Source organism: Ruditapes philippinarum, unplaced genomic scaffold (assembly GCF_026571515.1).
Source record: "Ruditapes philippinarum isolate M1 unplaced genomic scaffold, ASM2657151v2 ctg6010_1_1_1_1, whole genome shotgun sequence".
Classification (NCBI taxonomy): domain Eukaryota; kingdom Metazoa; phylum Mollusca; class Bivalvia; order Venerida; family Veneridae; genus Ruditapes; species Ruditapes philippinarum.
This window is the reverse complement of record NW_026861817.1, coordinates 6,762-78,850: the sequence shown is the minus strand read 5'-3', so window position 1 is coordinate 78,850 and position 72,089 is coordinate 6,762. Positions and strand designations below refer to the sequence as shown.

At 32.6% G+C, this 72,089-nt stretch overlaps 7 protein-coding genes across 7 annotated transcripts in view; all 7 read right to left on the bottom strand.

The window, feature by feature from the left end:
- Positions 1 to 3,398: 3,398 nt before the first annotated feature.
- Positions 3,399 to 5,129, bottom strand: LOC132716934 (E3 ubiquitin-protein ligase TRIM71-like). Its single transcript, XM_060700277.1, has one exon. The coding sequence runs from the start codon at positions 5,127 to 5,129 to the stop codon at positions 3,399 to 3,401; it is 1,731 nt and encodes a 576-aa protein (XP_060556260.1).
- A 19,158-nt stretch (positions 5,130 to 24,287) lies between these two features.
- LOC132716933 (E3 ubiquitin-protein ligase TRIM39-like) lies at positions 24,288 to 25,445 on the bottom strand. The gene has a single exon (XM_060700276.1). The coding sequence runs from the start codon at positions 25,443 to 25,445 to the stop codon at positions 24,288 to 24,290; it is 1,158 nt and encodes a 385-aa protein (XP_060556259.1).
- Positions 25,446 to 30,825: 5,380 nt separating this feature from the next.
- On the bottom strand, positions 30,826 to 33,598 carry LOC132716936 (uncharacterized). Its single transcript, XM_060700280.1, has one exon. It carries the CDS (start codon positions 33,491 to 33,493, stop codon positions 31,769 to 31,771), a length of 1,725 nt encoding a protein of 574 aa, XP_060556263.1. The 5' UTR covers positions 33,494 to 33,598; the 3' UTR covers positions 30,826 to 31,768.
- A 3,158-nt stretch (positions 33,599 to 36,756) lies between these two features.
- LOC132716935 (uncharacterized) lies at positions 36,757 to 44,425 on the bottom strand. Its single transcript, XM_060700278.1, has 4 exons — positions 44,274 to 44,425; positions 40,213 to 40,383; positions 38,570 to 38,742; positions 36,757 to 36,914 (listed from the first exon to the last, which is right to left on the bottom strand). The coding sequence occupies exons 1-4, from the start codon at positions 44,320 to 44,322 to the stop codon at positions 36,834 to 36,836; spliced, it is 474 nt and encodes a 157-aa protein (XP_060556261.1). The 5' UTR covers positions 44,323 to 44,425; the 3' UTR covers positions 36,757 to 36,833.
- Positions 44,426 to 47,930: 3,505 nt separating this feature from the next.
- LOC132716931 (uncharacterized) lies at positions 47,931 to 49,658 on the bottom strand. Its single transcript, XM_060700275.1, has one exon. The coding sequence runs from the start codon at positions 49,656 to 49,658 to the stop codon at positions 47,931 to 47,933; it is 1,728 nt and encodes a 575-aa protein (XP_060556258.1).
- Positions 49,659 to 55,495: 5,837 nt separating this feature from the next.
- Positions 55,496 to 56,617, bottom strand: LOC132716930 (uncharacterized). The gene has a single exon (XM_060700274.1). It carries the CDS (start codon positions 56,615 to 56,617, stop codon positions 55,496 to 55,498), a length of 1,122 nt encoding a protein of 373 aa, XP_060556257.1.
- Positions 56,618 to 71,007: 14,390 nt separating this feature from the next.
- LOC132716937 (uncharacterized) overlaps positions 71,008 to 72,089 on the bottom strand; it is a 1,203-nt gene continuing 121 nt past the window's right edge. The window contains exon 1 of the mRNA XM_060700281.1: positions 71,008 to 72,089. This exon is cut by the window's right edge and continues 121 nt beyond it. Within this exon, the coding sequence (XP_060556264.1) occupies positions 71,008 to 72,089 (1,082 nt within the window).

The window sequence follows — 72,089 nt, the reverse complement described above, 5'->3', positions numbered from 1 at the left end:
TCTAATTAAGAAACAGGAGCAGGCTGGTGAGGTTGGGGGCTGACCTGTCGGTGGAAGATTTAGACAAAAACAATTGGACAGGCGAAAAGCGCGTGTTTTTGAAAATTGGGCCAGGAATTTGTGCATGTGACAAAATGTAATAGACCTCCTTATCTTATATACATGTATATGAGTGGCAATTTATTTCTTATAATTAATTTGTCTATACTACTATAAAAATATGAAATAAAGAATATATGCACATGTGTGTACTGCAGTACTGTAGTGTCTGAAATTATATTTTTTTATAAACAGTCAATTAGCCGATTTACCAAAGTAAATATGTTATTTGAAACACTGCTTTTTATTCTACAAAAGATAAAAAATAAAACACTAATATTTGATAAGCATTTTATTCTATCAATGAATCTATATTATTTTTTTAGATATTTAAGAGGTAATTACAATTTAAATTTATTCAATGCAGTCTGAAATATGAAATATTAATGCCAATGCAGGTGACCAGCCCACATAACTTAATCGGTAAGTGCACAAGACTTGTAATCTCGTCATTGGGGGTTCGATTCCCGGGCCGGCCATTAGTCTTTCGGATGATATTTTAAATCCAGGTACCGTGAATGAGTGCTTAAACACCTGGCATGTTAAAGAACCAGGAGAAACTTCTGGAATTTGGTAGTTCTTCTTTAACTGTGTCCTCCAAAATATAAAAAGACTAATACCTTTCTGGAGGACTTGTCGGTGGCGAGTATAAATAAACTCAAATACACACACACACACAGCATGTACTCAACGACCGGATGACAGCATTAAATGATTTGATAAGGGTGTACACTAATACTAATATTGCATGAAACTGACGCGCGTTTATTCCAGCTCATGAACGTATCTTTGGGCTGAGCAGGGGTGGGTGCAGCTCTAAGCCAGGGCCTATATCCACCATGGAGAAACATCATACGGATATGATCATATAATCTTCAAAATGTGGCACTTTAGTGCCATTCCATGAAAAGCTACGTAACACCAAGTAAAATTTGTTTTGTGCCTTAAACGGGCAAAACTATGACCGTAACTAGAAGGGTGGTCAGAGGTTATGAGGCCTATATAATAGGAGCCTATTGTATATGGGTATTAGCGGTCTAGAACCATATCATTTTTGCCATTAGGCATTATTGAGGATACGTATATAAAGAGATAAACAACGATATGGTACAGTGGGAATAAATAGACCGGCCCACGAACTATTGAGAAACATTTATTTTATACGATTTACCCTGGGCCTTGCTCACGATGTTATTAACATGAACATGAGTATAACTTAGCCAAATTACCCATGTTATACCATACAAATTTCTGTTAATTGTATGTCATTATAATCGTTTGCCATTTCGATATTCTATGAAATGTCTGGCATTTTTAAATATTTTGTCTGAATATTTGCATAGCCACTCAATTTTAAGATTTTAAAGCTACATGCCTCCAGATGAGTCAAAAATATTTCAAGTGAAGTCAAACTTGAGAAAATACTAAGATGAAAGGAAAAGTAAAAAGTTCAGATTAAGTAATAATTTTAAAATATAATGTTTGATTAATGATGGATTTTTCAAGTATTTAACTATCGTTACTAACGAGAAAGGCATTATGCTTATTGACAACTTTTTGGTAATTAATGTGGTTTAAGTGCCATTGATATGTGTAAATGCTCCCTTTTGGTCCCTTCACATATTACACATTCAAATACATTTTCAAAAATTTTAATGAAAATTAGCATGAATATGGAGGCGTGCCTTTAACTTTCAATGAATTCACTATAATTACAAAATTATGAACATTTTTTATCAATGAATTCTTGAAGTTGAAAAATCACGAATTTGTTAATTGATCTTGTGAAACTCAAAACGTAAAAATCGTTAAAGTTAATTTCTTCAAGTTGAATCATAAATCGTGTTGTTGAAATCGTGAATTCGAGATCAATTAATTCTGTAACTGTTATGAATAAGGCAATGCAATAGAATATAAACTCAATTACTGAACTCCGTTTAGTTATATTTATTCATCCTGATGAGCATGATAGTAGGTACATTGTATATGATAAGACACAATAAATTATATACATTTTCTAACATGACTTTCATGTTATCGTTAACAATAATTCTATACATATCTACTTTTTTATTATATTATGATGTGTCTTATAATAGTAAAGTCAATCGAGTATATATAAGCCGTATTAAAAAAAAATAACTTCCAAAAGGGAGGAATATATGATATATGTATATGTATATGATATTCAGATAAAGCAAAACATGTATAATTAAACACACATACTATAACTCCAATTAGTTATATCAATTCATCCTGAAGTGCATGATACATGTATTAGGTATAATAAAGGACATAGTAAAAATATATACATTTTAATAAACACTTAACTTCAATTGTTAATGGTAAACATAATTCTATACATATATCCATGTATATTATATTATGATATACTGTATCTTATAATAGAAAAGTCAACTGAAGCCAAAAAAACAGATGTAAACTTTATCTTATCAACTTTCTTGTTACTAAAATTGACCTGCTTAATTCGTGAAATGGAGTTTGGTAGATTCGTTTTGAAGTGTACATAAGATTTCAGAATTAGAATAGAAAATAGCTGGGCAGACAGCTCGAATGTATATGCTGGCTATATATGCTTTATACGGGTGGCAAAGGCTAATCGGCTGGATTTGCGGGGTAAAGGTATAAAAAGAACGTAATGACGTTATATCACAAATTATTTAACAAAACTCCTATTTACAATCAAATGTTTCATTATACAGTCAACATTATGTCATGATTAAAAAAATAAGATAATTATGGTACAGAACGCAACTACTTAACATATAAGCCGTGCTAAATAAAAAAAAATAGAGAAAAAGTGATCCTTTGGTCACAATAGTATTACACGAAAATGGCAGACTCGGTTTGAGTCTGTACATCTGTCGAATAATTGATGAATTTCAAGTTTATTGCTCGTCTGCTTAAAATAAAAGAAGTATATCAATTGAATATTTATTGAAATTATTAATATTGAATTGTTTACTCCTTAATCTGTCTGTCATAGCATACATTGACTTCATTTTGATGAGCACACATTTTCCCAGAATATTGGTGTATTCTATATAATTGTATAATAATATATTTTTTCGTTATGAGCAGCTACATTGGTACTAGACCACAAGTATAATTCAATGATCCATCCATCAAATGTCATCGATAAATTCTTGTTTTTTTTCTTTAATTACTTTGTTTGTGTGTGTGTGTGTGTGTGTGTGTGCGTGTGCGTGCGTGCGCGTGTGCGTACGTGCGTGTGTGCGTGCGTGTGAATCTTTTATGTGAAACAGAGAATAGTGCTGTTATGTTGATATTTTGAATTTCTGCATTTTCATATTTCCATTAAAGCTATTTGTAACAACAAGAAATGATTTATCACGTGAGACACATACTTTATACGGCATCTCCATATTTATCTTGTATGATGACAATATCTGACCTCTTTGTGATATCTGTACTATGGTGTTTGTTTTACGACAACACACCAGGATAGTATCAGAAGGACCAACTGCTGCACCACATGGTAACTGTATCTGGTCATCCTTCACTACCACTCTTGTGTCTGTCTTAATGTCATATATGAAGACTGTATGCTCGTCTCTGCTTGTAATCACCACTTTGTCACTGCTCTTTATGTAAGTACAATCGCTAGTGTCTATAGAATATGTCTTGTTTGGGAAGTTATCTTTAAAATCATGCTCCTCTCCAGTCAATGATACAATACGAACAGGTCTTGGTTCATCATAAGTCCCTACTACAAACTGTCTATCATCTTTCAAACATATAGAGTAATAATTCGTTTTCACTTTACATGTCCTACTTGAAGTTATTTCATTACATTTACTAACATGTAGAAATTCTATGTTGTATCTAGTACCACTTGTTATCGCTACTTCCTCCTCAGATACTACAACAACAGATAATGGCTTGTTAGGTAGCTGAAATGATCCTACTTTCTCAAGCTTTTCATTGTACACTAAACATTTCTTGTTTCTGTTATCCACAGCAACCAATCTACCATCAGGTAGAAAGTCTATGCCTGTATAGAACGGTTCATCGATATCATCTCCCGTCTTCTTCAAATCAATAGAAGAAACTGGTGTTAACTTCATCGCCATGTTAACAGAATTAACGTCTCTCTGTCGAGTAGACTTTAATAGTAATTGTCCTGGAACATATTCAGTGATTGATAATGGTGGCAGCTTTATTGTTTCTTCAAAATGAAAAGAAATGTTCACCGTCTCTAATTTCTTATATTCCCCTTTGATGTTTCTGCAGAGAGCATTGGCTTTACTCTCCATTTTCTGTTCTGCTATATATTTCTGTACTGGAGTTCCATTTTTGAAAATACTTTCAATCGTCTCTAAGCACGATGTTACATCAGCCAAATGTTTCTCGTTTTGTGTTTGCTTCTTTGTCAGATTTTCTAAGGTTTCTTTCTGCAGAGTTTCAGCTCTTTTGTTAACGGAATCTTCTAGATCGGCAAACATTTTCATTACTTCGTCTCGCATTCGTCTTATCTGTACATGTATTTCTTTTATATCTTCAGCAAGTTGATCTTTTGAAGAGCGAATATGTCTCGCAACACTCTCAGCAGCTTCTTTAGCTTCCTTCAATGTCTCCCCTAAGATAGAAATTGGTGAGGTTATATTCCCAGCGATCTTCTCAATTTCTACAACGCTGTGACATTTTCGATGATTAACAATTGCACACTTACTGCAGCAGAGCTTCTTTTCATCTTCACAGAAAAATTCAAAAGAATGTTGATGTTGATCACATAGATCTAAGGCCTTCATTTTAAACGAAATACGTGCAACATCAGCTTCTTTTACGCTCACCAATTTATGATTTTTCAAGATGGCGAGCACGTTGTGTACATTTGAACAATCATTGCATTGGAATTCATTACAATTTGAACAAAACTTGTCGGCTACAGTTTCCTTATCCTTACTTAAACATGGTTGACACAAATGTTCCTTCACACGACCCGGAACTTCATCATCCTCTCCTATTTTACTTCCACTATCCGCCATTTTGTGTAACGATTATATCGTCCCTTACATATTACATATATACATGTACATAATATTTACATCTCCAGCACAAACTAAGATATTTCGATGAAACAAGTCAGGGTTTTAAACTGATTTATCTAAATTTCAGCCGTAAAATATTGTTCCAATCCGAACGTTATTTGTCTAATGTTTACATACAGGATGCGATCAGACACGATAACGTTTACATTATCCGGTCGTACCATTATGATTTTATGGGTTGTGCAAGTTATTCAATGTTGTATAGCCATAAGAGTCGCTGTTCAAGTTCGGTATATACTGCATATGACGCATACGAAAAAGATAAAGTATATTTTCTATAAATGAAATTTTAGGAAAAGTGGCAATGCTTCAGACCATCTCGGATAATGAGCATTAAGTATTTGCTAAATACTAGTAATTTAATTCTTAAAGATTCTTTTCTTTGTGAAAAAACAAAACTGGGCATCCATAAGTAGATGGGGAAAACGTAAATGTATTTTAATCACTTGCAACATTACTTTGCCAATTACATTTATTAATACCAGAGAAAATGTTTACATTTGAGAGTAAACATTTATGAAACAAATTTGTAAGTGGCTGCATTGAAGGAAAGATTTTTTTTCAATTTACCGAAAGAAACGAATATCGTTTATTCTTGGAACCGGACAATGCCCGTCCCACCCTCTACAGTATGTTAAAACGCTTATAATGCCTCTTCTTTTTTATGTTTGGCGTATGTTTATGAGTTTTAAATCGTATTAAGCCAGTATCAATATTTGAGTCGTATCAACTGTGGAATCAGTCTGGTCAAGTACGAGTTTCATTCAAATTCAACTGTCATGAAATAAACTGGACAAATATCCATTTTATAAGAATAACAATGTGACATTGAACTATTTTTTTTTTTGAAAATCATATGCGCGAAACAGTTGCAGAATGTTCATGCTAATATTATCATATTCTGCACTTTTCGCAACAATGTTGACAGCCGAAGATTGATAATGATCAGCAAATTAAACTTTTGATTTGATTGCAGTAGGTCAAAGGGAATGCTCACTGTATCATTTACCTGATCATTGCTTCAGTATCCGCTACTATTACCTCGTTGAACTACTAGTACTGTTATTATGGCAGTATCTGAAATCAAAGCACAGCAGGCGCTGAATTTGTTTGGGTCTCAGAATGTCAGAAAGGTGAAGGTTGTGAGATTAAAAACCAATTTGTATTTGTAAAGTGCCACCAATGCTTTCCAGTGTTTTAACTGTAGTAAATTGGCTATAAGACTAATTGCAACACTGATATTCAATTCAATGTTGATTTGACTTAAACAATTTAAAAAAAATGAGTTGCCTTAACTGGGATTTGAACTCCAGACCTCTCGATTCCTTAGCGGGCGTGCAAACCCCTGGACGACGGTGAAGTTATATGTAAACGGCCTGAAGAAAACCATATTATTTTAAATTAGGGTTTTTAACTCTTATTATTTCGACGCTAAACCTGTTGTTTAACACATATGTAAATAATCATACTTTAAGCATGAATAAAACAATATTAGAAATCTTCGACCATTCAGAAACTATTTTGCTTGAAAATTAATGCGCCTGTCATTTGACAATCTTTACGCAGTGATCTCCCCTGAATTTTTCGGCGTTAGTGTACATATAAAGGGAAGTAACCGCTTTAAAAAAGTGGACTACTTTCGGCATTTGCAATTAACAGCATAATAAAACAATTATTGGCTAGTGTACATGTAGTGAGCCATTGAATATCGCCTCGGTCAATATGTCATCTGCCGGTGAATATCACATCATATTCAATGGCACACTAGTCAATGATTTTATAATATCGGCGTCTTTAATATTATAGTATCGTGTTGGAACTTTTTTATGGGTATCTCAGAATCTACATCTTCCTAGGCATAGTGAATTAAACAGCCGACATTTAAAGCAGCACGCCTCCAGATTCATGTTAAATTTCATGAAAGTTTTGATAATGTATTTGACAGTAAAATATTGTGAGGTGAACAAATAAAGTTATTTACATATTGCAATTGGCACTTACAATCCATGCAAATAACCAAAAAAGAGGTCAAAATGTGCAAAAAAGCCCTTACTGCGTTAGTAACGCAGTAGAAATATGGTGATAAAATACTGCAAAATCAGTCTTAAATCGCAAATAACATGTAAACTTTAACATTGATCTTGACTGTTTTTACCTTTCTTGAAATATTAGTGCAGTTTTCTCAATTTTCATTTTCTTGACAAGAAATATATAGAAAGGGGAACTGATTCACTCTATGTTCAGTATTGGTTTGCACAATGTCGACTTTAACTAGCTCATCCGCTAATGAGAGAACACAGACTCGCGTGCGAGGAAAAATGTAAATTTATAAGAATATAAACAAGCTTTCTAGTTTGAGCAACCAAACGTAGGCCTATACACTTTAAGCTACCCCGTTTACTCCGTTGCCCCAAAAATCTCCGTTGCGTATTTTAGTCATCTCCGTTTGGTATTATAGTCATACCCGATGAATTGTGGGTAACTTCTATACATGTCTGGGAAAACCAACTTTCATTTTTGCATCAAAAGCTAATGTGAAAATGCATTTTCTAGCGTATTTGTCGTTAAAGGGTTGGTTAAAACGTAAGTTATTGTTATTTTAGTTATAATATTGTGATTTGTGTTGAAATTTGTTTACATTTTTTTGGACATCAAATTACCTGTCAGACCTCAGTGGAGCTCCTTTAACAATAGGCAGGGTATTCAACCTTGTAATATAATATTTTAATGTTTTTTCTAAATCACAGAGAATGCGTGTAACTGTATCTGATCAAATTGCTGGTTTGTCTATCCTGTAATATTCTTTTGTTTATCAGACCTAAAAAATCATTCAGTGTTTTTTAAAGAAGATTTTTTCTAAAGAAGATATTTCATTCGGAAAATTTATAAAAAAGTCTGGCCTCAGATAAACTTTCAAATATATAATGTAATATTTTGCACCGGCCAAGTAAAAAACAAAACAAAAAAAAACTTTATGTAAGTATAGAAATACTTTTGTCAAAATATTTTGACGTTAAAACTAAATTCTGGGATACATTTTTTACCGCCGGTCAGAATCTCGCTTCTACATCAAAACCAGAAACAGACAAACATACCTTTCTGAGAGGAGGGGACAATTTTTATTGCCAATACACAAAATAGCACAATATGAGACTTAATGCCTGGTACGATTAGTTGGCTAAGAAAAACAAGACGTATTTTTTTACACTGGTACAGAAATTTTACAAATACATAAATATTCATGTAAATTAATTTCATTAATATTGTCAAAATATTTTCCATAATTACAATTAACAAACCTATTTTGCTTCTGTTCTGTTTTACACAAGCCCAGAAATATATAATACATGTTACATGCACAGTGCATTAAATGGAGTGCAAGTATTAGTCAGCCGCACTCAAGAGCATGCCCATTGATTGGCTCATTTTTTTGAGGGGATGACTTTTTGTGACAACAGAGATAGGAATAACAATAGAAATGTCACACTCAAATGCTTGTTCATTGGTAACTTCTTACTGGGGTATCAAATTGCGACCACAGGGAACATGTTTTCATTTTGATACAAAAAAGAAAGAACATCAAGTTACACTCGGCAATATGATTGATTAATGCTTCCGAGGGATCACTTTGTTTCCAGATTTTTATACTTCACAACAGCAGGTGTCAAGTGCTGTGTGGCAGCTGTAAAAAGTTGCCCCGTACTTCACTTCAGTGTTGTTATATTTTCTGGTCCTTCAGGAACATTAATGCCAGCACTATTAAGTGTTGAGAATTGAGTACCGCTCAAGCCGGTGCTAGGGGGCGTGAAGGATGTTGCACGTACTCATTATCCCTCATGTACAGACTCAATCAAACCGAGTCTGCAATTCTCTTGTAATTTTGTTGTGATTAATGCTTCCGAGAGATCACTTTGTTTCCAGATTTTTATACTTTACGTAGGATATAACCTTGTGTTTCGATGCTCTTTCTATTATGTGTTTACTTCTTTTACCAAGGGAACAATTGATAGTCACATTTTCAAGCTCACTTCTTTATCTATTTCATTCCAAAATGAGACTGGAGACTTCATTAGAAAGTCAAACTGCTTCTTTATAGTATTGCACTAATTTGAATTAGAAACAATTAATAATAACTACAAGTTCATCTTAAATTTTTTAGTACAGTACAATTTTATTGATCATTGTTTGAGATTAATAGATATATGCCAAAAGTTAAAATGCCAAAATTGTTTTGTTCTCTCAATATAAAGTTGTCCTGAATTAAATTGTTAAAATTTATAAAGTTTGCGTTTGTGTAGGAAACGGTTGACGAAACACATTAATAAGCAGACTTTATCTTCGTTCTTTTTAGAAAATCAACTATTATTAGGTTAGGTTTCAAGCTTTTGTATAAAATTAGACAGAATGACATGCAAGGTCTTTGAAAATGGACATCCTCATCAGTGAAATAGAAAAATATCAACATTGCCCAAAAATTCACTATGCTTAGCTTACCTAAATTTTTATTCTTATATCACTTGAGCGACCGGGTATTATTTTACAATGATTTTCTGAACTGTGAAACCTGAAGATTCAGGTAACCCAACCAAAATATTTCAACACCATGATAATGTGCTAGTAATTTCCACAGACTGCAGCGGTCACATTGCATGGTACCAACAAGTTTCCATTCCGCATAGCACTATAGCTTTAAGCAAAACATTATCGTTAAATATATGAAAATGATGTATATAGAAAAATGTAGTAACATCAATATATATATAATTATGTGGATGTTTTCATACAGCTAGGGGTGTAGAATTTCATTGTCAGTGTCAGTCACTTCAGAAGCCAGTTAAATTTCTAAGTAAACGCAACCTACATATTCTTGGACTTTTAACAATCATTCATATGTCAGTAGTATAGGTTTAGAGTGTTGTTATTAGAATTTTATACAAGAATAAGGTAAAAATTGTGACAGTGTGTTCAGTAAAATTATATAGTTCATATAGTTTAAAGTTTTCCATATAAATGTGTATCACAGTGCACAGTGGTTAATATAATGTGACATTAGGCAATTAAGCAGTAAATTGCCATGTATTATACATGTAGCATTTAACTTAACCCTTACCACGCAGGCTTAATATCTTATACAACCACTTGCCTCTCACTGCTGTAGGTTCGAGCCCCATAAGCGTTGTCACATTATACAGGTCAGAAAGCTATCCAGCAAGCTTACGAAATGTTAGTGGTTCTACTCAGTTAAGCTGGAATGTCGCCATGTGGCATATACTGTATTTGTGAAACGTAAAACAATCATAAATCAACAGCAGCCATGTGTATAATACTATATAAACGACACAATTATCCAATAAAAAGGGACATTACAAGCGTGCTCTATTTTAAAACACTTTGGTTAAAAGCTTACATGCAAAATCTTGTACAACATTATATATAAAATGATGTCAATCACAAAAGACATTTGAGCCACGTCACGTCAAAACCAACATAGTAAATTTGCGACCAGCATGGATCCAGACCAGCCTGCGCATCCGCGCAGTCTGATCAGGATCCATGCTGTTCGCTATCAGTTTCTCTACTTGTAAAATGATTGGTTAGCAAACAGCATGGATCCTTATCAGACTGTGTGGATGCGCAGGCTGGTCTGGATCCATGCTGGTGGCAAACGCACTATGTTGGTTTTGTCGTGACGCGGCTCTTTTGCTTGTATCTTCGCACATGTCTTGTGGATCACAGTAAGTGGTGGCTTAAGTATACAAGGCAGATAATATAAAGAGCCCATAAGTAACAAACAATAGAATGATGCAGAGCATAAAAAATTAGGTTGAAAGTTGACAAGTTTAACAGCTTTCGGTTGCTTTCGATGCACTTAAAGGATTTAAAAAAAAATATTGTTCAAAAAGTTATCTTTAAGTAGATACTTCGTTGTCACCATTTTTGGCCAATTCAAATGGAGGTTTAATGTTCAATTGTAATTGTTCATGTAAGTAGTTATAAATGTTTCAAACAATGAACACGACATCTCAAAGGGCTTAAATTAGATGTATAGGTGATAAAGTCAGTCTACTTTCATGTCACTTGGTTTCACACTTCTTCAGCCTACTTTAAAATTTTGTCCGATGTTCTAGATTAATGCATGTTTTTGTCCTTGGTTTGAAACCAGTTTTTGTTTGTCTTGGAGTTTTTTAATGTGTCATAAAATTTACATATTATGGAGTGTAAAACTATCGCTGTCATAATACTTGCTTAGAGTTTTCAGAGTCAAAGCTGGACGACAATGTAAAAATAAATATCTGCAAACCTATATCTGCAATTATAAATTGCAAAACAATGTAATATCTGCACGCAATTTAATATCTGCTCAAAATGTAAGATCTGCACACAATGTAATATCTGCACACCTATGTATGCAATTATAAACTGCAAAACAACGTAATATCTGCACACAATGTAATATCTGCACACAATGTTATATCTGCACACAATGTAATATCTGCACACAATGTTATATCTGCACACAATGTAAGATCTGCACACAGTGTTATATCTGCACACAATGTAAGATCTGTACACAGTGTTATATCTGCACACAGTGTAAGATCTGTACACAATGTTATACTGTTCTGCACACCTATATATGCAATTATAAACTGCAAAACAACGTAATATCTGCACACAATGTAATATCTGCACTCAATGTAATATCTGCACACAATGTAATATCTGCACACAATGTAATATCTGCACACCTATGTATGCAATTATAAACTGCAAAACAACGTAATATCTGCACACAATGTAATATCTGCACACAATGTAATATCTGTAAACTTATATATGCAATCCAAAACTGCAAAACATTATGTATAAACTGCACACACGCAATAAAGAACTTCACAACAATATAATCACTGCACACATTATGAACTTATAAACTTCGCAATACTGTAATCTATGCATACATTATATGTACTTATAAACTGCAAAACAATGTAATAACTGTGCACATTATTCAATAATAAACTGAACAATAACACACACACACACACACAGTGAAATACTGCAAAAACAGTGAAATAACTACACACATAATTATGCAGTGATAAACGGCAAAAACAATGAAATAACTTCACAACAATGTCAATCAAATAACTGCACACCTTATGCATTTATAAATGGTACAACAATATGATAACTACACAACTACAATATTTAAAAAGTGCACATCAGATCGAGTTACTGTACAATAACCTGGCCACTGGACAACTTTGTCAAACAAAATTGAAGGATGTTCTTTTAAAAAGATACAACTTTATTAATTTGTATTTTACCAAAAGTGACCATAATACTTTATACAGTTCTTGGTGTTAACAATCTAAATAGATAAAACCTGGATATAGATTGAAAATTAGAGAAAAAAGATTAATTAAGCACCAGGTGGTTCTCAGAACTTTATTCAAAATTTAAATAGGGTACCAGTCACAGGATTATTAATGCTCCTTAAAGTCTTCATATACATGAATACATTTTAACTGAGATCATAATAGGCTTGTTCTTTTTTTTAAAGTTGTTTCAAAATACTTAAACCAATCAACTTCCTTTTCAACAAAACGAACAAAGAAAGAACAAAGAAGACTTATAACACAATGATGGTGAAAGATACTTTAGATCTCTATCTTAAAATGAAGTAAAAACTTCTCATAAAAACAAGTATTTTTACAAGTATAGCCAAGTGAAAGAGTCAACATAATTTCCTGATGAATACAATGTATATGTTTTTGTCCCCACTTTAAAGCTGCACGGACCATCAATTCTGAATTATTTAATTGTTTGTTTACATAATGAATCTGAAAATCATAGGCTTTTGACTGTTGATGTAAGCAGTGAATCTTTGAAAACAATAGCTTATTTGATTCTCATTGTATTTAAAACAGGTCTTACATGTTAACCATACTGAAATTATAAAACAACACTATTGGCTACCACTGTAACATTCCTTATATGTTTACTACATGTATATTGAAATAACAAATAACATTATATAAATAACACATGATAATATTGACTATCACTGTAAACAGTTCTTACATGTTTACCACATTGAAATTACAAAATAACATTACTGAGTATCACTGTAAACAGTTCTTAGATGTTTACCACATTGGAAAACAGTTCTTTCATATGTTTACCATATTGAAATTACAAAATAACACTATTGGCTTACACTGTAAACAATTCATTTTACCATGTTGAATTTACAAAAGAACAGCTTTCACTATCAATGCAAACAGTTCTTACATGTTCAGTTGTTTACCATGTTGAAATTACAAAATAACACTGACAACACTATTGACAATCACTTTAAACAGTTCTTAGATGTTTACCATATTTAAATTACAAAATAACACTCTTGACTACCACTGTTAACAGTAATTTCATGTTTACCATATAGAAATTACAAAAAAAACTCTTGTCTATACTGTAAACAGTTCTTTCATGTTAACCACATTGAAATTACAAAATAACTCTCTTGATTATTACTGTAAACAGTTTTAAAAAGTCAACGACTATATGTTAGACACAATAATAGGTTAGACACGCTTGTCCTAAAATTAGTGATGAGTTCTTTTGAGTTATTTACGTTATTATAAAACATAACACCATTATATCTTGTATGAGTAATACATGTACATAAAACGGTAAAATAAAATGCATAGAGAATTGCCTTCTTAAAACACCACAGTAAATAATGTTCAATTTTTTCCTAAAAGTGATGAATGGTTTAGTCTACATTAATTTTATACATGTATCAGAAATGTGAAGATGTTTTAAGAAGGCAATTTAACATGTATTTAACTTTTAAATCATACTGATAAGTAGATAATACATAAACCATCACCTTCAGTGCAGTATGGGATTAAGTCATTCTAAATTAAATAGGAGTTAACCAGTTATTGCACTAAGGTGACAATACAGTGGAGGATAAGAACACTTCACTTACTTCTACGAATACACAAGGAACAAATGCGATATATCAAGTACTTCCGTTTAGAATAATTATTTAGTGACGCAGCGGACAAGTCCACTATTACGGTGTAAAACAGTTATCATGTTGTGTTTATTATATTTAGGCACGCAGGCTTCCGATATAAATTAAACTATCGACAAATTAATCAACTGTCAGCATAACGCAGTTGGTAACGTTATCAGTTAATATTTTAGTAAAATATCAATGCAAGACTGTTTCGGATTGTACTTTTTTTCTCGAAAATAATTTCTATATATAACCAATCAAATACGAATATGTAATATTTTTCTTGACATTAAGTATTGTAATAATTTCTCATTTCACATTTTTTTTGTTTCCAAAAGTAATATCTAGCAAATTTGTACAACCTTATCCTGAATACTAAACGGAATGAATACATGTATACAAACTGTTTCAACAATATTTCAGTTGGCACGAAATACTCGTGCACTGCATAAGTATTATGACTACTGCATACTTCACACTATACAGGTTAAAACTAGTATTACCGGTATATTTAAATTATCAGATATTATAAAAAAAAACAATTTTTATAATTCATTTGCATCTTCAGGAAAATTTAAAACAGGAAACAAAAAAAAGAAAAAAGTTAAACAACTTGTGAGGCTCGAACTCGTTAAAAATTTTAATTTTTGCATCCCAATGACTTTACCAACAATGCAATCAAGACATTTAAAATTCGATAGTTTATCTAGTACTATTTTTGCTTCTCCAATTTGAATAAACTTATCGATGTGACGTAAAACCCAAAACAAACAAAAAAGAATAAACTTATAGATTGAAACAGATATGAGATGACTGGAAGTTGTCATTATTGAACGCGTTCGGCTTTAAGTTAAAAATTTAAGATAAGCTTTTAATATAAAATACTGCATGTTTTAAAGTGATGTTTCCACGTTTTCTGTTATAAAATTAATTAGTACACTCAATACACAGGAGTAAAAGAATTATTATAGACATTAAGGATGCTAAAGATTTTTACCCCTAATAGTGCTGTTCAAATCTTTATATATACATGTATGTAGTTGTTATAAATACCAGTCTTTTAATAAGAATAAGGAATATAGAACCCTAAAAGAGAATATGAGATCTACAATTGGCACAATATAACATTTCAATAACTGAGTTCTTCAATACTCTATAATTTAAATTTATAATGAAGCAGTGACTGTACATCAAATTTCATCAAAGCTCCACTCTTATTAGCAAAACTATTTTTGTTTTTGTTTGAATGGTAGCATTTAAATTTAATAGCTGAATGCATTAAATAAAAAAGCATTTAAATATTTTTCTTTTTACAATCAATATGAGTCAGAGCAAACAACAAATGGGACACAAATCTCAACCTGTCTTGTCAAACATAATCTCAGTGAAGTCCCTTTAAACTGATTATTTGAGTATCCTCATTTGCGATTAAACCAACATATTTCACTTCAATTTTGTTTGAGTTTAAATGTTCGAGTTTAAATTTATGACAGTTTTGAATGTAAATAATCTAGTTTAACTGAGTGTACTTTAATATCCATCTGCAATCAAACTTTTGACATCCTTCTAATTAACAAAAGAATCTATTAAATTGTCGGAACAAAGATCAGGATATCGTCACGTTAGTGTATTAACGTGTTAACTCCAATTAAATTATGTAAGAAGTTAACCAGTTACTGCACTAAGGTGTTTACAATATGTCCTCATACTCCTTTATTTATTTCTTCCTAATTACATTTCACCATTTTTAAATCGTTAACTTTACATGATTGAAATAGTAAAGTTAATTATTGCCACAAAAATACAACCAGACCAAGATCTGCACACCTGATGCACGCAGTCTTAGATGCTCATAATGTGAGTAGTGGTGCTCAGGTAAGCTTTTACATTGGTAATATAAAGTAGAATGCCAATTCAAATTCACTAGAGCACAGCTGGTTATCAACCGCATCTTTTCCTTGCAAGCTATCAAGCAGTTTACCAGTCCTTAGTTGCCTTCACATTCACAATTGAGAACTTTTGTACATGCCAGAGCAGACTACAGTGCAAATGACCATAATGTAGAAAAGATTTCATTTATGATCAATCACAACATAATTGACCTGCATCATCTGGGAATTGAACCCAGGTCACCGGCTTCACAGTCCAACACTCTATCTATTGAACTGACTGTTATGATTATAAGACCTTTTATAACACAAAATTCAACAAAGTTAAACCATCTTTAACGCCGTCTCTTGATTTAGACCAAAGAAATAAAAAGATCAACCTACATTATTCTATTTTATCACATTGACAATAAACTTACTCCAGAATTAAGAATATTTTGGGGTTATTTCCAGCTAATCCGGGGGTACAAACAAACTTATACAGTTATAGCTTTAAACTAGAAATGTGTCATTATGCCACAGATGCCCCCGCATGCAGCCAAAATTTCAGATGTTATAACATTTAGTTCCAAATTTGTTTGCACACATTTTTTTTTCATTTTAAGTTTAAAGCCCTTAAAACTTTTCAATGTTAACACAAACAATTTTCATACAATGTTCAAGGCACTGAAATTATTCAGTCTTAACCTTTTGAAAATAGCATATTGCATATTTGTAGCCAAAATAATGGCTACATACATTTCCACAAAAGTATGAGTGCTGAAACTGAAAGTTCAAAATTTTTCCAACATTCAGGTAAGATAAGTTTGTCCAAAATCATTTTACCACGACCAAATTCAAACTGAAACTGCTTATTCCTAAGATGTATCTATATTATTTTCAAAGTGAAAGGGACATAACTCAAAAATCATCGAACCATGACCAAATTCCAACTTGACCTGCCCATTCCTTTGACATATCCATATGTCAAATTTGAGTTGAATATGTAACACTGTTGGGTAGATAATGAACAGAAACTGTAAATTTCATATTATTTTCAAAGTGAAAGGGATATTACTCTGCCAAAATCATTGAACCATGACCAAATTCGAACTTTGTTTGGGCATTACAAAAACATATCCATATGTCAAATTTGAGTTGAATGTGTTGTACCGTTGGGGAGATAATAAACAGAAACTGAAAATTTCATATTATGTTCAAAGTGAAAGGGGCATAAATCTGCCAAAAATCATTGAACCATGACCAAATTTAAACTTGACATGTGCATTTATTTGACGTATCCATATGTCAAGTTTGAGTTGAATGTGTTGCACCGTTGGGGAGATAATGAACGGAAACTGAAAATTTCATATTATTTTCAAAGTAAAAGGGGCATAACTCTGCCAAAAATCATCGAACCATGACCAAATTCGAACTTGACCTATATTTTCTCATGACATATCCATATGTCAAGTTTGAGTTGAATGACACATATAAATTTCGCTACTTTCGGTTTTTCGAAATACATAAAACAAGTCAATATCAGTAAATACCGAGCTGCTTTAACGGGATTTCGTTTATCGTCACATAGATTGTATAAAGAAACCGGCAGATGGCATAAACCGCATTCGATTCCAAGAAATGAACGCAAATGTATCTTATGTAACACACTAGAAGGCGAATTTCATTTTCTTTTAGAATGCGAATTATATAAAGATTTAAGAATTAGATATATAAAACATTATTTTCGAAAAAGACCGAACATTCCAAAGTTTGTAGCGACCAAAAGCAAATAAATAAGCGATATACTTATTTAAAGCCATGGAACGCCGTCGCATAGTTTTATATTAAATGTGAGTCATTTTCTCCACAAAATATATTTTAACATTTTTCTCTTATGGAAGACTCTATTTTGATATATTAAATAACATTATTGTATGCATATACATGTATGTGCGCGCGTGCGTGTGCGTGTGTATGTGTGTGTGCGTGCGTGTGCGAAGTTGAATACTCTCGTATACTTTCTGTATTTTTCAAAATCTTATTGACGATTACTATAATTGGTGTTTAACTGTTTGAAAATTTGAGAAGATTTACATAAAAGCATTTATATTTTATTGATTGATACTGTTGTTTCACCAATTGCCTCTTATAGTTTGCAAAATGATAATGATTGCGTGCAGTGATGATTGATATTTTTTACGATTACATACATTTATGATGATTTATATAGAATTGGACCGCCACTGATATTTTTGTGAAAAAATCCTTGTATTATATGTTTGTATATATGTACTCACAGGCATTTGCCTTTTGTTCAATAAAATTATTCATATTATCATATATTCATAAATACTACAACACCAGTCATCAATTGCACATTATTAATTGTAACTCATAACGATAATGAATCTTTTTTACTTTTCTAACAGTCTCAGTACATTTTTCTCAAGAAGTTTGATTTTTTTGAAGCAGTTGGCTCATCTGGAAGCATGCAGCTTTAATTCAAAAATAAACATTAATGAAATATTTCTATACAAATACACTGTTACACAAAATAAGCTTATTTTTATAAAGAAATCTAAAGTAAGCACTAAAAGTACACTTATTTAATGGTGTCCTTTGCATCTATCTTGTATAAATTATTGTCCGGTTTTGTAACTATATCCATAGTATTATGACATCTAGAAAATGTGCAGTGGCCAAGAACCCTAACTCTATCTGGAACCATGTTTGAATTATTTCCTCCAATATAATTTCATAATGTTTTAATATCGTTTAAATCAACTGACATAAATGTTTCATCTAAAAACATTTTTTTGCCGATGCAATCACCTACAATTGAAAGCGTTTTAAATTTAAAGTTTGGTGTCATGAGTACGTTTTCATGTGGAATGTTTGATAACAGCTCTCATCATCATGAGGTGTTTGCAGGGTGTACTAGCGGAAAGTAAAAACTGACTTAATCATGGAGAAAGGGATCAGCACAAAGATATAAGGACATGAAAGACATTCCATAGGTGAATTCATAGATAAAAAATCAGCAAAAGATAAAGATATCTAAGCTATGATTCATAGATACATTTCGAAACGGTTCATTGATACTGATGTCCGTTAAACGTTGAATCGACAGTCATTGATAAGCCATTACAAAACAACATTTCCATATGAAAAAAAAGTGATTGAACAAAATATTTAGGATATTGACTACATTTACAGAAACACAATTTATCAATTTTACAGTCAGCATTAAATGATAATGATAAATAAAAAGAAGTAACGGTGGTAAACAACACACGTTATTTAACAAAAAATAATTCATACATTTATGCTATTGATAGAGTTAGTGAAGATTTAGTTCAACGTTACAAGTAATGGTTAAAACTTTAATATAATTTACTTTTGCCAAAATGAGATAAACAAAAATATGTTAATACTTAATTAATCTGTCTGTCATAACATAATACATAATGTTAACTTTAGCAATTTTCAGTACAATGATTTGCGTTAATGTATGTTTGTACAAACATCTACATTCAGACATTGGAAGAAATAAGTATATATGTACATTTTTCATATGTCACCGTTCAAATCGTGTTTCAATTATTACTTATTATTATTAATTGTACGACTCTTATTATTTTGACATTTTGAATTTCTTCTTTTCTATTTTCTAGGACAGTTATTTAAAATAACAAAACAGAAATATTTATCAAGTGATAAAAATACACTACTCGACCATTTCATATTTATTTTGTACGAATCATCCTTCACTATGACTCTCGTGTTTGTCATGATATCATATATGTAGACAATGCACTCGTACCACTCTGAAAGCACCACATTGTTACTGCTCTTTATGAAGTACTACAGCTGTCTTTTTCTATGCAAGTGGCAAAAACAATTAAATTTCGGATCAAGTAAAAAAATGAACCTTTCGCCATTATCACAATATACTGTACTTAATAAACTATTACAAAACAACGATTTTATATGAAAGATGTCATTTGGACAAAACTGTTAGGATATCGAAAATTGATATTTACAGACATAAAATGTATAACTATACAACAACACTATGTGAAGATTATTGATAAATAAGCTATTCATGGTACAGATACATATACGCCGTGCTAAATAAAAGTCAGTTAGACTGTCTTTTAATTGGTAAATCTTTACTTTAAAGCTTAGTGCAAAAATACAAAAAAAACAATCATTGGAATTATAAATATTGAAATATTTCATGCTGATTAGATACAAAATGACAACGTTTGACGCTATTGCAAAGATCGTTTAAAAGGACCATAAGGCAATACTTTTTGTCAACATTCTAAGATGTTATTTATGGACTTTCCCATAACAAGATATAAACACCCCATACCTCTACATTGCCTATAAAATCAGTATATGTGGATTTGTAGGAGTCTGTTAGAATTTAACGGTGACGACCAACTATTGACTCCATATATTTTTTGTTGCGGACAAAAAATCTTATTCTCACACAAAATATCTTCATTCAGACCATTGGAGAATTTCACGGCTTAATTGAATTAAAGCAATGAGAATGTAAAGTTAAATATAACAAATCTGACCCTGGCACCCTGTATTGATAAGTTTCACTCATGTTTTCATTGCAATAAAGTCCATTCTCTAATCCGTCAAAGAAATGCAGAGACATGTGTAAACAACAAACATATATTATCTGTGTACAGAATACGCTCTTTTTTCTCTTATTATAGATTATTTACTTTCCATGATGTTTAAGGATTTACCTGTTAATACTTGGACTACTTATGAAGGGGAGTAACACATACAAAACGTCGTGGTAATTGGCGGATGTCACTCAATTTCTTTTTCTAAAATATCGTAAATTTGACTTATTTGAGCAGATTATGTATAATTATATATTGAAAGACCACTCACACGGATAATATGAAAAGTTCGGACACACAACAGCTAAACCCGGCAAATTCTGAAGTATGTGTTGCTATATGCGGTCCTGTCCCCGAGTTCCTATGACAGTTTGCAGTAAACTGTTGGGAAAAGAATTACAACAATGTCAAACAGATCAGTGCCATTGTATAGGGTGACTGTCACACATGATAAATCGTTTTCTTCACTGAAGACATTGAGAGCTAAGTAGAGGAAGCAAATACTAGTAATATAAATCGCAGTCATTGATAAAGGGCAATAATTGTTAAATGTAGTTGGATGACAAGTATCTGATGACAAATAACCGTTATCCACGATTACAATTTCTTGTAAATTAATGCTGTATGGATAAATCATGGAAGCCTTGCAATAAGTATAAATCTTTTGCACTTATGACTATCAGAAAACAGAGCAAAGACGTGTTCAAAATATGTTGGCATAAACATGTGATAACGAGACACGCACATAGTATTGCAACATGTTCATGAAACTTGTTACGTTTACTGAAAAATGTACCCGAAACTATGACACGTGTATGTTACCGAGACAGGTACACATTTTCCGAAAATTTATTAAATATGATTTTGCTTTTTAAGTCGGTCGATACCAAAGAGGGTTGTAACGGTGCCAGGACTCTAAAATAGGGTCAGGTGTGACTAAACCTAGGTCAAGACCAAAAACGCATGTGACAACCCATATATATAACTCCAACATATGCAATTTTCGCCTTTACCTCAATGAGAAGCGATTTTCTTTTCTCTTTTTTGAGCAAATTCTATATTCTATAAGTACATGTAGCATACTTATAGTACTTTAAATAAATGATAGCAACTTGTCCCTTTAACCATGCATATAGTAACATGCCGAACACAAGCCTAGCCGAAAACGACTTTTTTGCTAGTCCACCGAGAAGTCGCAACATTGAAAACACGCGATTTATCCCGTAAAAAAATTACAACAATGAACACACGAAGCAAAGGCTTGATCTCAATGAATAAAAATAATTTGCAAATCATACATGTATGATTACGTGAAATTATTTCGACAGACAACCATGTTAGCGGCTTTTTCTTTAATTTGCTTACTTTTCACCGAGAACGGCCATTTGCTTGTCACCAGCATCCGATATATCGGCCAATCAGAACTCTAGTAGTAAAATCTTTTTTATCCTCAATCGCGTGACAAGCGAATGGCCGTTCTCGGTGAAAAGTTAGCAAGTAAAAGAAAAAAGAACGTTTACCAGTAATTTATTGTGTATATTATAAATGAATTTGTATATATAAGCGCCTCTGACACATTTTAATCAACTTAGTGCAAATGTTGTAAACAAGCGGCACTTGGCAGTAATATCATAAATCACCAGGGTAAATAATTAAGAGATGTAACATTACATCAGATTATGTCACTTTTGTGATTTGTCAAAATATATATGATTTGATCATCCTAGGGACTTTATTGGTTGTCATGACTTACCGATTTGATCATCCAGAATCATCCAGAATGACTATCAACTGGCATTAATTATAATTCAGTTAACAACGATTTTTGTGTGCGTTTTTCACCTCTTGTTTTTAGAGTCCTGGCACCGTTACAACCCTCTTTGGCATATTCAATCTGCCCATCTTACAAGATTAAGGATTTAGATCTCCAAATTCCTTTATTACCGGCAATGTCCACCGTATCTCCAATGACGTATTCCAAGAGCGACAACTTGAATCCGGTTTTAATGAAAGGGTCTATATATGATATTTTCTGATTGTTATATTTAATCATCTTGAAGAACACGATATATGATATACAATAAGACTCAATAAAATATATGCATTTCTAACATAACTTTCATATTATACTTATAGATCTATATCTATTATGTTTTGATATATATATATTATAATAAAAAAGTCAACTGAAGTCAAGAAATTGATGTAAATTTTATCTAATAAACGTTGTTGTTATTAACCCTTGACCTGCTTAATTCATAAAATGGAGTTGCCTTTGAGTTTGGTGCAGTCCATTTGAAGTGTAAAAAATTTCAATATTAGAAAAGAAATAAAAACTGGTCAGACTGCTTGAATATACATGCTGGCTGGATGTATACTGGTGCCAAAGGCTAATCACTTTCAGGTAAGGCAGTATATGATGGTTAAAGGTATTAAAAGAACGTAGTGACATTTTATCACAAATTGTTTAAGAAAAAAAACATCGGGAAATTGATGATAACAAACAAATGTATAATTATAAAGTCAACATTATTGATGATAAAAAAATAAGATAACTATGTTACAGAATAGAACTACTTTACATATAAGCCGTGCTAAATAAAAACTTAGAGAAAAGGTGATCCTTCGAAACATAACTCATGATTAATTGATTAATTGAAATGCCTAAAATGAAATAAATATCTCAATTGAAATCATTGATTCAAATTATTAATATTTAATTATTTACTCCAGGTGTTAGTGATGTTAAATCTGTCTGTTAAAACATACATCGACTACTTTTGATTAGAACACTTTTTCTCAGCATTTTGTTATCTATTTGAATGTTTTTAATAAGATCAACTGCATTCGTGCTAGAACATAACTATAATTCCATGATCCATCCATCATATGTCACTGATAAATTCTGGTTTCATTCTTTAAAATGTTTGAATCGGTGTGTAAATCTTCTATGTAAAACTGAAGATGGCGCTGTTATATTCATATTTTGAATTTCTGCATTTTCATATGTCCAGGACAGTTATTTGTAACGACAATAAATGATCAGGCACGTGAGACACATACTTTAAACGGATTTTTCATATCTATCTTGTACGATGTTAACATTTGACCTGTTTGAAATATCTGTACTATGGTGTCTGTTTTACGACAACACACTAGGATAGTATCAGAAGGACCAACTGCTGCACCACGTGGTCCCTGTATCTGATCATCCTTGACTAAGACTTTCGTGTTTGTCTTGATATCATATATGTTGACAGTGTGCTCGTATCTATCTGTAATCACAACTTTGTCGCTGCTCTTTATGTAAGTACTAGCGCTAGTTTTTAGAGGATATATCTTGTTTGGAAAGTTAACACTAAAATCATGCTCCTCTCCTGTCAATGATACAATACGAACAGGTTTAGGTTCATCATAAGTCCCTACTACAAACTGTCTATCATCTTTCAAACATATTGAGTAATATTTCGTTTTCACTTTACATGTCCTTCTTGCAGTTATTTCATTAAATTTACTAACATGTAGAAATACTATATAATAATCAATACCATTTTGTTATCGCTACTTCCTCCTCAGATACTACAACAACAGATAATAGTTTGTAAGGAAGCTGATATGATCCTACTTTCTCCAGCTGCTCATTGTACAATAAACATTTCTTGTTTTTGTTATCAACAGCCACCAGTCTACCATCAGGTAGAAAATCTATGCCTGTATAGAACGGGTTTTCGATATCATCTCCCGTCTTTTCCAAATCAACAGAAGAAACTGGTGTTAACTTCCTCGTCATGTCAACACAATCTTCCTGGCAATTTGACTTTAATTGTAATTGTCCTGGAACATATTCAGTAATTGGGAAAGGTGGCAGTTTTAATGTTTCGTCAAATTGAAAAGAAATGTTCACCTTCTCTAAGTTCTGACATTCCTCCTTGATGTTTTTGCAGAGAGCATTGACTTCACTCTCCAGTTTATGTTCTGCTACATATTTCTGTACTGAAGTTCCATTTTTTAAAATATTTTCAATCGTCTCTAAGCACGATGTTACATCAGCCAAATGTTTCTCATTTTGTGTTTGCTTCATTGTCAGATTTTGTAATGTTTCTTTCTGCAGAGTTTCAGCTCTTTTGTTAAAGGAATCTTCTAGATCGGCAAACATTTCCATTACTTCGTCTCGCATTCGTCTTATCTTTACTTGTATTTCTTTTATATCTTGAGCAAGTTGATCTTGTGAAGAGCGAATATGTCTCGCAACGATCTCAGCAGCTTCCTTAGCTTCCTTCAATTTGTCCCCAAAGATAGAAATTGACGAGGTTATTTTTCCGGTAATCTTCTCAATTTCTACAACGCTGTGACATTTTCTGTGATTAACAATAGCACATTTACTACAGCAGAGCTTCTTTTCATCTTCACAGAAAAATTCAAAAGAATGTTGATGTTGATCACATAGATCTAAGGCCTTCATTTTAAACGAAAAACGTGCAACATCAGCTTCTTTCACGCTCACCAATTTATGATTTTTCAAGATGGCGAGCACGTTGTGTACATTTGAACAATCATTGCATTGGAATTCATTACAAGTTGAACAAAACTTGTCAGCTACAGTTTGCTTATCCTTACTTAAACATGGTTGACACAAGTTTTCCTTCACACGACCAGGAACTTCATCATCATCTCCTTTTTTACTTCCACTATCCGCCATTTTGTGTTACGATTATATTGTCCCTTTTTAGATATTACATATATAAATGTACATGTACATATATTTAAATTCAGCGATTTCACAAACTTAGATATTTCAATGAAACAAGTCAGGGTTTTAAACTGATTAACTAAATAAAATGTTCATGTTGGCCGTAATATATTGTTCCGATCCAAACGTTATCTGTCGAATGTCTACAGACAATAGATCAACTTGGAACGCGGAAGTAAATTTTCCATGAGTGCAGTTTACATTATTGGATCTTACCATTGTGATAGTATGGATTGTGCAAGTTATTCAATTTTTACTTTTTCACGATTTAAAGCCAAAGTCAAATAAGCGTTGCTTTTCAAGTTTGTAATTTACTACAAAACAATATGACCGGGTACATAAAAAAGTAGTACATGTATATTTCCCAAATAAATGAAGTTTTAGGAAACCGGAAATACTTCAGTCCATCTAATATAATGAGCATTAAGTATGCTAAATAATAGTTTAATTCTGAAAGATCATTTGTTATTTTGTGACTTGCAACATTACTTTGCCAATTTTTGATTTGTTAATACCAGAGAAAATGTTTATATTTATATAGAAGTAAACAATCATAAAACAAATTTAAAAATGACTGCATTGAAGGGGAAGTAGTGTTTTAAACATGTTTTTTTTCTTCAATTTACTGAAAGAAACAGACATTGTTTGTTCTTGGCACCGGACACTGCCCGTCGCACCACTATGTTTAGACGCTTATAATTCCTCTTTAGTTTTCCTTTAATTTTAAGCGTATACAATGAAAGTTTGTTAATGCGTTTTAAATATGTATATCGTATTAAGCCAGTAGCAATATTTGCGTCGTATGAATCGTGGAATCTGTCTGGCTAAGTACCAGTTTCAATCAACTGACAATCTATAAACAGGTCAAATATCCATTTCATGAAGAAAAATAAAACACAGTATGAAATTGAACTGTTATTTATTTTTCTTTTTTATTTATTTTTTTTTTTTGAAAAATTATATGCGTGATATGGTTGCACAATATGTGTATGAATAAACATATTTTGCACTTTCCGCAACTATTTTTTTATAGCAAACGATTGATAATGATCAGCAATGATCAGCAAATAAAACTTTTGATTTTGATTGCAGTAGGATATAGGCAATGCTCACTGTTTCATTCACCTCATCAATGCTATAGTTTCAACACCGCTACCATAACCTCGTTCTTTTACTAGTACTGTTATTGTGAGAATATCTACAGCTAACATTTCTAGAAGTAACACTGCTACAACTATCACTGTCACTATATCTACAGCTAAGATTACCCCCACTAACACTATCACTTCTATCAATGTCACAATATCTACAGCTAAGATAACCCCAACTAACACTACCACATCTATCATTGTCATAGTCTCTACATGTAACATTATCACCACTAACACTACCACAACTATTACGGTCATAGTATCTAGATCTAACATTGGATGCGTGCCAAATAACTTAGCTTTATGCTGAAAAAGAAATAATACATTCAAATTTATCTTATAGATACATGAATTATAAACGTTTGCCCAGAAACATATTAGGGAAAGCCAAAATATCTTTATTCCATGTCTTGTAGTGTCAGAAAACGTTTCTAAAATCATGTCCTATATTAGTCGATGTATGGACAAGAACACTAGGACTGAGCTATTTTTCTCAAGGGGATAAATATAAGAAATATCGACACTCCTATATGTCAATATTGATGTTTTCAAATTCAGAAAGCAATTGAAAGCTGTAAGATATGTGATTTTCCCTTTGAGTGATTACGAGTTAGATCGATCACGGTTTATAACTGTTCACTTTGATATCTCAGTCGGCAGACCCTGGAACGGTATTCCGAGGGTACCGGGTTTAAGTCTCGGTTAGGTTGCTCATCATTTGCACCCTCTTACATTTGACGCCAAACGGGGGACCGTGAATGCATATAGCTCATAGTTTAATTAGCATTTCCCTGTAACTGTGAAAAATTCGGGGACAAATTTCAATATAACGAGAGAGTATGTCACGGTTCAAAACTGTGCAATATTTAGGGAAGAAGAGGTGTAAACGGCCGGATAGATCAGACGATAGAGCCGTTGAACAGTACACCGTGGGTCTTGGGCTCGAGTTCCGACAAGGCTGCACATTTGTCTCGCCCTGTCACATATGACAGTATCTCAATTTGTAAAATACATAAAATAACGTTTAGTAACAGTAAGTTGTGTTTAAGGAAGATATGCTACCTCAATGATAAATATCATATCGATGATATTAGTACATTGTCAGGTAAATGTGTCGAATAGATTTATACAGCTTTATATTTGGAACAATTCTTTTCATGTTTCCGGTATTGACAATATATCAAAAATAAAAAATAAATTACCGATAGCACGAAGCTTAATTCGGCTGCACTAATGTGCTGGTGTAATACTTTATTTTGATCTCGTTGAAATTGATCATTCTTAATTAAAACGGATTTGATCAGATATTTTAGTGATAAATATTTATTTATTTATTGAAGTGTACCAGGAGCTAATAACAATTTGCCAATCCATCATCAATAATTAATAATGGAGAACTATATGGCACCTCTTGTAGTGAACTATTACATGTATATAACATTGCAGAATAATGTATATTTATGTTTTCCGCTTCAAAGGGAGTCGCCTGTTATTATTACTGACTGTCTTCTACTGTTATTAATGTTAAAGAGATATCACACTAGTAAATGAGCATTAACTTAAGGATTTTACAACAGCCGTGTTATATTTCAATGCCACGTTTCTATACTGATCAGGGGAAGTTACCGCTACGAGAAGTATATTGTATCAGCAACGGTTACTTTTCCTTAGCAGTACAGAGGTGAGAGCCGAAAATATCTGGTATAAGATAAGAAACAGTTAACTTTATACCTGTATTTAGGGTTAAATAGAAATGTTGAGTATCCTGAGAAAATAATTAATTGAATAAATTAAAGTGCAGAACTTTGATAACCTAAAACATACCTTTATTGGGTTCATATTGCGACAATGTAAAACTATCGGTTTAAAAGCTCGGACATATATCAATTTAATAATAATTTCACCCATTTATATACCATAAAATGACTGCTTCTTGTATGTCAATAAATGTCTGTCATTTATGTTCTATGAAATGCCTCCCATTTTATATAAGTCATATTTGCATAGCAACTTTAATTTAAAGCGTGTCAGAAAAGTAAAGTAAAATATCCATAAAATAGTTCCAATACAATATTCTCTCATCTCCTACATTGTCCTTTTGAATAATAGATTAAATTATTTAATTAATATGAAGCACATTTGTTTGTGATGAATGAAAGATGTTTGAAATTTTACTTGCGTATAAAATGGAATGGTTTTTAATTTAGACCCTCTTGAACAGTGGTGAAATTTTACTTTCATAAATTTACGATCTCAAAATCACGAATTCAATATCATTATTTTCTTTTCTCGAGAATTCGTAATGTTGAAATCATGAATTTGTCAAGTTGATATTGTGACACTCAAAACGTAAAATCGTGCAGTTAATTTCATGAAGTTGAAATCGTAATATCGTGTTGTTGTTAACGTATATTTGTGAAGATGAGAACGTAAATTCAAGAGGTAATTAATTACGCTATTAAGAAATATTTTGAAAGTTTTGAGCGTTTAAAAAACAATCTGAATTGAAAAATCATTGATTAGCTGATTGATTTGACCTTAAACATATTTAACATTTCTTTTTTAAATCTGCGTGAAATTCAAATATAAAACACAAATACTACAACTACGGTTAGTTATTTTTATTTAAACCCAAAGAGCATGATATAAGATAATTATATAATAAGGCACAGTAAATATATATCTTATAATAAAAATGAAGCCTGAAGCTAAAAAACTGATGTAAACTTTATCTTATCAACTTTCTTGTTATTAATCCTGGACCTGCTTTATTTTTGTAAAGGATTCGCATTTTTTTAAGTTTGGTACAGTCCATTTGAAGAGAACAGAATTTCAATATTGGAATGGAAAAAAGGTCGTCAGACAGCTCAAATGTACACGCTGGCTTGGTTGTATACTGGTGCCAAAGGCAAATCACTTTCTGGTCAGGCATAACACATACTTTGGCCACTTTTTCCCCAGAATATTATTTTATTTGAATGTCGTTTTTGTTATGAATAGCTAAGCTACCTAAGTGCTAGACCATGAGTAAAATCCAATGATCTATTCATCATATGTAATCGATAAATTGTTGTTTCATTCTTAAATAACTTTGCATGAGTGTGTAAATATTCTATGTGAATAGAAGATTGTGTTACTAACATGATATTTTGAATTTCTGTCAGATATGTAAGTGATAAATATGTATTCATTTTAATCAAGTATGCAAGAAGGTAATAACAATTTGCCAAACCATCAGCAATAACTGATAATGGACAGCTGTATGGTACCTCCGTAGTGAACTTGTAGTTAAAATTGTATTGCAGAATAATGTACATCTATGTTTTTTTCCGCTATCAAAGGCAGTCGCCTACTATTATGAAAGTGACTGCCTTCTACTGTTATTAATGTTTAAAAGATATCACACTACTTAAAACACACCTAACTCTCTTAGAATGAACATTTACTTAAGGTTTTTACAACAGTCATGCTATATGTCTATGTTTCATAAAGTTGGACCGTGCGTCCAGTCATTTTTCTCACTTCATTGGGAAGAGGCCTTAGTCACTGAATTTAAGGAAAGTTTATCGCTAAAATTGTTAATTTGGGAAGTAAAAAAGCAGATTTATGTTTTTGGAAAAACTGCATGATTTTAAAGAAATTGGCTACGCCATTCGTGAGAATGCTGTCTTTAAAGCTAACTCAATTAAATAAAATTTCATCGTAAACACAAACAAATATCCTCTATATAATTAATAAATTGTAGTATAACATACCGATAAATTTTTAATGGATAACGATATTCTTTCATTTCTCTAAGAAGCAAAACAATGGCAGTGTTCAGATCCTTGTAACGTAAGTACATTTTTCTCACCATTTTAAATTTTCAAGTAAAGTTTAATTGACTATAATTTCAAAAGATTTACTGTTATAATGGTGATTGACCATAAACTGATATTAGAAAATGTTTAGGATAAAATATATATGCCTTAAGTATAAAAATCTGGAAACAGAGTGATCCCTTGGAAAAGACCTCCCAAATTGAACGTTACAGATAAACAGAACATAATGTCACTTTACGGGTAATTATATAAGCCCTATTTTATTTAGAATTTTAAACTTCAAGAAGGGTGAAATATGTATGATATTTAGACAAAGCAATGCAATCAAGATATAAAATACAAGTACTATAATTTCAGAGAGTATTATTTATTCATCCTTATGAGCATGATATTAGGTATATAATAAAATACAGTAAAATATATACATTTTCTAACATAACTTTCATATAATGATTAACAATAATTCTATACATAATTTATATATTATGTTATAATATATCTTATATCTTAAGAGGCAACTTAATTATCAACTTTGTTGTTATTAACGCTTGACCTGTTTTTTTTTGTTTTGTTTTTTTTTTGTGAAATGGACTTGCCCTGTTCGAGTTTTGTACAGTTCATTTGATGTGTAAAATGTTTCAATAATTCAATGAAAAATTGACAACCACCCCACGTCTGGAGCTAAGAGAAAATAGGCTGGTCAGACATCTCGAATGTACATGCTGGCGTGGCTGTATACTGGCGGCAAAGCCTATTCACTTTCAGCTGAGGCAGGATATAGGAATCAATGGTATTTAAATAACGTGGTGACTAATCATTCATATTTGAACAAAACATTGAGGACATCGACAAATTGATATTTACAAACAAATGACTATAAATGTATTGTACAATCAACAGTATGTGATGAACAAATGAAAACGGAGTCTCTACATGAAAAGTTCAATGTGTCGATTAATTGATTAATTTCAAATTAAATGCATGTATGCTTAAAATGAAATAAATATATCAATATATATCATTGAAATTAATGAAATAGAATATTTTTACTCCTGATGTTAGCGGTATTAAATATGTCTGTCATAGCATACATTGACTACATTTGGATTAGCACACTTTTTCTCAGCACATTGTTTTATTTGAATGTCTCTTTTATTTGTTATGAACAGCTTTACGTGTGTTAGAACATAAGTATAATTCCATGATTCAGCCATTATATTTACATAAAAATTATTGTTTCAATCTTTAATAACTTTGAATGTTTGTGTAAATATTCTATGTGAAACAAATGATTGTGCTGTTATGTTGATATTTTGAATTTTTGCATTGTATTATTTCCAGGATAGCTATTTGTAACAACAAGTAATGATTTATCACGTGAGACACATATTTTACACGGATGCATCATATCTATCCTGTACGATGATAATATCGAACCTGTTTGAGATATCTGTACAATAGAGTTTGTATTACGACAACACACCAGGATCGTATCCCACGGACCAATTGCTGCACCACGTGGTTCCTGTATCTGATCATCCTTCACTAACACTCTTGCATCTGTCTTAATATCATATATGTAGACAATATGCTCGTTTCTATCTGTAATCACCACGTTGTCACTGCTCTTTATGTAAGTACAAGCGCTACCATCTAAAGGATATGATTTGTTTGGAAAGTTTACACTAAAATCATGCTCCTTCCCTGTCAATGATACAATACGAACAGGTTTTGGTTCATTATAAGTGCCTACGACAAACTGTCTATCGTCTTTCAAACATATAGAGTAATATTGCGTTTTCACTTTGCATATCCTACGTGAACTTATTTTGTTACATTTACTAACATGTAGAATTTCTATTTGATAACCACTTGTTATCGCTAATTCCTCCTCAGATATGACAACAACAGATAATGGGTGGCGAGACAGCTGATATGATCCTACTTTCTCAATCCTCTCATTGTACACCAAACATTTCTTGTTTCTGTTATCCACAGCCACTAGTCTACCATCAGTTAAAAAGTCTATACCTGAATATAACGGCTCATCGATATCATCTTCAGTCTTCTTTAAACCAATGGCAGAGACTGGTGTCAAAGTCATCGTCATGTTAACAGAATGAACGTCTTCCTGGCGATTAGACTTTACTAGTAATTGTCCTGGAACATATTCAGTAATTGGTAATGGTGGCAGTTTTAATGTTTGGTCAAATTGAAAAGACATTTTCATCTTTTCTAATTTCTTATATTCGTCCTTGATGTTTCTGCAGAGAGCATTGACTTTACTTTCCATTTTATGTTGTGCTATATATATCTGCACAGGAGTTCCATTTTTGAAAATATTTTCAATCGTCTCTAAGCACTTTGTTACACCAGCCAAATGTTTCTCGTTTTGTGTTTGCCTCTTTGTCACATTTCGTAATGTTTCTTTCTGCAGAATTTCGGCTCTTTTGTTAATGGAATCTTCTAGATCGACAAACATGTTCATTACTTCGTCTCGCATTTGTCTAATCTTTACATGTATATCTTTTATATCTTGAGCAAGTTGATCTTTTGAAGAACGAATATGTCTGGCAACACTCTCAGCAGCTTCTTTAGCTTCCTTTAATTTCTCCCCTAAGGTAGAAATTGGTGAGGTTATATTCCCAGCGATCTTCTCAATTTCTACAACGCTGTGACATTTTCGATGATTAACAATTGCACACTTACTGCAGCAAAGCTTCTTTTCATCTTCACAGAAGAATTCAAAAGAATGTTGATGTTGATCACAAAGATATAAGGCCTTCATTTGAAACGAAATACTTGCAGCATAAGCTTCGTTCACACTTACCAATTTATGTTTTTTCAAGATGCCGAGCGCGTTGTGTACATTTGAACAATCATTACATTGGAATTCATCACAAGTTGAACAAAACTTGTCAGCTACAGTTTGCAAATCCTTACTTAAACATGGTTGACAAAATGTTTCTTTTACACGACCAGGAACTTCATCATTCTCTCTTATTTTACTTCCACTATCAGCCATTTTGTTAAACGATGCTGTTGTCAAACCTTTGGAAATCGCATCGGGTTAAGTCAATAAGCGGGACTTTATAATTGCCCCAAACTAATTCTCAAACATATTAAACCATCTCCGATTTAAAAATGATTAAATAAAATAAACGTTTCAATATTAATTATCTGATATCTCATGCGTTATCTATCATATGATGTCAATCATATGATGCAATAGCAACGATATTAACTCTTGATTTGATAATGTATGTCCTGGATTTTCCCATCTTTAAATTGTGAACAATTAGAGAATTCAAAATAGAAATACAAAAACTACCGCAGATTCTGGTCAAACTTCACGGATGTGCATGCTTGCTGGTCTGGGTATAAACTGCTGACAAAGGTAAATCACCTTCGTGTCAAAGCAGGTTAAAGATTAACGAATAATCTTTTAGCTTAAGTTTAATCGAGCTTTAATCTGTATTTAGATATATAACATGGATAGAAGATTACCAATTGGTGGCGTACATTCGTGGATTAAATCATTCTCTATTAAGAGCCAAAAAACGTTAATTTACGATAAAAAACTTGTGTTTTTTTTCAATGTAATTAATCACGTTGAAAATACAGCATGACAACAATTCAGAGATTTTAAAAATATTTATTTCGAAAAATAACCACGTTTCGAGATGTTTGATACCAATTGAACGTTGAGAATAAAAAAGCATAGTGCTATATTACTATTAATATAAAAGAGAATAGTTTGTGGAATTTTGGAAAGTAGAAATTTGTTATATAAGCAGTGCCAGCATTGACATATTTTCTGCTACTCGTAACCAGGCTCTGCCTGATATTTTGAAGAAAATCCATTACAAAAAAAACGTACTTCCAATAGTTGTGGTATTGTCTCGACATGTTACATTGACACGTTACTGTCATGATATATACATTTCTATGATTATATAGTTGTAAAACACATTTCATTTTATCGAGAGCGCCGTGAGAATCATAGGAAATCATTGACAATCATTCTAGTATACAAACACTTATAAGTCGCAGATATTTTGATAACACACATATGAAAAAAGTTTAAAATGATCGGCATTTTTCTATCTATTTTTTCGAATTTTAGGAGTTTCTATAAATCATTTCAATCACAACATTCGTGATCAGCGCCTCACCACTTGACCACATATGATTTCCATCAAGTTATGGTACTTTAGAAAAAAAAACAATTTTTGAAAGCTTAGTTGTTCCAATATTCCTACTCTGATACAATTGAATCAACCTAAAGGTATGTTGCTTACTTTTTAAATCTGACGTATCATGTGTGATAAAGGGCACAGGCATCTTTAACTCGAGGAACATACACTGCTTTTCATGGAATTGTATTGAAAGTTCCATGGTCACCGCAATATAAATACATCGTAGGATGTCGGTAAATCAAACATTTTACCATTGTTATGTTTAAATGATGAATTATGCTTATATCGATGCGTGAACGATAACATTCGTTTTTCAGTACCGTCGATGAACAGGCTGAATTAAATCGAGCATGTATTATTTCCTTTTTTATCTTTTTTGCCGTTTCTGGACTTTGTGGTTCTGTTTTTCTCTACTTTGGATTTACGTTCGTACAAATGGATATAAAGCACCTATGATAATTGTTAGTTTGAAGAATAACATACCAATTAATGTAAAATACATTATTTTCTTCTTTAAACGATATTTTACGAACGCATGTAACATCTCTTTCATTTCTCCAGGTTTCTTCTTCCTCAGCAAAGTAATATCAGTGTTGCAGAATCTAATTCATAGACTTGTTTGTATGTTTGTGAAGTAGGTTTTTTTCTTCAGAACGAAAAGAAAAAGAAAAAAAAAACTTCTAAACTTTGATTAATATACTTCAATACTGGTACTTCAATGTCTAATATGCATGTACATTTTTCAGATCATGTCATCATAGACCCTGTGATCATCATTTTTATGATATTGTTGAAACATTAAAAAAAAAATTAAAAGAAGTGACACTTATTACAACGGTTTGCCGTTTTTAGACATTTTCTGGTAATATTATATCATGTGTGTAGGCCTATAACAAATCTAAACTGATATAAATTTAACTTACAATTGTTCCTAAAACGCTATATATCTAAGACTCGTCACATGATTATTTTACTGGACTGGATATGATTTTTGAGATAGAAAAATGTTCCATTTGATGTAGGGCTAGACTAATAACTTATGTACCAAAGTTCATTTGCTCACTCAGTTTTGCTACAATCCTTATTCTTTTTGTGAAAAAATGAGTCTTTGAAAATGTCCCAGGAAATAGACTAAAACAGCACAAAATATTAGTTTCAATTTCTGAAAAGATATCTACAATATCGTTTGGATATTTGCCCTAGCTGATCTATGTATGGAAATAATGTTATCTTCTAAGTCTCTCGTACCTCAGTGAAGCTCCTTTAACGTCTGTTAGTTATCTTTACAGCATATATTACGATAATTATAACCAGATTATTCTAACTTTTAGTTCTATACAATTACATGTGTAAACACATTATTTTGAAATAGAACAAAAAGGTAAACACCTTCTGCATGTTTAACAATTAAAATGTTCTTGCATTTATAAGTAACGGCGATTCCCGTGCAAATTTATTGCCTCGACGCTTCTTGTTTAAGTCTATCCCTCTCAGCGGTTAATGCTTGTAAAGTTGTCTCTAGTTGGTCGATTTCCTCATCAATATCTGATGTACCGTCGGAAGAATCGTAGTATTCAACGGACACTGTAACAAGTATATTATAAAAGCATGTAATACATATCAAAGCAAATTATGTATATTCTAGGGTGAGAAAATCAGTTCGTTTGTAACAGGTATCATTTGTGCGTGCGTTGGTGCGTGCGTGTTGTGTGTGTGTGTGTGTGTGTGTGTGTGTGTGTGTGTGTGTGTGTGTGTGTGTGTGTGTGTGTGTGTGTGTGTGTGTGTGTGTGTGTGTGTGTGTGTGTGTGTGTGTGTGTGTGTGTGTGTGTGTGTGTGTGTGGTGTGTGTGTGTGTGTGTGTGTGGTGTGTGTGTGTGTGTGTGTGTGTGTGTGTGTGTGTGTGTTTAATATTATGTTTTATGTTTTGGTTATTTATATTTTTGTTTAGTTGCTTTTTGCTTAGTTATCAAAATGATTCAACACTTTATCAACAACTGTCAAAATCATTAACAATTAAAATACTCAGATTAATCTGTCTTTCAAAGCAATATGTGTATATATGAACATGATTTGATCATTAACTTACTTTTTTCCTCGTTTTCTAATGTTGTTAGGAGATAGTTGCAGATTGGCTTAAATTCTGGTTCCTTGCTGTCTTTGGCTTTGATTACCAAGGCATATTCACCGTCACTTGGGACACTACAGTCAACCTGGAGCTCGCCCGACTTGATATTTGTCTTAACATAATCTAGAAACACAATTAAAACAAATTTTATCTTTCATTTTAACGATAACATTGTTTTACCCCAGACGTCGTAATAAATATCTTTGTTCTGACATTGAAAACAATGTGAGTTATGTTTGTTCCTTGTATAATGTATATTTGCTTTATCAAACAAATTTGAAAATGAAAACGCTGAAAACACAAAAAAAAACTTGTTATAGTTGAAAGAATTTTCTGCTTAGGATATGTTTGTAAACACATAGTAGTTGTAAGAATTTTTCACTTTGGATGTGTTTGTAAACACAAAAATAATTTTTTATAGCCTTAAGAATTTTCCATTTTGTTGTATGATTTAAAAGGGATAATCACAGTTTTTCACTTATTACATGTAGCTAAGAATCAGCAATTCAAACTAATTAATACAAACAACACCGGTAGAAAATAAATAACCTAAAACAGCTCCGGTGTTCATGTGTTATACCTCCCCATTTTCCTCTTATTTTAATTAATAATTTGGAAGAAAACGGTAGACTTTTGCAATTTCAGTAACTAATATCTATTTGGAGAATGTGTAGGTATACATATATCTGTCGTTATATGATCAATTTTAACGGCATGTTTTCGAATGTAATGTTATGCACTCCGTCTTGTATTCGAACTTAAGACTTCTTAATCATTTGAGAGAAATGAGGTAATGCTATTATATTTTTGTAACACGTAAAATCACTTTAAACAATTAAAACGGATAGTACATGTATCTATAAATTTATTGGTGAAATAATAAATTCTAACTTGTTTTTGCACTCAATATTAATACTAATTCTGTATAATTATATCAGGCAAAAAACATTTTTTTAGTTGGGTTTCTGGTGAAACTTAGCCTGGGATTCCAGCGTTGATAGTTTTTGCTTATTCATAACATACGCGCTATTTCGTACTCGTTCGTGCTTTTGATAGTGTCAATTTGGAAAGCAGAAACACATAAAAAATTGACAGACTGGAACCCAGGCTAGGTGAAACTGACAATCTCAATACTATATTGTGATTGTCAATTTTTAATTAGCACAGGTACAAAATGGATGTGCCTTTGTACATGGCTTAAACATGTGACCTTAATTCTGTCAATTAGATATGTTCCTCCGCAAGAAATAATTCAACGTTTCTGCCAAGACTCCAACCTACAGAGGCAATTTTACCTTAGGGTTAAAATGATTTGAAGCAGGCAACCTTTAGCCATTCGAGCATGAAAGTACATACAGTCTACACTCGTTATCTCAACTATCGAGAAAAGGGGTGTCAATATAACGATAGTTGACTGTACAAGAAAATATTGTAACACTGTAAGAAAATATTTTTCAACTGGTCGTATATTTTCTGTAAATTAACCAAACCTGTTTATAATACAAATTTTATAACTTAACATATTTTCTTTTGGAAAAAATAAATTAAATACCCTCACACCTGAGATAGCCCTGAATTCTTGTCATTTTATTATTGGGTTATTCCATGAATGTTAAATTCTTTAAAACATGGCTTGCTGATAATGCTTATGATTAAATGCTGCTTGAATCAATTAAACTTATACAAGCTGCCTAGTCTACATGTATAATCTCTTTCATTGCTCTCCTGAGGAATCTGGCCATTTCCAAACTTTTAAAGATACATGCTAACAAAATTACCTGAAATCCAGTAAGATCTGGGAGTGTGACCTGTATGTCTACTGGGGCATCAGAGAATCCTGGCATCTTGAAACAGCTCATCAAGTTTCGTACTTTGTATGTTGACAGTGGGGCGACTTTATAACCCTCCCCATACTGACCAAGGTCTGCTCTTTGTATAGTCATGACCATACCTAGAAATAAACCACATAATTATTAATAATCAAATCATAATCCTATATTTTTTATTCTCATTTTCTTCCCTCATTTATATAAGAGTAAGAAAGACTTTAGCACTTGTCAAGGATAAAATGATATCAGACTATCAGACACCTATTTACTTTTTGTAGTTTAAACCCCTGTCACACTAGGATGGCATTCTCACGACGTCCAAAGAAAATTTGAAATGCTTAGGTGAGCACAGTTAGATCTCAAATGTTGCCGCATCATTGCCTTAGCATCTAGTGCCATCGCATAAAATGCCGATGGCATGCATTTTGAGCATGTTCAAAACAAACTCTGTCACTCGGCATTCTGATAAGAGCACAGTGGAATAGCAGTAAGGACGCAATAGCAACTCTGTAGCATCTCCTACAACGCAACAAGAGTGCCTTGAAAGCGCACAAGGAACGCCAAATGAACGTGGTGTTTATCCACAGCGCTTGTACGGAGATTTGCAGCATCCTAAATACAGCGCTTATACTGCGTGTGCACGGCGCTTTTATTTTTACACAGCCGTGCAAACGCAGTGAACGCGCAGTCTAGTGCGACAGGGTCTTTATTTACTAATATGTATCAGTATTGACTGGACAAATGAGCAAAGGTTTATAGTCTAGTAATCCATTTCATTGTTACTGAAAAAATGTTGAGTTATACATAAAAATTACTAAATATAATCTCTTATAAAAGTCTCAAGGGCATTTTATTATTCAAGAATGGAAGGGGAAGGCGGGATTCAGTACCAAGATAATACCTTAAAAATAAGAATACCTTTTAAAGTTCTTGCTTTTTTTAGCCCTTCATTATTTATAATACTGCTATTTGTAACAGGATAATCATGATGTTTACATAGTTTTATATCAACGGCAGCCATTGCTGTCAATTTATGATTAAAAAAAGATGCATGCTGTATTGTAAATTTGTTATAAATATTTCTGACAGGTTATAAGACAGTATATGAATGGTTGTTTGTAAAACACCCTCACTTAGTGGCTCAGGTTATATTTCTAAACAACTGTTTATATACTACGGCCATATAACCTGTCAAAAATCTTTTAAATTATAATTTACTCTAAGAAGAACAAGCGGTAACTCAGCTGTGTTAAAATTTGTACTAATTTCTTAGATTTATAATAAACTGTTCAATGAGCATGTATGTGATATATTTGATGCCGGAAGGTTCAATATTAATACAGCTCTCTGCTGTCTACATCTATCAAGTCAACATTTTAAACTCAGTTAAATTCAGGGTGGCAAAATCAATTGTCTATATTTCCAAGGTTGTCCCACAACCTGTACAGACAAGTGACATTTTGTTTTCAAAATTTACTTTTTGTATATCGTAAAGGTAAGTAAGGAAAGATTTCAGATAAAATGGACAAGTACTTGTAAATCAAAATCAGATTTTGCCTGCCCTGCATTTTACACTAAAATATAATGCATACCTCCATGGTAGTCAATCCTACTCCTTTTCTTTGTCGAGTCATACCAAGTAGAGAAAGGTTCGTTAATTTCTGCGTATGAAAGCTGTAGCATACCCTGAACACTGTATACCTCACCCCATACTGGTGGATCTTCTTTCACTTCTACTTTGCTAGGTAACCCATAGCATATTCCTATTGTGAAAAGATTTTTTTCTATTATGATACATATACATTGCACTTTTTTTCATCTTGTGATATTTGTAAGCGATATGTAAATGCTGGCGAATATCACTATTAGTGTTCAGTCATTAAACTTCATGATTTAAAGTATTTGGGAACTGGAAGCTTATTATTCTCTTATTATCTATCGGACTACTGCTAATTTCGAACACTGCATTAAAATACAATATGCAGAAGTAATATGACGTAAAGTTTGCAAATTTAATTTAACTGTGATGTATATACCGTAATTAAGTGTGGATCAAGAAGGGGAGCAACACATATAACCCCAAGTCACAAGTATCTTTGGACACTGTGATCAACTAGATCTAATCGGTTAAACTAAATGAGACATGTGAGCTTGGCTATACTTAAGGATGCCAAAACCGTGGAACAGTATTCTTACTGGGGCCTAATATAAAATATATATATATCATGTGCATGTTTTTATTTAATTTCCATGTGGCAGAGATATATAGATGGGCAGAGATCGCCTATGTACAACTAAATGGTGTATGTGTGTGTTTGTGTGTGTAAAGGATTTCGGATAACAACTAGACTTTTCGAGTATGCGCTTCTATATACGGTAAAATACCTCATAAACGCCCCGGGGGCTAAACATTTTCCAAAAGGGGGGCTATAATATTACAACACAGTTTTTCCTAAATAAAAAAATCACTGTAAATACATTTAGTGTTAGCAAGTGTTGGTAATGACATTAAAAATGTTAAGGTTTTAAAGTTCATATTATAGATATTTGTGTTTACTATAAAATAATATGGATTCTGAATGATTTGAATAAAACAAGCAATTATCATAGTATTGCAAGCAATCCTCTAAGTCCCCTACCGGTTAGAACCCCAGCAACATTCTGATGGGCCATTTGCCATTCAATTTTACCAGTGAATGAATGACATGAATGAACTTAAATCTTTTGAGTTCTAAGTTTGTCTATATCACAGTAATGTGTTAAGTTTCCCTGCTTAGTAAGGAAATTATGTTTATACAACCTTGTCATATTTAATAACTACGATGTGGGATTCTAAAGTAAATCCTATAAGGAATGAAGAAGTTGGAGTAAAAAATACCAATTTCTCGAAAAAAAATCTAAGTTCAAGGGGGACATAATTCTGGAAATAGTCTTGCTAGAGTATTTAACCTTCGCAAAAATGTTGAGTGATAATAACAAACATTTATATGAAGTTTGAAGTAGATACATTAGGAAATAAAGAAGTTATTTCAAAAAGACAACATTTTTTTTTCATAAAAATTCTAAGTTCAAGGGAGGTAATACTGATAATTTTTGTGCTAGAGTTGTAAACCTTGTCACATAATTATGATGTGGTTGATGACCATAAACTTATATTTAAAGTTTGAAGTAAACACCTTAAGAAATAAAGAACGTATAGTGAAAAAACTGAAAAATTTAAATCAGAAATCTTGAAATTCAGGCTATTTTTTGCCATAGCAACCAGAATTTTCAACATAGGAAGAAAAGAAAAAGATGTGCATAATCTCAAGACTGCCATCTACACATATTTCAAGTTTCATAAAATATTTTCAGTACTTTTTGAGTTATCACTGGATCCAGTTTATGTGTTAAATTTGCCATATTTTCAGACTATTTGTTGCCATAGCAACCAGAATTTTCAACATAGGAAGAGAAGAAAAAGATGTGCATAATCTCCATACTGCCATCTACACATATTTCAAGTTTCATAAAAATATTTTCAGTACTTTTTGAGTTATCACTGGATCCAGTTTATGTGTTAAATTTGCCATATTTTCACACTATTTGTTGCCATAGCAACCAGAATTTTCAACATAGGAACAAAAGAAAAAGACGTGCATAATCTCCTTACTGCCATTTAATTTATGCCATAGTGACTCAATATTTGTGGAAATCGCGCATACTACAAATCCGCGAAAATGCCGACGTTGTGAAAAACGCGAAATATTGTATCCGCGAACATTTCTAGGAATACAGTAATCAATTCTGTCACGTGACTATCGTCCCGAAGGATAATCGGGCACGAATCATATTCTTTATGGGTATTTCTTCCATATACACGGATTTAAGTCCATTAACAAGTATGGGTTTTAATGTAGCTAATCTACTGTTTCTTTTTACAGGATTACCTTTGTTTATATCGTTCAGTTCCTGTTTAAAGCTTGAGTTCTGTATTTGTCGTAATATAGCGTGAGTTGTGTTCTTTATCTCGGAAACGGTAAGATTTCCTCGTTTTTGTTGTTCATTCAAAGTCAAGTGATGTCGTCTGCAATATGTTATGAAATTCTCAGTAACCAAGCAACTGCTATAAGCAACATTGTCCAATCGGAAAAATAGTTAATGAGGTCTTCTATATGAGATCCTGTTTACGATGCGGTGGTATTAACAATAATCTCTCTCTTAACTTCGGAATCATCATCTGCAATTTGAAGCTTATGTGGGAGTTTAGGCCAAGTCGATTCGTCTTCCAATAAGTATTTTTTGGTCCCTCTAGCCATATTTTAAGACTATGAATGTCATTTGGATGGATGCCCGGCGAAGCAATATCAGCTGGGTTCGAACCGGAATCGACATAACGCCACTTTTCAGGGGACGAAGTCTGGTGAATGTAGCTTATTCTATTACCGACGAATGTCTTAAATCGTCTGTTAATTTGTTGTTTATATACCCAAGTAATATCATGGAATCCGTCCAGAATGTAACTTGGTCGACCTTTAAGTCAAGTTTTTCTGACAACAAAGCATAAACGCGGCATGCCACTACAGCTCCGCACAGCTCTAATCTTGGAATGATTGTTTGCTTTATTGGTGCTAATCTAGATTTACCAATAACAAAACTGCATGAAATTCTATTCTGTTTATCCGTCAATCGTAAATATGCTCATGCGCCATAACCTGTCTCTGACCCATCGCTGAACACGTGCAGCTGTACGTTCTTCAATTTACTGAAGTGATTTGGACGGAAACAACGGTCAATACTAATTTTTTCTAACGATGGTAGATTTGCTATCCACTGTTGCCATTCTTCTATTTCTTTCTGCGGAATGGTTTCATCCCACCCTATCTTATTCCTACAAAGGCTCTGTACAATTGCCTTAGCACGCAACGTCACATGTGATACTAGTCCTAGTGGATCAAAGATCGCACTTACTATGGAAAGAATTCCGCTTTAACGGTTTTTTGCTTATTTTAATCTTTAATGTTATTTTATCGTCATTGACATTCCAATTGACTAGAGCACGATTACATTAGGCAGTACGTCTCCAGGGATGAGGGTAACGACCGTTGGCGCACGTTCAGATTCCGAAATCATATTAGGTACCCTCCGACTGTTGCTTATCAACTTTGTGAGTGGTAATAAACGATTCTTACAGTGGGGGGGGGGGCTTGTAACCCTTTGTCACATATATCATTGACTTTTTAGTCCAAAAAATTTAGACATTTACCGTTTATCACATTTGTCCAAACCGCTAGATATCGCTATTCGCATTTTCAGACAAATGTAAATTTATAAAAAAAGGAAAATGCACGCACTGTCCTTCAATGTCAGAAGGACGGGGACCATCAACGAGCTGCATGAACCATGCGCGTGGCGAATACTGTGGTAGTGGTAGCCCCCTCACAGACGAAAGTGTTCAACATACATATGTATATTTCTAAACAATACTAAAACAGGAAAAAAGCTCATGTGTCATGTCAACAAAAACGTTTTGTAAACAAATTTTTTCAAGTTTGATTTTGTGCAGAAGCATGGAAGCCGCAGAAGAACATTGTTCTAATTACCACTTAAAAGTTTCGAGTTATTCAGTAAGAAATATTTAATTAATCATATTAAATTGAACGAATTTTCTTACCAAAGAAAGCCAGTGCCGATAAAATTACTCCCGTCTTGCAAGCCGCCATTTTTTTGTAATAATTTGGTATCACATAACTTACGATTAAGTCACATGAGTCATTACACCGTCACGTGACATCCTGATACCGTAAATCAGCGTTTTTTGTGGTGGTGTTTTTTACTACTCCGTGAGCGACCTATAAATAAAACTTTGTTTGGCAACATATTTTACATCTAGGCAAAACAAATGTAAGGCATGCATGCTAACAAAGAGAAAATAGAAAGTCCAAAAATGTTTCACGCTTGGTTTGATCACGGATTTATACAATTATATTATATAAATCCGTGGTTTGATTGAACCCATTGACAGACCAAAATATTTTTAACTGTTATATTCTGTCCCAGACGGACAGTACTGGAAAGTGCAAGCTACTGTTCACGTCCCTTGCACCGATTAAGCAGTATTCAAAATTTAAATGCTGAAATTTCTAAAAAAGAAACGGGGGCAGACAGAACATGGTTAGCTGGCGGGGTTGGGCTTAGACATAAACTATTTGACAGGCGAAAAGCGCGTGTTTTTGAAGATTTGGCCAGGAATTTGTGCATGTGACAAAAATGTAATAGACGTCCTCATCTTATGAGTGGCAATTTATTTCTTATAATTAATTTGTCTACTACTACATGTACTATTAGAGTTTTATTTGTCTACATTGGTGAAATTGAAATAAAGAATGTATGCACATGTATGTGAATTGGATCTCTCCAATGTTCTGCAGTACTGTAGTGTCTGAAATTATATTTTTTATAAACAGTCAATTAATTTACTTGACAAATAACTAATTAGCCGATTTACCAAAGTAAATGTGTTATTTGAAATACTGCTTTTTATTCTACAAAAGATAAAAAAATAAAACACTTATATTTAATAAGCATTTTATTCTATCAATGAATCTATTAAATTTTTTAGATATTTAAGAGGTAATTACAATTTAAATTTATTCAAGGCAGTCTGAAATATGAAATATTAATGCCAATGCAGGTGACCAGCCCACACAACGAGCACAAGACTTGTAATCACGTTATTGGAGGTTCGATTCCCGGGCTGGCCAGCTAAAATTACTAATCAGTCTTTCGGATGAGATTTTAAATATGAGTGCTTAAACACTTGGCACGTTCACTTGGCACGTTAAAGAACCAGGAGAACTTCTGGAATTGGGTAGTTTTTCTTTAAAGCAGCATGCCTCCAGATTCATGCAAATTTTCATGAAAATTTGAAAATGTGTTTAAAAGTAACATAACGTGAAGTAAACAAAGAAAGTAATTTACACCTTGCAAACGGCACTTACAATCTACGTAAATTACCAAAAAGAGGTCAAAATATACATAAAAACCTCTTACTGCGTTAGTAACGCAGTAGAATTAAAGTGCCTTAAACGAGAAAACTATGGGCGGTACTAGAAGGTGATCAGAGGTTATGAGGCCTATATAATAAGGAGCCTATTGTATATGTATTGCGTCTAGACATAGTCTTTTTCCATAGGCATGATTAAGACGTATATAAAGAGACATAAACGATTGCACATTGAATTAAAAGACCGGATTGGAACTTGGCCCAACGAACTATTGAGAAACATTCATTTTACGCTTTTCCCTGGGCCTTGCTCACATGCTTATATAACATAACTTTTAGCCAAATGTCACCCATTTATATACTATAAAATGTCTGTTAATTGTATATCATTAAATTGTTTGTCATCTATATTCTATGAAATGTCTGGCATTTTACATTATGTCTGATATTTGCATAGCCACTCAATTTAAGATTTTAAAGTTACATGCCTCCAGATGAGTCAAAATATTTCAATGAAGTAAAACTTGAGAAAAATGAACTAAGATGAAAGGAAAAGTACATTGTTTCAAAATTCAGGTAATATTTTAAATATAATGTGTGATTAATGACTGATTTTTCAGTATTTATAACAGTACTATATTTCTACTACATTACTATCGCAATAAAGGTTATTTATGCACATTTTGACCACTTTTTGGTAAGTGCCATTGATAATGTGTAAATTGCTTCCTTGGTCCCTTCACAATAGTACGAATTCAAATACATTTTCAAAATTTTAATGAAAATTAGCATCAATATGGAGGCGTGCTGCTTTAACTGTCATGAATTCACTATAATTAAAAAATTATGAATCTTCTATAAAGAATTCGTGAAGTTGAAATCACGAATTTGTCAAGTTGATATTGTGAAACTCAAAACGTAAAATTGTTAAGTTAATTTCTTCGAGTTGAAATCATAAATTCGTGTTGTTGAAATCGTGAATTCGAGATCATTAATTCTTGCACTGTTATGATAAGGCAATGCAATTAGAATATAAAACTCAGATACTGAAACTCCGGTTAGTTATATTTATTCATACTGATGAGCATGATAGTAGGTACATTGTATATGATAAGACACAATAAATTATATACATTTCCTGACACAACTTTCATGAAATCGTTAACAATAATTCCATAAATATCTACTTTTTTATTATATTATGATATGTTAAAAAAAACTTCTAAAAAGGGAGGAATTTACATGTAAATGATATTCAGACATAAAGCAATATAATTAAACACACATACTATAATTCGTATTAGTTATATCTATTCATCCCGAAGAGCATGATACATGTATTAGGTATAATAAAGGTCACAGTAAAATATATACATTTTATAACATAACTTTCATGTAATGGTTAACAATAATTCTATACATAAACATGTATATTATATTATGATATACTGTATCTTATAATAGGAAAGTCAACTGAAGTAAAAAAAAACAGATGTAAACTTTATCTTTTCAACTTACATGTTATTAAAAATTGACCTGCTTGCCGTGAAATGGAGTTTGGGAGATTCCATTTGAAGTGTATAAGATTTCAGTATTAGGATAGAAAAAAGCTGATCAGACAGCTCGAATGTACATGCTTGCTTGGCTGTATACGGATGGCAAAGGTTAATAACTTTCAGGTCAGGTAGGATTTGAGGGGTAAAGATATAAAAAGAACGTATTATCACAAATTGTTTAACAAAAACAAATCAGCAAATTCATATTAACAATCAAATGTATGAAATACAGTCAACATTATGTGATGATTAAAAACATAAGATAACGATGGTTCAGAACGCAACTACTTTACATATAAGCCATGCTAAATACGAAAGCTCCAACGAAGATAGCAAAAGTGCGTAGACTTATGTTGAGAATATTTTGAAAAAGAGTAGAAAGATTTTTTTTAAATGTTGAATGGTTTTCGAGAACGAGTCAAAAGTCCGGATATTTTCTGACTTCCCCTCGTATATCAATTGAATATTTATTGAAATTATTAATATTGAATTGTTTACTCCTTAATCTGTCTGTCATAGCATACATTGACTTCATTTTGAAGAGCACACATTTTCCCAGAATATTCTTGTATTCTATATATAATATCTCTTTCGTTATGAGCAGCTACATTAGTACTAGACCATAAGTATAATTCAATGATCTATTCATCATATGTTACCGATAGATTCTTGTTTCATTCTTTAATAAAATTGTGTGTGTGCGTGCGTGTGCGTGCGCGTACCTGTGCGTTGTGCGTGTGAATCTTTTATGTGAAACAGAAATGTGCTGTTATGTTGATATTTTGAATTTCTGCATTTTCCTATTTCCAACACAGTAATTTGTTACAACAAGAAATGATTTATCATGCGAGACACATACTCTAAATGAATTTTCCATATCTATCTTGTACGATGATAATACCTGACCTGTTTGAGATATCTGTAAAATAGTGTTTTTACCACTACACACTAGGATAGTATCAGAAGGACCAACTGCTGCACCATATGGTCCCTCTATCTGATCATCCTTCACTACAACTCTCGTGTCTGTTTTGATGTCATATATGTAGACAGTATGCTCGTCTCTATCTGTTATCACAACTTTGTTGCTGCTCTTTATGTAAGTACTAGCGTTTATATCTGCAGGACATCTCTTATTTGGAAAGTTTACACTAAAATCAAGCTCATCTCCTGTAAATGATACAATACGAACAGGTCTTTGCTCATCAAAAGTGCCTACTACAAACTGTCTATCATCTTTCAAACATATGGAGTAATATTTCGTGTTCACATTACATGTCCTACTTGAAGTTATTTCATTGCATTTACTAACATGTAGAAATTCTATTTTGTATCCATAACCACATGTTATCGCTACTTCCTCCTCAGATACAACAACAACAGATAATGGTGAGTAAGACAGCTGATATGATTCTACTCTCTCAAGCTTTTCATTGTACACTAAACATTTCTTGTTTTTGTTATCCACAGCCACCAGTCTACCATCAGGTAGAAAATCTATGCCTGTATATAACGGTTCTTTGATATCATCTCCCGTCTTCTTCAAATCAATGATAGAAACTGGCTTTAAAATCATTGCCTTGTCAACGGAATTAACATCTTCCTGCCAATCAAACTTTAATTGTAATTGTCCTGGAACATATTCAGTGATTGGTAATGGTGGCATCTTGATTGTTTCGTCAAAATGAAAAGAAATGTTCACTGGCTCTAAAGTCTGACATTCGTCCTTGATGTTTCTGCATAGAACATTGAGGTTACTTTCCATTTTCTGTTCCGCTATATATTTTTGTACTGGAGTTCCATTTTTGTAAATACTTTCAATCGTCTCTAAGCACGATGTTACATCAGCCAAATGATTCTCGTTAATGGTTTGTTTCTTTTTCAGATTTTCTAATGTTTCTTTCTGAAGAGTTTTAGCTCTCTTGACGACGGAATCTTCTAAATCGTCAAACATTCTCATTACTTCGTCTCGCATTCGTCTAATATTGACATGTATTTCTTTTATATATTTATCAAGTTGATCCTTAGAAGAGCGAATATGTCTCGCAAGACTCTCAGCAGCTTTTTTAGCTTCCTTCAATTTCTCCCCTAAGATAGAACTTGGTGAGGTTATTTTCCCAGCGATCTTCTCAATTTCTACAACGCTATGGCATTTCCGGTGATTAAAAATAGCACAAGTACTGCAGCAAAGCTTCTTTTCATCTTCACAGAAAAAATCTAAAGAACGTTGATGTTGATCACATAGATCTAAGGCCTTCATTTTAACCGAAATACTTGCAACATCATCTTCTTTCACACTCACCAATTTATGATTTTTTAAGATTGCGAGCACGTTGTGTACATTTGAACAATCATTACATTGGAATTCATTACAAGTTGAACAAAACTTGTCAGCTAAGGTTTCCTTATCCTTACTTAAACATGGTTGACACAAGTTTTCCTCCACACGACCAGGAACTTCATCACCCTCTCCTATTTTACTTCCACTATCCGCCATTTTTTGTAACGATTATATTGTCCCTTTTTAGATATTACATACATACATGTACATATATTTAAATTGAGCGATTTCACTAACTAATATATTTCATTGAAACAAGTCAGGGTTTTAAACTGATGTTAGCCGTAATATATTGTTCCGATCCAGACGTTATGTATACGTCGAAAGTCTACAAACAATAGATCAACTTGGAACGCGGAAGAAAATTTTCAATGAAGTGTAGTTTACATTATTGAATCTTACCATCGTGATATTATGGGTTGTGCAAGTTTTTCAATTTTTACATTTTCACGATGTATAGCCAAAGTCAAATAAGAGTTGCTTTTCAAGTTCGTAATTTACTGCAAAACAATATGACCGGGTACAAAAAAGTTAGTATATGTATATTTTCCGTGTAAATGAAGGAAAACCGGCTTTAGTCCATCTAATATAATGAGCATTAAGTATGCTATATAGTTTAATTCTTAAAGATCATTTTCTTTGGAAAAAAACAAACTGGGCATCCATTAGTAGATGGGAAAAACTTTCTCTGGTATTTTGATGACTTGCAACATTACTTTGCCAATTAAATTTGTTAAACCAGAGAAAATGTTTACATTTATATATAAGTAAACATTCATGAAACAAATTCCAAAATGACTGCATTGAAGGGGAAGTAGTGTTTTAAACATGTTTTTTTTCCAATTTACTGAAAGACACAGACATAGTTTGTTCTTGGCACCGGACACTGCCCGTCGCACCACTATGTTTAGACGCTTATAATTCCTCTTTTGTTTTCTTTTTAATTTTAAGCGTATACAATGAAAGTTTGTTAATGCGTTTTAAATATGTATATCGTATTAAGCCAGTAGCAATATTTGCGTCGTATGAATCGTGGAATCTGTCTGGCTAAGTACCAGTTTCAATCAACTGACATAACCAGGTCAAAAATAAAAATAAAACACAGTATGAAAATGAACTGTTATTTATATTTTTCATTTTCATTTTCTTTTTAAAAATCGTATGCGTGATACGATTGCACAATATGTGTATGAATTATCATATTCTGAACTTTCCGCAACTATTTTTATAGCCAAAGATTGATAATTCCTTTGACCTTTACTGATCTATTTGTATCAACTAAATAGAACAACAACAAAACCAAAATTCTGAATATATAGTATATATTGTATAGAGCACTTGGGTAAAGATGATACAATCCATTACAATTCAACAAACATATATATAAACATATACCAGTATACTAGTAAACCTATTAATAAATGCATCCATCACTTTCATAAATGATACAGTATCAATGCAATCAACTAATACCAACAGAGCTGCATCAGTACTAAGGGTGTAGTACTTAAATACCAGTACCAGTACTTGGCAAATTATGCAGTACCATTACCAGTACCAGTACTAGATTTTAGCTCAGTACTGCAGTACCAGTACTTTTTTTGGTGAAGTAATTAAGTATCAGTACCATTACTTTTATACATTCATAAAAGTTTGATTAAATACAGTGTCAAACAAATAATTGCAAATATTATTCAGCAAAGAAATAAAATCATAATTTACTTTAAAGATGCATGCCTCCAGATGACCCAAAATATTTCAAGAAAATTAAACTTGGAAAAAAAATACTAAAACTTTGAGAAAAGTAAACAAATTAAAGATTCAAGTGATAATTTATATCTTATGTGCAATTAATGACTGTATTTTGTTGTATTTATCACCATATTTCTACTGCGTTACTAACGCAGTAGGGGCTATTTATGCATGTTTTGACCTCTTTTTGGTAATTTACGTGGATTTTAAGTGCGATTGTAATGTGTCAAGTACTTTCTTTGTTCATGTAACAATATTTTACCTTTAAATACATTTTCAAAATTTTCATGAAAATTAGGATGAATCTGGAGGCGTGCTGCTTTAAAGTTAACATAACATATTTACAACTTCATAGTTTTAACATACTTTTTACAAACAATATTTACAGTATATATTCATGTAATATCTAATTGTTTAGTAACCAGTCAACTGTATAAAAACAATGAAAACATCTTTCATTTAAAACACAACAGTCTTTTGTTGCCTTTCATACCTTCACACCTCTGTTCAATTTATACCAAAGTAAATAACAACTTTTTATGGTGCTAACAATATCACTTTTTTTCACTTCAAATGGGATTTTATAGAATAGAAGAAATTAATAAGTGTTTATTTTGCTCTTTTACTAGTAAATACAAAGTAATAAAAGATTTTAATAAGGATAGTTTAGGGTAAAGAGTTATTGAGTGTGTTTATCTTAATTTAATTTTTACTTAAAGTGCTTTTTATGATGAATACTATGTTAACATTTGAAGGAACATTGCAACAAATTATCTTTAAATTTGATAACTTACTTTTCCACAAAAGTAAAATATAGTTAATGTAATTTACAGCTTTATTTTATGAGAAAAATTGATGTTACTTTTAATTTTTATCAAAACCAAAAGTACTGGGTAATGTAGTAGCAGTACCACTTTTTAAGACAGTAATGCAGTACCAGTACCAGTAGTAGCAAAATTTTGTAAGAGTAATTCAGTATCAGTACCAGTACTTGCAAAATCGCTGCAGTACGTACTGCAGTACCAGTACCAGTAATGCACCTCTGAATACCAATATATATAAAACCGTAAACATGTAAGCATTCGTATTGTTACTAGCAAACATATTTTCCCCGAACTTTTGTTAACCCTTTACCACATATATACGCGAAACAACGCACTTTCGACCCCCCCCCCTTTTTTTAGGTCTCAAATAGTTAAAAAATGTCCTATTTGGGCCCCAAACATAAGTTTTCGTTTAAAAAATGTTGCTTAAAAAATTGAGCACTTTTTCGGCGCCGCCCTGTAGGAGCACATTTGTCTCGGAACACATTTGTCTCACGTAAGACCGATGCGGTCGCATTTGTCTCACATGAGACAAATGGGACCTCAAATGTCTTTCCAAAAAAACTCATTTGTGTGACAAATGTGCTCCATATCAAGTTTTTTAAGGGACAAGAAAGCACATTTGTCTCATGTCTTTTTAAGGGACAAGAAAGCACATTTGTCTCATGTCATTTTCTATGAATTACTTCACATGTTTTCTCAGGCAGGATTTTTTTATAGAAACGAGGTTCGCCGTTTAACCTCGTGTCAAGTGTGATCAGCAATACGTTTGCTAATGTTTTTTTATGAAATAACTATTAATACTTATAATATCTAATTCAAAAATTTGATTTGCTGACCACTGAATCATATGGAATCCCGTTCACGATGGCACGATGGTACGATAATGAGAATACGATTGTGCGCTGATGAAACTGCCATGGCATGATGTTGAAAACGCGATATTATTTTTACCATGGTGTCATCGCATCATCGTGATTTCACAATCGTTTCATCGTTGTTTTATCATCGTGTCATCGTCTTACCATTGCGCTTTCGCCATTGTACCGTCGTACATCGCAGTTAAGGAAGACAAAATAGTTACTTATGTCCAAACTGAACACCGTAATCGGGCGTTATTTTAACGATACCATATTGTCATTTGTTTCGCATCTTGTCGGAATCTCGCGTCACGCTTTGCATCTCGTAGGTCGACGCGAGACAAGAAACTCCTTTGAGGCGATATACCACTTACTAGTATTCCCTTAATGTTTTATATAATACTGACATTTTTCAAAGATCTACAAAACATAGCTGGACTCACTTAAGAGAACAAAGCTTTATCTGATTTTAAAGAGTTATGATATAACTGATATAACAGGGGTCATGTATGTTCTAAGGAAAATTTCTAGCGTCACATTTGCTTATTTTAAAGTCACTTAAAATCAAACTGCTGTGACGGGGAAGACCCATAAATACTGAAACTGAAATTCACTTCATCAAATGCAACCTTTGCTCGCATTTTTTCGACCAAAAATGATGAAATTTAATCAGGAAACAGCTTTAATTTAGACGTCTATGGACATTCAAAGTGAATAAATAGTGTCAAATAACCTGTCCGCAATTATGCAACAAGGCCAGATGGCTCCAGATGGTTCATTTACCATAGTCAAGCCTATGAGAAGCACAGACACGAAGCGATACACTATATTTTACCAAGAGACACCAAAAGCGAAATTCCGTCAAAACATGAAGCGGGGCACGACATCCTACCGTGAAATCTCGTGGTGCGGAATACTTAGACATAGCTAGATCTCGTGTTACAATATCGTGTCTCGCATAAATGTCGCGTCTCGCCCGATTTATGGCATTACTTGAATTCTTTTAAGAACTCATATACGTTGTAAATTTTTTTCTATGGCAAATCTGAAAGCACAAAATGAAATTCTCGGAAAATGGCGATATTTTTTATAAATATATATTTCTAATGAAAACAAAATACTAGGAATGGTATTTTCATTTTCTTCCTTAGTTCATTTAGGGGCCTCCATGGCCAAGTAATAAAAAAAAAACACAATTTCCTCTAAGCTCTGTATGTTCGACACTTGGGGTGTCAAACTATTCATGCGAGGAAGCCCGTCCAGGGTCCAAATGCGGAATACCTATCCGCATGCGCACGTAATAGTTATAGCGTACGCACACAAAAACTATCCCTTTAGAACGAATTAGCTATCGCGTGTACACGTTATAGCTTTCGCGTGTTCGCGTGCACACGTTATAGCTTTCGCGTGCACACGTTATAGCTATCGCGTGCGCACGTTATAGGCCCTAAATAAGAAAATCCTATGTCCCCTTTATGGCACCGTAGATACTACCTTGTTGTTGTTTGGAATATTTTTAAATCATTTACAAGACTTTAAGCATCGGAAAGAAACGTGTCACAACTAATATAGATTAGAATGGACTTGTTGCATATATGTGTTCTGGATACTGCACTGGTGACACATGTGATATGCAGAACAGAGAGACTCTTTATGTTAATGTATGACTCCTATGCAGAGGCAGGAAGTAAATGTTTGAATTACCGGAAGTGATCTTAAGGTATTATAGATATAGAAAACACAGAACAATGGCTGGTTTTCGGTATACGGACGGGCATAATTATTATCTTTATTTTGTTGAATAACGTCAATTACTTTTGGTGTTTTAAACAATTCTTAGCAATGTTTATTTGAGTAAATTATGGTATAAACACTACAGGTTGTATAAGAATATATATAAAACTATATTAGAAAACTATTTCTACACATAAAAATAACAAAGTGCGATATTTCCCAATAAACACATTTTTTGACTCGTGTTATTTTTTATTGAACACACTCTAGTTATAAAGCTGTGTTCGGTGTCACGATGTGGCAAACGTACGGAGAAAAGGAAAGACAAAACAGCCAGAATATCATATTATCTTGTTGAGTAACATGAACACATGGATATACATGTAGTACAAAACTAGTACATTTAATATAGTACAAAACTGGTTCATTAAACTAAGTCTTTACTGACACAACAAATCAAGTAGTGCAATTTACATAAACTACTGTTTCAACAAAACGATTCTTTTCAAAGGAAAACATCAGTCATATAAACAAACCTCAAAATATGATAAAACGACAATTGCAGTCAAACAATAACTAAAACAGTCTTTTATTTCCGGACTTCAGCGGATATCTGTAATTTCATACCAACCAATACCACACACTCTAAGATAAAGCCAAGCATTAAACCATTTCCTGTTTCTTATGATTTTTCTTATTTCTAATAGCAATCCACTGTTTCGTCCAACAGTTCTTGAAAGACGTCTGACACTTACGGGTGTTGGAATGTCACTCATAACATAGGATCCAATGTGTATTTGTGGTCGTTGGCAATTCATTATCCTTAACAACTCCGGAAATACCCATGTGTCCTTTCTAAAACAAATCTAAATGAAGGATCATTCAAGCAATATTTGACAATTTGTATTTGTATGTGTAATGGTAACCGCTGAAATGCTATTGTCTTTTTATGCACCCCACTCCGCTTTTCCAAGACAGCTTTATGTAATCTACTTAGCATTTTTTTTCGCACATTATCCGTTTCGGTCTCGTTGGCTTTTTGTGTTTGAACGGACTTTTTCCCCTTTTCATGTTTTCTTTCAGCCGATGCCTCTCCAAGATCAGAGTCTGCTGATTTCTTGTCAGTGCTGTCTGGCTGTTCAAAGTCTGATAAATAATCGATAAGAATGTTTCTCTGTAGCTCTACACTAACATAATGCATACCATTGTCTTCCGGAAAATGAGCTATGCTCAACACAGGCAACATTCTATCATAAAATTCATCATTTGATATAAGCCTTGTATGTGTGCGACCTTGTGGTGATATAACTATACATTGCATGTTATATTCCCTCATGAGAGCCACGAGCGTAAGATTAATACCATAATAGCAATCACGCGCCATAGAAGAAACATATTCTTCATACGTCATGTTATGAACAAACTGTCGGTAGAACGCGTCTTGCTGATTAAGATGTTCTGTAGCTTCTTTTCTCAGTGTTGTAGCACTTCTATGTATTCCTTTAAATTGCATTTGGTGCGCGATCGCTTCAAACTGGCAGTTGCCATCTGGAGACGGGTCATACACCACCGAAATTCCACTCGGGAAATCATCGTTATCAAGCAAATTCAAATAATCTTCATGTGTCATAACAATTTTATTTAGTTTTTCAGGATGACTTGTCTTCTTCGTGTGTAACTTTGGTTTCGCAACCCGCTTTCTTCTAACTTTTTCTTTTGATACTGTAGTACTGGTGATGTATTCTACCCCGATCCAATTTCTTACAAAATCATTCTGATGCTTTAGATCTTTATAAAGCACGCGGTATCTACTTCTTAGCTTATTAAATCCCAAAATTATTCCTGGAATAACATGACGTTTCAGAGGAACCCTCGTCACTGAAAACGGATGGCGAAGAAGAATTTTTTCTCCAACCTTATTTATATTTACTTGGATGTGGGGCATTCTTTAAAATCTTTGAGTAACACGACTTGGAGGCCTTTTTAATCTTCTTGTGAATATTCTGCTCAGTTTGATTTGTACTGACATGGCTTCTACCATGATAGGCCTCAAATGGTGTAATATACCCGATAGCCTTTGATACACTTGTGTTTATTAGTCCCCTACCGGTTTACCGGAGGGGACTTTAGGTTTACCCTCCGTCCGTCTGTCCGTCTGTCCGTCAGTCCGTCCGTCTGTCCGTCCGTCAGTCCGTCCGTCCACAAAACTGGATCCCGCGATAACGCAAAAAGTACTGAAAATATTTTAATGAAACTTGATATATGGATAGATAGCAGTATGGAGATTATGCACGTCTTTTTCTTTTCTTCCTATGTTGAAAAATCTGGTTGCTATGACAACAAATAGACTGAAAATATGGCAAATTTGACACATAACCTGGATCTCGTGATAACGCAAAAAGTACTGAAAATATTTTTATGAAACTTGATTTATGGATAGATGGCAGTATGGAGATTATGCACATCTTTTTCCTTTCTTCCTATGTTGAAAATTCTGGTTGCTATGGCAACAAATAGACTGAAAATATGGCAAAATTTACACATAACCTGGATCCAGTGATAACACAAAAAGTACTGAAAATATGTTTATGAAACTTGACATATGGGTAGACGGCAGTATAGAAATTATGCACATCCGTTTCTTATCTTCCTATGTTGAAAATTCTGGTTGCTATGGCAACAAATAGACTGAATTTCAAGATTTCTGATTCTAGTTTTTAAGTTTTTTCACTATAAGTTCTTTATTTCTTAAGGTATTTTCTTCAAACTTTAAATATAAGTTGCTTGTCATCAACCACATCATATGTGACAAGGTTTACAACTCTAGCACAAAATTTATCAGAATTGCCTCCCTTGAACTTAAAATTTTCATGAAAAAAACATTGTTTTTTTTAATAACTTCTTTTTTTGAATGTATCTACTTCAAACTTCATATAAATGTTTCTTATTATCACCCAACATTTGTGATAGTTCAATACTCTAGCAAGACTATTTCCAGAATTATGCCGCTTTTGAACTTACACTTTTTTTTTGAGAAATTGGTAATTTTCACTCCAACTTCTTCAATCATGATAGGATTTTAAAAATGTTATATTTTGATAACAGGGATGTTTAAAAAATAACTTTAGAGTGTCCTTCAGTCTGTCTGTCTGAACATAAAAACTGTTTCCTGTGATAACTTTTAAATAACTTTTTTAACAAATTTACTTAAAATAGGAACATAAGTGAATGGCCAATGGCCCTTCAGAATGTTGCTTGGGCTCTTATCGGTAGGGGACTTATGGATTGCTTGCAATACTATGATAATTGCTTGTTTCGTTTGCTATACTGGCTAGTCCCTCTACCCAATTGAAACCTTTACGTCTTGTACTGGCGAATCTAATTCTTTGCTTCAAAACGCGATTTGATCGTTCACATTTCCCTTGAGATTGCGGATGGTATGGTCTGCCATTTATTACTTCTACACCATATTTTTCCATCAGTTGGTCTATTTTATGGCCCTTAAATTCGGGGCCGTTGTCACATTATAGATTTTTGGAGCTCCGTTTTGCATTATTGTCTTTTCAAGTGCTACAGCTATCTCGCTACTTTTTTTGCTTTTTAGAGGTTGCGGCAAAATGTATCTCGAGTATACATCAATGATTTGAAAAATGTATTTGTACGTGTGACCGTTAAACATAACTGCATCTTCAGACATATTAATCAAATCAATCTGCCACCGATGTCCCGGTCGATCGGCTGTTACAGTCTTTGGAATAGATTTATTTGTGAATCGTGGATACTGTCTATGATAACTTTTACTTTTAGATAGAATTTCAATGACCTTCCGAAGGGTAAATCCTGTATACTTCAATTTCATCTTATTGGACCACACCCGTGACTATCTTTAAAAGCTTTTTTTGACAAATGCAGATAATTCATCTTTAACAATAACGATCTTTCCATGACACAATAATTGCCCCCTTTTATTGAGTCCATATTGATCCCTACGTTTCCTTAGTTGCATTATCGCCTGTTTCTGTTCAGCATCGATACCATTGTGTCGTATTTCGTTCTCGAAAGGCATCCCAGTGCCTCCTGCTTTTTCATGCTGCAAGATAAAAAAAATTAGTCTTAGATGTGAAGCATGTTTAGTGACATTTTGGTTTACCGGACTTAGAAACAAAATGGCATACAAACGCCATAGTAGAATTCTAGTTGAAAACATACATTTAGTGACATTTGCCTTGGAGCTGACAGGCCTTGGAGCTGACCTGGGTCTTGCGCGTAACACATCGTCTAATTGTGATGAACATTACTGCAAAGTGATTTCAAAATCCATCAAGGAATGACAAAGTTATTGTGCGAACATGAAAGTAACGGACAGGCGGACGAACGGACGTGTTATGATACATTAAATAGGGTCGTATGACAAATAAACATGAACCATTTAGTGGTACGAATAAAAATGAAATTGGTATTTCACTTTAACATTTAGTTTTAGAATACCTATAACCTTTTTGTTGTATTTGACCATTTAACATTCAAAGGTATTGCGACCATTAGACATATATATGGGGTTGCATCTGAAACATTTAGTGGTATTGCACCATCAACCGTTAAATATATAGTGGTTTTGCACGTGACACATTAAGTAGTATTGCACATGAAACATTTGGCGGTTTAATACCTTAAACATTATATTTAGACGTTTTCCTATTTTACATCTAACACGTGACACAGACATCCGACATTTCACTTAGTCCACCTATGAATGATGGATCCCCTTTATGATCGATGCCTCCCCCTTTCACCCTTAACCGCGCTCTCTACAAGGATCCCCAAATCTACAACCCCTCTACATTCAAAGCAACACATATAATACCAAAAACACTTTTCAGAAAATAGTTAATCATGACAAAATTATATATTGAAAATTGCTTTTAATATGGAGGGGTTGTAGATGTGGGGACCAGGGTTGAACAGATGGGTTGGGGTTGGGGATGGAGTCCATCATTCATAGAGGCGGATGCATCATTCTACCGTTCTTTTAAGACCCTATATTAAGTCATTGTTGAATCGATTTTCACCACTTTTCGTTACCTGCTCACATGCTACTTTTAAAAGAAATTTACCCTCTATTAAAGGTGCATTAAGTTCAAAAAATATATCCAACCTGAAAATATATATAACAGAATTTACTTTTGGGTGTTTCAAAAGGTTTAATGTTTAGTTTATGTGAAAAAGTCCAACTGTTATTGATTCAGAGTAACATATATGCATATATACATATATATATGCTTTTTCCCCGTTATTCAATTTCTGGTACACCCATAAATTAGGTACAGTAATAAATCATATTGAAGAAAAGTATCAGATGCCCATTTTTTCTTCAAAGAGTTGCATGTAAAATGGAACAGTGTAATTTTTGGAACACCTCAAGATTGGAAAAAACAATGTTCCAATTTATATTTTTTGTGAACATCCCTTACTGCACCTTTAAAAAAGAGCAATTCGCATAAGTCAAATATGTAAGATAATTCATATGATGGCTAATCAAAGCAAGAGGCATTGTCTCTGAACTGCATACTTTTTAGTTATATCATGTTACTGACAAATTTCGTCGGTATATGTTTCACAAAATTGTCCGAAGAAAAGAACATTACGACGGACACATATACCGAATTTATTTTTTCTTGCGGCGCCATATTTCACAACCCTACCAAAATTTATTTTGACTAAATAAAGAACGCTGCTAGAGGATTTTTTACTTACGTTTGCTTGTCTACAGCTGCTGGCCACACCAATGTTCAAAATGAAAATGATTACAGCCTGTTCGTCTGGGTCGGATGACGTCACATAAGCTCATTGATGTGTCTTTGAAGTTGCAGTAATTTACTCTGTCACGAGCGTTCCCTTCCCGCCAAATAAAACCCCGGCATATATCAAAGAGTTTCATCATTCTGAAACGCCGACAGGGAGGTTATGACGCGCAATTATTGTTTTTACCTAATAATAATTACCTAAGCCTTAAATGTATGAATAGTTTTATACAGATGATAACTATTCATTAAAATATTGAGAAATATTGATAAAAAAGATATTGAGAAATATTGATAAATAAAATGCGTATTTTCATTTTCCGTATTTATGTTTTTTTTGTATAATACGCTCTGCAGTATTCGGTAATCGACATCGCCAAATATTGCATTTTTATTGATTAAAATGATATTCTATTCATTGGCGAAATTTGTGATTGTGCATTTGTTGACAATTCTATAAGCCAACACTACTTTTAAACTTTGAATGCTTTGTAATTTGTTGGATACTTGTAACAAAATAAAAGATTTCTTTCTTCTACATCGCTAGTTTTAAGCTGTTTTGAGAACGACTTGTTCTTAGGTTTGTCGTCAAGAGATTGAATGCAAGCATTGTATTTCCTGATCTGCGACCAGAAAATACAAAAAGTGTGCCCTTTACGAGAAAAGAATTGGCGAAACTAAACAAAATGGAATGTCTTAAGGGAATCAGAGGTTATGAAGCCTGTATACCACAGATAAGACATCAAAAGACATAGTAAAAAAAGCACGCAACATATTCTAAGGGTGATTCAACACTATTCAAGTTGGAATATTTGAACCACCCAAATCGAAAAAGCCAAATAGTTTAAAATAAAAAAATAACACAAAAACAACAATTGTGTCGTGTTGAACTATCTTTAAGGATCGAAAATATAACATCTCTGATAAAATGAACGGGACGACTTTTAAACCTGTAATTTATTTAATGTTTTGCACGATTGAAAGTTAAACTTATAAAGTATGTACAGTGTAGTGGCATTATGGCCATTCAAGGGTGTTAAGTCAGTGAACTAGCGAAAGTCAAAATAAGTTTACATTTGATATGATTCCTTTCAACTTAATAAATTATTTCGCATGAACGATAAATAATTCATGTCGGTGTAATACTTTATTTTGACCCCATTGAAAATTGACTTCATGGGTCATATTTTAAACGGATTTTTATCAATTTTAAACCATGATAACTGACTCTTTTTGCTTTTTAATCACCCTCCCACGCGTGAAAAAAAAGACTTCAGTTGAAAACTGATTAACTAAAGGCAGGCCATCAGTGACCAAAACAAAAATGACAAACATGCCTACATTGAATTTATGGTTATTCACATGAAAGAGTAAAATTTCTGTATGTCTCTCAGATATTTAAGTGATAGATATTTATTCATTTTGATCAAGTGGGCCAGGAGCTACTCCATCAGCAATAACTGATAATTGACAACTATATATGGTACCTCTCTAGCTAACATGTAGTGTACTAACATTGCAGAATAATGTAAATTTATGTTTTTTCCGCTATCAAATGGAGTTGCCTGCTGTTTTTGAAGTGACTGCCTTCTACTGTCGTTAATGTTTAAAAGATATCACACTAGTTAAAAGTCATCTACCCCTGTCAGAATGAACATAGACTTAAGGATTTTACAACAGCCGTGTCATAATCCTAAAGCATACCTGAATTAGGTACATATTGCGGCAATGTAAAACTATCGGTTTTAAAGCAATGATAGATATTAATTCATTAAAGGGTATACAGTGAATCTTTTTATTAACACACACCATGTTGAGCATAAATTAACCAGTTCTTTTGACGTATTATGTGTGATATAAGGCACCGGTATTATTTTTTTCGGGGACCCGCTGCTTTTCATGAATGGCACTTAAGTGTTACATTGAACGTTCTATGATCACCACCTTAGGAATACATCTGAGTATGTAACTAAATAAAAAGTTCGCCATTGTCATGTTTTAATGTTGAATTATGATCAAGCCGGTGTAAGGGGGGTGCAGGCGGTAACTTGCACTTTCAAGAACCGTCCATCAACAGGCTTAGTCAAAGTGAGCATGAAATATTTCCATTTTTGCCGTTTTGTAGCAATCTTTCGGTTTTTTGTTTAATATTCGTGCAACTTGATAAGCAGCTGATCTTTAAATAAATGATACTAATTGTTAAATTGTAGTATAACATTAATAAAAGACATAACGATATTTTACGAACACTTGTAACATTTCTTTCATTTCTTTAAGTTTTTAATCTCCCTAAGCAAAACAATGGCAATAATTGTTAGATTTGACATAAATTTCAAAATATTTACTGTTACAATGATGATTGACCAAGATTGATATTGGAAAATGTTCAGGATAAAGTATATATGCCTTTAGTATAAAACTCTGGAAAAAAGTGATCTCTCGGAAAAGACTTCCCCACTCTTTGTATAACATGAACGCTACAGATAAACTGAACATATTGTCACTTAATGAGTATGTAAAAAATCTGGAAACAAAGTGATCCCTTAAAAGCATTAAACCGTCTTTTATTTAAAATTTAAACTTCAAAAAGAGTGGAATATGTATGATATTCAGATAAAACAATGCAATCAAAATATCAAACACAAATATTATAACTCCGGCTAGGTATATTTATTCATCCTGAAGAGCATGATATTAAAAGACAGTAAACTATATACATTTTCAAACATAACTTTCATAAAATGATTATATTACGATAAATTTATACATTTATATATATTATATTATGATCTATTTCATAATAAAAGAGTGAAGTCTGATCAATTTTCTTGTTCTTTACCATTGACATGCTTATTTTGAGAAATGGGTTCGCCTTTTTTTTGAGTGTGGAACAGTTCATTTGAAGTGAACAAATTTCAATATTAGAATAGAAGAACAGTTGGTTAGATGCTCGAATGTACGTGCTGGCTTGACAGTATACTGGTGGCAAAAGAAATCACTTTCGTGCCAGGCAGGATGTAAGGGCTTAAATATTTACCCTTGACCTTCTATATTTCTATAATGGATCTGTCCAACTTCAGTTAAGGCAGGATATGAGGGTTTAATGTATTTAAATAATGTAGTGAAACTATAACATTAACACTAGAGAAAAAACAATAAGGACATCGACAAATTGATATATACCAACAAATGAAAATTAATATAATCAACATAATGTGATTATTAGAAAAATAAATGACTATAAACAACTTTGGTATTGTACAGAACATAACTCTTTATATATATACGACGTGCTTTATAAAAACACAGAGAAATGTGATCCTCTGAAAACATTTATCACCATGAAATAACACGATAATTGCAGACTCGGTTTGATTTCACCAGCACATGAAAAGTTAAATCTGTCGATTAATTGATGAAATACAAATTTAACGCACGTGTACTTAAAGTGAAATGAACATAAACAATAATTGAAATTATTAATATTGTATTGTTAACTCCTGATGTTAGCGATGTTAAATCTGTCTGTCATAGTAGAAATAGACTATATTTTAATAAGTACAACTTTTCTTAGCATATAGTTTTATTATATAGTTTTATTTGAATATCTTTTTTATAACGAACAGCTACATTGGTGCTAGAATATACGTATAAATCTATGTTACATCTATCATATGCAATTTTTGTTTCATTCTTTAACAGAATTCTATGTTCCATCTATCATATGCAATTTTTGTTTCATTCTTTAACAGAAGATTGTGTTACTTATATGATATTTTGAATTTCTGCATTTTCCAATATTTAACACAGATATTTGTAACAACAAGAAATGATTTATCATGTGAGACACATATTTTCCACGGATAAATCATATCTTTCGTGTATTATGATAATTTCTGACCTGTTTGTGATATCCGTACAATGGAGTTTGTTTTACGACAACAAACAAGGATAGTATCAGAGGGACCAACTGCTGCATCACGTGGCTCCTGTATCTGATCATCTTTCACTACGACTCTCGTGTCTGTCCTGATATTATATATGTAGACAGTATGGTCGTCTCTATCTGTTAACAGCACTTTGTCATTGCTCTTTATTTAAGTTCTAGCGCTACTGCCTATAGGATTTGTCTTGTTTACACTAAAATCATGCTCCTGTCCTGTCAATGATAAAATACGAACAGGTCTTGGTTCATCATAAGTCCCTACTACAAACTGTCTATCATCTTTCAAACATAAAGTGTAATATTTCGTTTTCACTTTACATGTCCTACTGGAACCTATTTCATTACATTTACAAACATGTAGAAATTCTATATAGTATCCATTAACATTTGTTATTGCTACCTCCTCATCATATACTACAACAACAGATAATGGGAGGTAAGCTGATATGATCCTACTTTCTCAAGCTTCTCATTGTACACTAAACATTTCTTGTTTTTGTTATCCATAGTCTACCATCAGGTAGAATATCTATACCTGTATTTAATGGTTCATCGATTTCATCTCCCGTCTTCTAGAAGAAACTTGATTTAAAGACATCGCCATGTTAACAGAATTGCAACTCCCTGTCGAATAGTGATCTTTAATAGTAATTGTCCTGGAACATATTCAGTGATTGATAATGTTTTTATTGTTTCAAAATGAAAAGGAATGTTCACCGTCTCTAATTTCTAATAATCCTCATTGATGTTTCCACAGAAAAAATTGACGTTACTCTCCATTTTATGTTCTGCTATATATTTCTGCACTGAAGTTCCATTTTTGAAAATGCTTACAGTCGTCTCTAAGCACGATGTTACATCAGCCAAATGTTTCTCGTTTTGTGTTTGCTTCTCTGTCAGTTTCTTTCAAGTTTTCTCTTTGAAGAGTTTCAGCTCTCTTCGCGACGGAATCTTCTAAATCGTCAAACATTCTCATTACTTCGTCTCACATTCGTCTAACTTATACAGTCATTTCTTTTATATCTTGATCAAGTCGATCTTTTGAAGAGCGAATATGTCTCGCAACCTGCTCAGCAGCTTCTTTAGCTTTCTACAATTTTTCCCCTAAGGTAGAAATTGGTGAAGTTATTTTCCCGGCAATCTTCTCAATTTCTATAACGTTGTGACATTTTCGGTGATTAAAAATAGCACATTTACTGCAGCAGAGCTTCTTTCATCTTCACATAAGAATTCAAAAGAATGTTGATGTTGATCGCATATATCTACGGCCTTCATTTTAAACGAAATACTTGCAAATTGAACAGCTTCTTTCACGATCACCTATTTATGATTTTTCAAGATAGCTAGCACGTTGTGTACATTTGAACAATCATTATATTGTTATTTATTACAAGTTGAATAAACTTGACAGCTGCAGTTTACTTATCCTTATTTTACGTCCACTTTCCGCCATTTTGTGTAACAATTATATTGTCCCTATTTGTGAAATTAATTTCGAGGTCAATACTGGATCATGTAACTATACCCAAGCCTCATTTTTGAAGTTGAGGCGGAAACGAAAGCAATCACATTCTCGTTCCTTTCTACGAAACAATTGCCCTGTGGCCGGCCACTCTCCACTTTTTTTCTCAATATTTTGAGTAACCTTGGAGCTTATCGGGCATGAACTTAAGGTAGTACACCCCTAATTGGCACTATAAGGAACTGTAAAATTGACAATATAGGACAGTTATTTGCCTTAAATGTCACCTGTATGCAACATTTAAACAAAATTTGGATAAAGTATGGATAAATTTTTGAAGCCTTGCAACGAGTACAAGAAATATTTTTGGTACTTATCAGCAAAGACATGTTCAAAATATCGTGGCATAAATAAGATAAGGTTTCAAGCACATACTATTGTAACACATACAGTGAAAATAAACTGAAGCATTTACTGAAACATATAACTATAGGGGGTCGAACTTATAGCGATGCGATACTCCTTTAAGCGAGGCGAAATCATGCGATACGGACTAATGGCTGTTTTATTCGTGTAAACACACATCAGAGTGAGTGTATTTTATTAATTATGAATCTTCATAACAATTGCAGGTTTTGTATTAAAGATGTGAAGATAGGACCGACACATATTTCATCAAAATAACAGAGGCTTAAATTCATACTTAAAAAAGTTATTGAAGGTAAACTGACGGCAACTGATTTTGTGTCGGTGAATAAATTCGCCTAAAGCAATCTTATAATATTAATATAGTTAATTATTTTTGCTTCTTTATTCTATAAAGGGTCATCATAATTGAGTTGCATAGCAAGTACCTTTGTGTTCCGACATACATAGCCACTTAATGGTCAAAATACTTAAGTGTACGCTGGGTTTTGGTGCGATAAAATAATTGTACGTTTTTAAAGGTTTAACATTTTTTTCATTATCACATCTGTTGTTCATGTTTTCCTATGATTATACTAAGATTATACTACCATATATGTGTCCGTTTCCGGATTTCTGAAAAAGGTGTTTATATCTTCTTCTTTCCTTAAGGATTTACTTCAATTAAAAGTTTTGTATCACCATCTATATAAGTGTTACTATTTGAACTTAATTTTAATAATTAGATACATACCCGTGATAATTAGGAGTTGGAAAAAGTAACCTTTACTCTAAAGTCTAAGATAAGTATATTTCTTGTCATTTCTCAATTTTTAACATCGTTCATAGTTACTGTATCTTCATTCACAAAAATGTGTCGCCCTTTTCTACTACACGAGTCTTGTTTGTGATTTATTTTTCCTTTTGATCATGGAATTTGTGTTAAGTTTTTGTTCTGTAGTATATTTTATTACTGAAAAATCTATGCAATTTAATTTTGTAGTTTATTTTCCACTTTCGTTCATGACATGTCGGACATTTGATTTTGCTCCTGGAATTGTTTAGGCAATAATGTATACCTAGAAAATATTTCGCGCTTATTAAATTAGAGTTTTTCGCGTTGAATGTTTGTATCCGCGAAAAATTTGCATGTAACAAATCCGCGAACATTTGTAGCTTAGTTTTTTTTTCTACAGCGCATATCATTCACATAAAATGCAACATACAAGCTCAAAATGTTTTACTTTATTATCTGATCGAAGATCAGTAAATACAAAGCTCTCATTCAATCTCAACAAGTAGTTCTCAAAACCGCTTATTTTAAGACTAGCGATGTAAAAGAAAGAAATATAATTTTCCAACGAATTACAACACATTCAAAGTTTAAAAGAAGCGTTGGCTTATATAATTGTCTATAAATGCACAATCGCAAAATACGCGGATGAATGTGATATTAATCAATGAAAATGCGATTTTTAGCGATGTCGATTACCGAATACTACACAAATAAATATGACTGCCGAGTAGTGGAATATATAGATTCTACATGTCGGACTGTTTGGGCGAGAAAATTTTCGCTTATTATTTACATGTACTTCAATTTTATACAACAGGTTTATCCTGATTAAAATACCTCGAAATTAATAAGGATAACAAACCCGAAATGCAATGGAAATTCTTAATTTAGAATAACTTGATTTTATCAGAGTTTGTACAACTCCTCCGTGATGCAGGCGTAAAGCACTCGTTTAGTGTGTGAGGGGTCTGGAGTTCAAATCTCAGTCGAGGCATCCCTTTTTTAAATTCTTTTTTTAGTGTCTTTGTTAAGGAAGTAGCCACGATATGCAAGGATAAAGTGTGGCTGTCATGAAAAATGAACATAAATATTTTTTATGCAAATCTAGTTATGAAAAATTCTGTATACATGTATCAAACTCTGGTGTCCTGCAAGATGAATTATAGTACATAAAAATAGATTTATACAGGAAAATACATAAGATATACAGTAAGATTAAGATTGCATAAATCAGAAAATACCACAGAGCTTGCAGCCCTTTGATTTAACTCTAACTTGCCACTTAGGCAGTTCACACACATTAAGAAAGGCACTAGCTTGCATAAGAGATCAACAGAAGCATGTAGAAGGACTCTTTAGGAACCTTAACATATTTGTAAAAACAGTAGAAGTACGGCAAAAAAGTAGGAATGTAGGCAAAAGTAGTACTTCTTTCAAGAAGTGCCACAATGACATTAAATAAATATGGGCCATCTAATAGGATTTGTGAATGTTTCTTTTAATTTTCTTAGAAAAAAATATATAACATTCAATCCATAGAGGAAATCAAACCAGTATTTTTTTTCGTTGCAAGAATACAAAAACAAACAACAACACGATTTATGATATGTGCTTCTCAATGTATTGAATGAACATAAGAACCGATTGGAGGCGTTTTTTCGGCCAGTGCATGTAATACAATAGTAGATCCACTTTTCATATGTTGCTGTTTTAATTATAGTTATTTTTTCTGACAACATAAGTATGTAATTAATAATCGTAAAACATTATTAAATGATAAAAACCTTTACTGAGTGAATGGCATAAACAAAACGAGTTATATCGCTTCTATTGGTTATTTGATAAAATCTCAAATTTCTGAGCAATAATTTATCTACTTTTAATATTCAACCTTTGTGAGAAAAGAATATTTAAATTAACTATATCATAGTATAATACATTAATTGACACTGTTGTTTTAAATGACATTTTAATTTACAGATGCTTAACAGGCAAACATAAAAACTTGATATTTCATCATTACTGAATAAGTATGTACTGTAATGAGGAAGTCCTCGTCGCTACAGAAAAACACACCAAAATGTTTGCGTACAGTTGGTTTATCAGACCAAATATTAGGCGTACAGTAAGAAAACTAGAAATATTTATATATTTTCGGATATATTTGGAAAATTACTCTTGTATATTGTTTTGCCATTAAATATGAACATGCTGGGAATTAAACTGATCGAATATCTCGTTAAAAAACTACTGAAACATTATTCGTTTGCATGTGCATATCAGGTTGACGGTTGAATATGTAGCAACAAATACCTCAATAACTTCCTCAATAATATAAAATGTAGTATTTTATTTTGACGATCATGCACAATCATAAGTTCTGATCAGCATGTTTTTCATCAAGAAATTACAATAGACAACAAATATTTGGGGGGAAAAAACATTCTCATATTTACTTTCGTTTTCGCTTTCGTCGGCCATTAGTCCGTTTCGCATGAATTCAGCTCGCTTAACGGAGTATCGCAGGGTTATACGTTCGACTCCCTGTACCCGATACTATGACACGAATATGATATCCAGACGGGTACACATTATCAGCAAAAAGTGTTTATTGAATATATTGTATACTAGATGTTTTATCAAAATGTGATCACCATAGAAAAAATACATCCCTGTTACAACACTTTAAATACGCATGCTACAAAAGCATAAATGTATTAACCTTTATGAAATTTTGCCTTTTTTAAAATTTATCTTTTGACGTCTTTTCTGTGATATGAAAGCTTCAAAAACCTATGATTATTCCCTTTCATTTAGCATTGTTGAAATCAGTTTGATGTTTTAAATTCATTCTGAATAAAATAAAAGATTGATCGACTGACTGATTTGAACTAAAACGTATAAGACATTTTTAAAAATCTGAGGTTATATAACAATATACCCAGGAGATATATTTTTAACTTTATTATTATTTTTGTTTCTTTTGATTTTTTACGGGAGAAATTTGCTTAATATTTAGATAAAACAATGAAATAAAAACATAAAACACAAATAAAAAAAACCTCTGGATTGTTATATTTATTCAACCTGATCAGCATGATGATACATACATAAAAAAGACACAGAAAAATATATACATTTTCTAGCATCACAATTATTCTATACATATTTAATATATTATGATGTATTTTATTCTGAAGCCTGAAGCCAAGAAACTGGTGTAAACTTTATTTTCATTAATCCTGAACATGCTTAATTCGAGAAAAGGATTAGTTTTTAAGAGTCCATTTGTAGTGTATAACATCTCAATATTGGAATAGAAAAAAGCTGGTCAGACTGTACATGCTGGCGTGGCTGCAATCTGGTGGCAAAGACTAATCCCCTCTTGGTCAGGCAGGATATAAGGGTTTAAGGTATTAAAATAACGTAGTGATATTATATCTCTAATATTTGCACAAAAATGATGAAAAAATCGACAAAATTGATATTTACAAATTTTTAATTATTCTATCAACATTATGTGTATGTAAGATAACTATAATGGTAGAGAACTGGCACTGGGACTAAAAAGAATTAAATATATCATTTGAAATTATTGAAAATATTGAGTTGTTCAGTCCTGATGTTAGCGATGTTAAATCTGTCTGTCAAGGCATACATTAACTGCATTTTGTTTTGCTGAAGGTCTTAAAAAATCTTTTTATTTTGCATGTCAATCTTGTTATGAACAGCTACAAAACGATATGATATAAATTTAAATACTATATATTATATTACAAATGATATTTTATCAATAGAAAATCAAACTATTTCCTTGATCTATCCATAACATGTCACTCACAAAATGTTGTTTCAGTCGATTACAACTTTGTGTAAAAACACATTTTCGTTTATCTTCTGTGTGATACAGAAGATTGTGTCATTATTACGATATTTTGAATTTCTCCATTTTCATATACCCATTGCAACCATTTGTAACAACGAGAAATGATTTATCACGTGAGACACATACTCTATACGGATTTATCATATTTAACTTGAGCGATGATAAGATCTGACCTGTTTGGGATATCTGTACAATAGAGTTTGTTTTAGGAATACACACCAGGACAGTGTCAGAAGGACCAACTGCTGCAGCACGTGGTTCCTGTATCTGGTCATCCTTCACTACGACTCTTGTGTCTGTCTTGATATCATATATGTAGACAGTATGCTCGTATCTATCTGTAATCACAATTTTATCACTGCTCTTTATGTAAGTACAATCGCTATTGTCTACAGAATATATCTTGTTTGGAAAGTTTACACTAAAATCAAGCTCCTCTCCTGTCAATGATACAATACGAACAGGTATTGGTTCATCAATTGTCCCTACTACAAACTGTCTATCATCTTTGAAACATATAGAGTAATATTTCGTGTTCACGTTACATGTCCTACTTGAAGTTATTTCATTACATTTACTGACATGTAGAAATTCTATATTGTATCTATTACCACTCGTTATCGCTACTTCCTCCTCGGATACTACAACAACAGATAATGGGTTGTAAGATAGCTGATATGATCCTACTTTCTCAAGCTTCTCATTGTACAAAAAACATTTCTTGTTTTTGTTATCTACAGCCACCAGTCTACCATCAGGTAGAAAATCTATACCCGAATATAAAGGATCTTTGATATCATCTCTCGTCTTTTTTAAATCAATAGCAAAAACTGGTGTTAATTTCATCGCCATGTTAACAGAATTATGATCTTCCTGGTGATTAAACTTTGATTGTAATTGCCCTGGAATATATACAGTAATTGGATATGGCGGTAGTTTTAGTGTATCGTCAAACTGAAAAGAAATGTTCATCTTCTCCATATTCTTCTCTTCCTTAATGTTTCTGCAGAGAGCATTGACGTTACTCTCCATGCTATGTTCTGCTATATATTTCTGCACTGGAGTTCCATTTTTGAAGATGTTTTCAATCGTCTCTAAGCACGATGTTACATCAACCAAAT

Excerpts from the sequence above, each read along its gene's own strand:
- LOC132716936 (XM_060700280.1), bottom strand. The coding sequence starts at position 33,493 with ATGGCTGATAGTGGAAGTAAAATAAGAGAGAATGATGAAGTTCCTGGT.
- LOC132716935 (XM_060700278.1), bottom strand. The coding sequence starts at position 44,322 with ATGGCGGCTTGCAAGACGGGAGTAATTTTATCGGCACTGGCTTTCTTT. Across the intron at positions 40,384-44,273 it reads ATCGGCACTGGCTTTCTTTG|GAATATGCTATGGGTTACCT; the intron begins GTAAGAAAATTC and ends TTTTCACAATAG. Across the intron at positions 38,743-40,212 it reads TAGGATTGACTACCATGGAG|GTATGGTCATGACTATACAA; the intron begins GTATGCATTATA and ends GTTTATTTCTAG.
- LOC132716931 (XM_060700275.1), bottom strand. The coding sequence starts at position 49,658 with ATGGCGGATAGTGGAAGTAAAATAGGAGAGGGTGATGAAGTTCCTGGT.
- LOC132716933 (XM_060700276.1), bottom strand. The coding sequence starts at position 25,445 with ATGGCGGATAGTGGAAGTAAAAAAGGAGATGATGATGAAGTTCCTGGT.
- LOC132716934 (XM_060700277.1), bottom strand. The coding sequence starts at position 5,129 with ATGGCGGATAGTGGAAGTAAAATAGGAGAGGATGATGAAGTTCCGGGT.
- LOC132716930 (XM_060700274.1), bottom strand. The coding sequence starts at position 56,617 with ATGCCCCACATCCAAGTAAATATAAATAAGGTTGGAGAAAAAATTCTT.